This window comes from Telopea speciosissima, chromosome 7 (genome assembly GCF_018873765.1).
Source record: "Telopea speciosissima isolate NSW1024214 ecotype Mountain lineage chromosome 7, Tspe_v1, whole genome shotgun sequence".
NCBI lineage: Eukaryota > Viridiplantae > Streptophyta > Magnoliopsida > Proteales > Proteaceae > Telopea > Telopea speciosissima.
In genome coordinates, this window is record NC_057922.1 from 48,371,636 (window position 1) to 48,442,950 (window position 71,315).

Below are 71,315 nucleotides of genomic sequence, written 5' to 3' on the forward strand. Positions count from 1 at the left end.
TGTTGTGCCCAAGTCCTTTGGATGAGGCAAACTCTCATGGACTATGGGATACATTTTGGTTCATCTCCAATTAATTGCAACAATACAAGTGCAATCAATTTAAGCAAAAATCCCATTCTCCATTCAAGAGCCAAACATATTGATATTAGGCATCACTTTCTTAGAGACACAGTTCAAAAAGGGGAAATTGTTCTAAAATACATTGAAACCGAAAAACAACTTGCAGACATCCTCACCAAGCCATTAAGTGAAGAGAGATTCTGCTATTTGAGGAGAGAACTCGGGATCGCAACCCTTTTGAGTAAAGTGAAATCCTCAAAAAGCCCAAAAATCAGGCTGTTAGAGAATTCTGGGCTAAAATCCCTATTTTTGACCTGTCGGTCGACCAACAAACTCGTGTAGGTCGACCGACACGGAAAATTTTCATTTTTAAACAAGAACCGAGAGGATTTTTTCATTTCCCTCTTCTTTTGTTCGAGACCTCTCCTCTCCAAAACCCTTTTTCTCTGAACTCCAAGGCAAAACCCTGCAAAATCCCTTGAGATTTCACCAAATCCAAGCCCCAAATCACTCTTCCTACACAATCTACCCACTTCCAACCCAAAAATCTCTATTTCTCTCAAATCTCTAAAAGCCCTAGGTTTCAAATGGCTCCAAAGCAAAGCAAGGGCAAGCAACCAAAGAAGAAAGCCAAAGTTGGAGAGAGCTCTGCAGCATATGACAAGTCTCTCTTCATCTCCGAAGAAGCCTCCATTCTCTGGGGAAGATTTAAGAAGAGAAAGGTTGACAAGGAAAGAACTGTAAGAGTTTCTCAATTCCTTGACTATGACATTGAAGAATATTTTAAATATTTGGGTTGGGAAAATACCTTAGTTTATGTTGATCCCTGCTATCCTGACCTTGCCAGACACTTTTACTATAATCTGAGAACCCAAATAGTGGATGATAGGCTTGCCATCACATCCCTAGTAAAGGGTGTTCCCATCATGTTCACTTATGAAGATCTAGGAGAGATCATGGGAATTCCCACCTTAGGAGATATGAGATATCTTCCTCCCAAAGGGGATGCCAAAATCTTTATGAATGTTGATGAAATTTATGGTGCCATCATGAAAGACTATGTTGGGTTTGAACCAACTGTTAAAGCTATCAAACTTCATGAACTACCCAGGATGATCAGTTTCATTGTAAGCTACAACATCTTGCCCAAAGGAGGCCATAGAGACCAAGTCAATCCCTTTCAAGCCTACATTACTTGGTGTCTTGTCACGCTAATCCTATCAATCTTCCATATGTGATTATGAAGACCATGGAACACTCGTGGCAGACCTCATTATAGGGGAAACCTTCCATATGGCGACTCATAATCGCCATCCTTAAGTTCCATGAGGTGGATCTCTCTGGGGAATTCATTGACCCCAAGATGCTTGACATTGATTCATCCACCATCAAGAAGATGAAGCTGGGTTTTGTTACGGCTCCTTCTTCACATCAAGCCCGAAGGAAGCGAGCTACCCAACATGTCACAGGTGACGAAGCAGAGTCACAAGAAGAGGACGATAGTGAGGATGAAGACTATGTTGGTGAACCCTCAGGGGACTATATCACCAGAGGAGAATTTTCAAGTTTTCGCCAACAACTTGACACCCGCCTAAAGGGCTTTGATGATCACTTCACCTCTCTCCACAAAGATCAAGAAGAGATTCTTTGCATCCAACAGGAGAACCAAGTGATCTTGCAGCGTCTCAATCTGCATTTCTTTCCTCCTCCTCCACAGTAGAGATAGTTGACATCACTGACTTTATATTAGAACTCTTGATCTGTACTTTTGTGGCATACTTTTAAAACATGGAACTTCTATTTTGAAGCATGTGATGCTTTTAAAATTAACACTTTATTGGGCTTCATATTATTTGCTCTGCTTCTTCTAACTATGCAGAAGTCATTTTCTTAGGGAGCCACCCTAAGATTGTTTTTGCTTGTCCTTGGTTACTAGCACTGGCTCAGGGGGAGCTACTCATGCTCTACACCTCCTTTTTGTGTTGACAAAAGGGGAGAAGTTATTATTATGATTCAAATATTCATATTATGTGATAATGCATATATATGCATATATGATATGCATATTTATCTCTACCTTGAATTATGATTCAAATAATCATATGATGTATGATAATGCATATTCATCTTGAGTTACATGCCCACATGAGTAATGCATATATGTATCTTGAATTGCATGCATACATGAGTAATGCATATTTTGAATCACATGTTTGTCATCATCAAAAAGGGGGAGATTGTTGGAAAATACATTCCTCCATAAACTGATTTTGATGATAACAAACATAAAGATTAATACTAATATTCTAATCTTTAAGCAAGCTTCATAGTCAGACGTTGGAAGCATCAAGCATCCAGGAAAGACTTGATCAATGGAGCTCACAACAGAAGAATTAAGGAAAAGAAGAAATTTGAAGATTGAGAAACATCTTCTAAAGGAAGCCAAGAATTAACAAGACAAAGACTCTCCAAGAAGATTCAAGTGCATTAGAACACATTTCGTTACATGTGCATATCACATTGCACACACATTGCATTCACATGTAAGAGACCCTAGGAGGAACTCATTCCCATGCCCTAGACTCAAGAAACATGGCCATTAAAATGTTAGACAAAAACCTATGAAGTCCCAAGCAAGTGGACCAAAAATCCCCTTGACAGACAATAAAAAATAGGACAATCGCCTGCTCGGTCGACCTACGGACTCGTCGGTCGACCTACGTAATATAAAAAACAGACCTATTTCTAGTAGCCCGTCGGTTGCACCCGACAGATTTATAGGTCGACCGACACTTGTAGGTCGATCCATAGGTCGACCGACAATCGACCTACAGCCCCAAACTTGGCCTTAACGGCTAGTTTTTCAACGGCTAGTTTTTTATGGTCGACCGACAACCTTTATAGGTCGACCGACAGTCTAAAAATATGACCGTTTTATATCCGTTGGAGAATAAACAAACTCCAACTTTTGGCTTTATAAAACACATCCAAACAAGAAACAAAACACATCTTTTGATAGAAAAAGTGCATAGTACATTTGTGAAAGTACAAAAGTAAAAATTTGTCATTGAGCTAAATTATTCAATTCAAGCTCTTCAAAGAGATTTTACCAAGCTCTTAACTCTCCACTCTCTCCAACTCATGCCATCAAGGAGAATCATCTAGGAGACTCAAGGTGCATCACTCTCATTCATATCATTGAGCACCATCACTCAAAGGGTAAAAGTGTCACTACTCTTTGATAGGTATTTATACCAAACTCCTATTGTATTTATTTGTTTATGCTTTTGATTTGATAAAGCATTGTTGTATTAATCTAGACCGTACTTAGATTAGTACAAGGACCCTCTCATCCTTAAGAGATTGAAAGGATACTCTTGTCCTGGAACTAAGATTGTAAGGATCCTCTTATCCTGTTAAAAAGAGTTGTAAATGTGTCATTTCCCCACCTATTGTATTGAAAGGGAAATACTAGTGAAATTCTCTCAGGTTGAGAGGAGTGGATGTAGACTAAGTTAGCCGAACCACTATAAATCTTGTGCCTCATTTATTTCTGCTTTTTATATTTAATATAAGTGTGCAACCAATCGAAAAAGAGGCAAAATCCACTAGTGATAACCTATTCACCCCCCTCTAGGTTACCCAACACTGATGGCATCACTTTGATTTACGTGCCACTAGGTACCTAGGATGGTATCTAGAGGCGTTACCTAGATTTATGTGCCAAAAGATACTTAGGATAGTGTTTGATGGCATCGCTTTGATTTGCATGCCACTAGGTGCCTAGGATGGTATCTAGAGGCGTTATCTAAATTTACGTGTCAAAAGACACTTAAGGTGGTGTCTGATGGCCTCATTTTGATTTGTGTGCCACTAGGTGCCTAGGATGGTTTCTAGAGGCGTTACCTAGATTTATATGCCAAAAAGACATTTAGGGTAGTGTTTGATGGCATCGCTTTGATTTGTGTACCATTAGGTGCCTAGGATGGTATCTAGAGGCGTTACCTAGATTTATGTGTCAAAAGACACTTAGGGTAGTGTTTGATGGCATTGCTTTGATTTGCGTGCCACTAGGTGCCTAGGATGGTATCTAGAGGCGTTACCTAAATTTACGTGCCAAAAGACACTTAAGGTAGTGTCTGATGGTCTCACTTTGATTTGCATGCCACTAGGTGCCTAGGATGGTATCTAGAGGCATTACCTAGATTTGCGTGCCAAAAAGACATTTAGGGTAGTGTTTAATGGCATCGCTTTGATTTACGTGCCAGTAGGTGCCTAGGATGGTATCTAGAGGCGTTACCTAGATTTATGTGCCAAAAGACACTTAGGGTAGTGCTGATGACATCGTTGTGATTTGCATGCCACTAGGTGCCTAGGAGGGTATCTAGAGGTGTTGCCTAGGTTTGCGTGCCAAAAGACACTTACGGTAGTGTCTGATGGACTCGCTTTGATTTACGTGCCACTAGGTGCCTAGGAGGGTATCTAGAGGTGTTGCCTAGGTTTATGTGCCAAAAGACACTTAAGGTAGTGTCTGATGGCCTCGCTTTGATTTGCATGCCACCAGGTGCCTAGGATGGTATCTAGAGGCGTTACCTAGATTTGCATGCCAAAAGACACTTAAGGTAGTGTCTGATGGCATCGCTTTGATTTGCGTGCCACTAGGTGCCTAGGATGGTATCTAGAGGCGTTACCTAGATTTGCATGCCATTTGGTGCGTAGGGCAGAATCTAGGGACGTTACCTCGAATCTATGTGGTGAGGTATGAAGCTAATATAAATAAAATGCATGAATTGAAAGGGAAAGAGTAAGAATACTGACCTGGCCCCATATGGAGCGGCAACCATGGCGGGCAGTGTCGGCTAGGGTAACCCCTGAAAGATACCATGCAGCTCGTGCATCGCGAGCAGTAGTACCGAGTAGTGGCTCCCGGTGAGACTGGCATCCTCGTCGATGGAAAGACATGATGTGAGTGAATAAAAAGGGAGTGAAGTCAAAAAACAAAAACAGTAGAGCTTCGCAGCAGAAATGAGAGCAAAGAAATGAGGGAGGGAGCTCTCTATTTATAAACTCTCCATCGCGCCCACGGCACCGTGGAATTCTCCACCATCCCGTGGGATAGAGGCCCATGGTGCCATGGAGGTTTGCCCACGGGGCCGTGAAGTCTGGCACGGAGCCGTGTACACGGGGCCATGCAAACACGGTGCCGCCCATACAAGGGGTCGTGTAGACCCCCACACGGCGGCGTGGACACAAAAAAAAAAAAAAAAAAAAATCCCTAGTGAAATCCCTCAATACTGACTTTCGGTCGAGTAGTGCCTTATTACCCTTCAAACTTGATGGTTTCGGTCGAGTGGCACCTTATAACCATCCAAGTTTGACTTTTGGTTGAGAGGTGCCTTATCACCCTCAAATTGGATCTTCGGGCCGAGTGGTGCCTTATCTAGATCTTCGGTCAAGTGGTGCCTTATCACCCTCAAATTTAGATCTTCGGTTGAGTGGCTCCTTATCACCCTCAAAATTCTATCCCAGTGGAGTCCCTCATATTCGATCTGGTGGGCCGAGTGGTACCTTATCTAGGTCTTTAGTCGAGTGGTGCCTTATCACCCTCAAATTTGACCTTCGGGCCAAGTGGTGCCTTATTTAGATCTTCGGTTGAGTGGTGCCTTATCACCCTCAAAATTCTATCCCAGTGGAGTCCCTCATATTCGATCTGGTGGGCTGAGTGGTGCCTTATCTAGGTCTTTGGTCGAGTGGTGCCTTATCACCCTCAATTTGATCTTCGGGCCGAGTGGTGCCTTATTTAGATCTTCGGTTGAGTGGTGCCTTATCACCCTCAAAATTCTATCCCAGTGGAGTCCCTCATATTCGATCTGGTGGGCCGAGTAGTGCCTTATCTAAGTCTTTGGTCGAGTGGTGCCTTATCACCCTCAAATTTGATCTTCGGGCCGAGTGGTGCCTTATTTAGATCTTCGGTTGACTGGTGCCTTATCACCCTCAAAATTCTATCCCAGTGGAGTCCCTCATATTCGATCTTATGGGCCGAATGGTGCCTTATCACCCTCAAAAATTGTTTGAGCAATGCTCACAAGATAAAGATTTGGTTCGTCCAAGCTTTTCTTTTGAGGATTATTGAAAGATTTCATTGCGATTAACTGCCTGTTTTTAGCAACTCTGCCTCCTTTGAGCTAAGCGTCAGCAATACATGCTCTTGGTGATAAAATTAGTTGGTCTTTTATCTTTACCCTTCGGCTGTTGGCACAGGCCTCGGCCAAAGAGGGGCAAACTGTAGACGCTGATTTTTTTTCACCCCCTAATTGGAGATGATGACAACGGGACATGAACGATGGACGACGCACTCTCCCTCTTTTTAGACCCAAAGATACCTGACTCATAAGACCAAGAACCATGCTGAGCACAAAATGGCCCATTTTAGGCCCAAAAAAAGGAAAAATGGCACTGCGCTCCCACGGCGCTATGGACTCTTTCCACGGTGCCATGGATGCCTTCCCACGGTACCATGAGGATGTGTACCGGATTTCCACGGCACCATGAGGGGGTGTGGCATCAGCCTACTAACGTCACCCACGGAGCCGTGAAAAAGTCCCCCACGACGCCGTGGACATCTCCACGGCGCCGTGGAGGACTTATCCAGCCAAGAGAGAGAAGGGGTCCCTCCCTATAAATAGGAGGGTCCCCTCTCACATTTCCTAAGGAATTTTGGGTGGAGAGACCCTCCCCAAGTGATTCCTAGCCTCTTTTCCTCCCCTTTCACCCTCATTTCTCCTCCTTCTCTCATGAGAGTGTGAGTGCTTGAAGTCTTCTTGAGGCGGACAGATCCTTTGATTGTCCCTCCGAGTATAGAGCGCTTTTGCTCCTTGGCATTGGTGTCCCGTCTGTGCATGGATAACCATCAAAACTCCTCTGTTACAGACGTTATTCTGTCTGTTTACTCCTCTCCAAATCACTTGAAAGAGCTGTTACTCTGTCGAGAAAGAATCGACGTCAGTCCATTCGTCTATCTTCCCTGAGCCAGGGGAATATAACCATACAGGTATAATTACTGCATTTTTTGTTGATTCAATGTAGTCCTTTCATATTTCATCGTTTTAGTCCACATTTTTTATATATGTAATGTAGTTTATTATGCTTTAGTTCAATTCATAGCATCTAAATGTAGTTTATAATGTCCCCCATCCCCGTAATAAAAGAGAGAGAACATTCGTCCTATGTAGCATCTAACACAGAGACCGGTCTCGGCCGGGCAAGGTGGGTGCCCGACACCTTCCCACACTCGTAACCTGACCCCTTACCCGAACCTTTGGTCGGACCATATGGAATCACGTAGCCCAATTCCGCTCACAACGGGTAGGGCTACACTTAATGGGTCCTAGGCCCTAACCCTAGGTGGCGACTTCACATTATATTAGCATATTTTAATGCATGATCCCAATCCCCTATTTATCAATATTATCCATATCCATATACACACACACATACATCTCCCAAAACCCTATGTCGCCATATACCATAAGGGCTGAGGAAACCCTCGTCCCGAGGGACCACAGTACTTACAACAGGCAAAAAATGAAATTGAGCATCTTTATTTACAATCTTATCCCTTACCTCGGTTCCTCAGTAGCCATACCTCGGTTCCTCAGTAGCCAATGGGAAGCTACACATGATGAAGTCATAACCAAACTTCACCTTCCACCTGTCCTCTATTGGCCTCAGTTCTTCATCTTTGGGAAATTAAATTTTCCTTCTTTTTTTTTCCCATCTATTTAATTAATTAAGAAATTTGCCGACGGAACTCGAAAATTCAAAAACTGGGGTCAATTGTGCTTAATTATCTCTTTTGATTTTCTTGGAAATTGAAGTTTCACATTCGATGTCATCTTCTTCAAAGGGATCCTCCTCTCCCTTGGTTCTTTTCGCCTCCTATTGGGAGATTTGAGGATGGCCATCATCGATCATATCTGGGCGCTTCTACTCCCCCAACTCGTTTTTCTTTTGTTCTTCACCTATTCATTTATTATCTATTGTACTCTCCCTTTTGTTCTTTAATATATTTAGGCAAAATTTTTCACAATGGGTGAAAATACTCCTTTTTTTTGGGTGATAAAATCGTAAATGAGATATGAATATTTCATTCTAACTCACAAGTTATTCGATAATCAAAGACCTTTTCTCCTACACTAAAATAATGGACACTATAACTAGTTTTTAAGCTTTAAATTTTTTTTACTCACTACCAATTACATAATTTTTTGCGTTCAACACCCCCTTGAGGTAGACTTCTATATAAAAGGATATTCGCAATGACATTCTATTAGAATATATTTTCAAAATTTAACAAATCATTACATACATGGATATCGTATGGCACAACTTCAGGAATTAAAGTCGACATTATTACAGAAAGTAATCTTATAGGATTTTGTTTGACAAAAAACGGATACATATATTAAGTTCCTTTCCTAGCTCTGAATTTTCCTATTTTAACAATTTCTTTATGTGGTTACCAAAAATGTTAAACCCTTTAATCTAGATTTAGTATAATATCGAGTAAATTTTGTGGAGGAAGACACCTTTATCCCCTCCACTACTCTTTCGCTCGAGGAAGGGGGATGATTGGGTTTATATTTATGTTAAGGAGTTACCAACTAGATAAGGTTCTAGGACCTATACATGTCTCCTCCTCTTGAGGGAGAGAACTGATTCACGATGGATAAGGCAGGGATCTTCCAAGATCTATGGGTAGGTTCAAAGTTATGTGTTGGGAAGCTTTAACACACCCATCCGTGAGGGCAAATGACATGGTGGGGGGATCGCCACGTGTCATCCACCTCATCTCTCCTTCGGGGGAAAGAGAGGGGTGAATCGAATGTAGGAGTCACCACCCAAAGGGGGTCTAAGGCCCGAAATGTAAATGTAATGACTCTCATGCAACACCCTTTGGGGACTGATGGTCCGTTAATCTGGGTATGGGTCAAGTTATAGTTTGGGAAAAGAATTAGGCACCCCAGTCCGCCCGGACTTGCTGGTCTTTCTATTACTTGGCTAGGAAGTGTTATAACATACTTTCGGGTGAGAATGTAAATACAGAATAAAAGGAAAAAATAAAATGTAAATACAAGGGGAGGTGATGAGACATACCTGGAGGCTTGGCCGCAAGGGTTAGTATACTTGAAGTAAAGATAAAAAAAAAAAAAAAAACTATAGCACTTATAGCATACAAGTGATGACAAAATCAAAGCAAAACTAGACATGGAGAAGCGATGGTAGATACATGATAAAATAAAAGAGATGATGGGAGCACAATGGAAAGGCTAGGGCCTAAATTGCATGCATATCATGGAGGAAATTCAGATATGGGGACATGGAGAAACTTAAAACATGTGGCATGATACATGAATCATTGGAGTAGGAAAAATAAGTCAAAACATCACGATAGCAAGCATGCAAGATTTGAACTAAAAAATGCATGAGAAGAGAAAAGAAGAGAGATAGACAAGACCCACAAGCACATACAAGATTTATTGAATGAAAGAAAATAAGGGGAGTCTTAGACTACAGCAGATGGGGATCATGGATTGAAATGATCATGCAAGCAAAAGATAACAAGTGTGTGTGTGTGTGTGTGTGTGTGTGTGTGTGTGTGTGTGTGTGTGTGTGTGACCACCATCTAGGAAGATGGGATCACACACCACTAGAAGATGAAAAATAAATAACAGAAAATGAACAATAAATCTATAAAAAACACAAGATGGGATGACTGTGAATTTTACCATTGCAAGGGCGTGCATGGTAAGTGTCAGCGCAACCGCCGCAACAGGGCTGATTTATATCCCTATTTGGCAATCGTCGATTATTTGGGCGTGATTGGAGAATGGGAATTTTGCTTGCGTACGGTCGTGGGCCACGTGGAAGGAGTGCATTGGTGTGCTGAATGTGCTAAGTCACCATGGGGGTGGATCCACCAACTCAAATTTTGAATCTAGAGGCAAAATGCATAATCAACATTGAAATGTCTTCTTCGACATTGAAATCCCGAGTCGACATCGAGGTGTGCACATCGACAGTGCCTCAATGTCGAGTGGAGGGTGGTTCGATGTCGAATCTGCACGATTTCAGCTTTATGTAATACGAAGAGTCACTTCTAAGATTCATTTCATTTCTTGCCATTTTTGCATTTTAAGGGTTTCCTTGTGGGCTTTTCACACTTTTGAGACTGCGTGTGACCATTGTGGGTGAAATCCTTTGTTCTTGGGTGCGTATTGCTCGGTCCCTTCTTCTCTACACTTCTCTATCTGAGTGAATTTTGAGAAAACCCAAGGTTTTTTTTGGGATTCTTTCAATTTCTTCTTGTTCTTATACCTTCTTTTCTGCCATGACTAGGCAAGATAAGGACAAGAGGTCCATGATTCCTAGGGTTTGCCCTCCTCCCAAGATGCCAAGGAGTTTTGAGATCGTGATCCGAGAGGGAGACGACTCTGCTCACCTTTCGGATATTGATCCCAAAGAGGATATTCTTAGCAACTGCGAGGAGAAACCCAGGGTCCCATGGTATGAGGGTCATCTCCTTCGAGATTCTCCCGTGCATATTTGCAACAATGTGTGGAAACCGCCCAAGGTAATTTTTTGATTCCTTTGCTTGAACTTTTGCTTTGAATTGTATGTATATAGGCTTTATTGCACTGTAGACCATTGCTTGATTCTATCTTTGTTCCCCACTAGAGATGGTCACTGTGTCATGTGTATGCCTAGCTTGTGGATTTATGCTTTGTATTGATTTTGATAATGCTTGTACTAATATGGACTTGAATTTTATGGGAAAACTCCATGTTTTTGTCCATAATTCGTGGTATGCGCTTCTTGTGATCTTTATTGCTTGACTTGCTTACCATGCCCGTACTTGTTCCTTGACTTGATTTGCATGCTTGTACTGTTATGGGTTCTAGGCTTCATCGGGGACTTCCATGTTTTAACCCATTGCATCTCCCTTGATTAGGCATTCTAATAACCCCTAGATTGGATTCCACTGGGGATAAATGAATTTATTTGGTTTTCTTTCCATTTGATAACTCTTAACGTAATTTCCTTGCTTTGGATTTGGTGTTCCACTAGAGATAGTCATTGTTTGGTGTACGTTCGTTTTTTTGATTTCCATATGCATATGAATAATCCATATTTGAGCTGGTGCTTGATGCTTTGATGCTTGCATGTTTGTACTTTAAAATTCAAGTCTGACTCACCGGGGAATTCTTGATTTTTCTGAGACTTGCTTCATCTTGTTGTGTAGGACCCTGTGACCTACCACAAATATGGTTCATGCAAGACCATCCTTAGCTGGTACGACCAGCTATGTGGTGTTGTTCAGCGACAAGTGGCTACCACTGGGTTCAAGAGTTTGTCTCTCCTATAGACCAGACCCTTAGATACGTTGTTGGCCTAGGATTTGGCAGAGAGGTTATGGCATACCACCCATACCTTCCATCTGCCAGTTGGTGCGATGGCCATCACCCCACTCTGTTACTTTCTGTATACCGGCCTGTCCTTTGGTAGTAATACAATGACTGGTCATCCTAGAGACTGGGAGTTCATGGAAGTAGACTTGGTGGCGCAGTTGGGCTCTTGTCCTCCGGAGTCTGTGGTAGTGGTGCAGTGGTTCCATTGAGCTTGGGACGGGAAGATTGTGATAGAGTCCTCCAGTCTAGAGGAAATTGATCAGCTGAGCAGGTGCTTCCTCCTATACTTGCTGGGGAACACACTATTCAGCAACAGTGGCATGAGGGTAAACATTTCTCTGGTGTGGTACCTTCGAGATCTGTCAATGGTGAAGACCTTCGACTGGGCTAGGGAGAGATACGCCCTTATACTGACGACTCTAGATTCCTTGGCGATGCAACGCACTCAATGCGTCAGCGGCACCTAGTTTGTACCAGAGGTAATTCCTTCTTCTTTTTCTCTTTGTATTTATATTTACTTGTTATGATGTTCTCTTACCTTGCATGCAGTGTTGGTGTTATGATCACCTGGGGGTACATGCTCCCAGGTTGAGGTCACAGAATGAGACTGTCTTCCCAAGGGCTAGGATGTGGTTGTCAGACAACACCCGTAATAAGGAGAGGGTGGTCCCTTTGTTGGCCATCAGAGAGATGCTGAACTGACTCTCCTCTTAAGAGGTAATATTCCCTTCTGTCTTAGAACTGACTTTGACTATGTTTGCTTGGCAGGTGGTGTGGTAACCTTTTGCCACTGTTGAGTTGGGAGTCCAGGCCTGGCTGGAGGCTGCCAGGAGATTTGTGCCTCGGTGCACGATTTTTGCCAGTCCTTCCAGGTATGCTTGGTACGTAGGTGGTAGGGCCTATCGAAAATGGCCTGGTGCCGACATGCCTTGCATCTAGCGGCCTCCCCATTTTATGATTGAGCCAAATATGCTCTCGAAGATGGAGACGCATCAATTTCTAAAGGGAGTCAATGTACGGTCCTTCGTGGAGATGAACTCGTGGGAGCACTACCGCGAGTACAAGACAAAGGAGCTAGCATGTCTTTGTCTGACTCTGGCTGGTCCACAAGTAAGTCTTTTTCACCTTTGAACTTTTGAAATTTGAATTAGTTTCTTGACGGCTAACTCACCTATGTGTATGTGTAGGATCCTACTACCACGGAGCCATTCGAGTCCGATGATGCTACTGTCGCTACCTCTACTCGGGAGACCTCCTTCGGATCTCGTCCCATGATGACTCTCATCAAACTGGTGACACTACCCTAGTGAGGTCATCCGCTGCCTCTTTGTGTTTGTATAAGGTGTCAGATGCTTTCTTTCTGGTGCTCATCTGCTCGGGCAAGGAGGTGCCCATTCCTCCGCCTTCCTAGACCGTAGCCGGCTTCCCTTGCGGTTATGACTTCATAAGTAGCTTACTTGTTTATTGACTTATTTTTCTTTCATTGCAGCAAACCATTGACTTGTGATGCAAGTCCCTGGTTATTGGTATGATGACCTATTAGGGATGGTTTTCGACTTCATGGAGCTTGCGACGTCTCTGAGTGAGCGAGTGGCTCAACTAGTAAGTTGTCTATTTCTTTATGTTGCTTTCTATATGGTAAGTACATAGAAAATATGTTGATGCTAATGTTTAGTATGCAATGCAAGAGGAGGACATCTTGGGGTACGAGGCGACGGCCAATCGGCTACAGAAGGAGAGGGACAAGGCCATAGCTACTGCCCAGTCAGCCCGACTTGTGGAGGTTTTGGTGCCCCAATTTTCGATGATCCAGACCAGTGACGGTGTTGGTGGTCACGGTGGTGTCGATGTCGATGAAGGGATGGAGGAGAGTGAGAGCAAAGAGGACGGAGATGGAGACGAAGACGATGGTGATGGTGATGGTGATGGTTCCGAGGAGTAGTAGCTCTTTTGTTTTTTGTTTTGTTTTGGATTGTATGGATGATGAACAGCTTTGGTCCTTTTGGTCCTATAAATATTTTTGAATGATTTTGATTTAATGGTAATTTAATCCATTTTTAGGATATTTTATCAATTGAATGGGTAGAATGGTCAAAATGGATGGCGTGGTTATGGGTGTGATGTGGCAAAGTTCATCGTGACCCTAGAGTATAGGTTGAGGTGTTGGAACAACACCGACGCACTGGTGTAGTGCGGACTGCCCAAAAATGCCAAAACTCACTTGGCTGTGAAATTACAGCAGTCGACATCGAACCGGTGTCGATCGACATTCAAAGAGAATCCATTGATATCAAGTAAGAGTGTTGTCGACATCGATGGTTTTTTCTGAATGTTGATTGGACTTTGAAAATAGAGATGTTATGTTCGATAGTGAACCACTTGTTGTCGACATCGAGTTCAATTCTTTGACAATACGTCGATGTCGACATGACATGGTTTGATGTCAACTCGGGGGGTCCCGAGTTTCTAATTACGATTTGTTTCCTTTTCCATCAATTAATGGGTGATGTTCTGTGATTTTCTTTCCATTCTTAGGCCCTTGCATGTCCTTGTAGGGTTTATTAAAGGCCTTGGAGAGTATAGGAAGCATCACATTCTCTCCTTTGTGAAGTTCTCTTACTCTTTGAAGGGTTCTCTTGAATTTCTCTCTCTTTTTCGCTCTATTTTCCTTTTCTCAAGTGATGGACAAGGCTTTTAGTTCATGGATCGATTTCATGTTGAGAGACGATAGTGAAGCCCTAGGGAGAGTGCATCTCCAACTGTTGGTAGGCATGAAAGCTATGGTTTTGTCTGGGATTTGGGGATTTGATTCAAGGTGCTTCTCGCTATTGGATCCCTAAGGTTCATGTGTTTCGGTTCAACACAGCTAATGTATGTCCCACTTACAAAGAGTTTCGTACTTACTTTCTTTCTTTGACTGGATCAGCATTCACATGGTACATCAATTTGCTCGCCAATTCGGTCTAGATTCGGAGAGAAATGGAAAATTGTTTCCATACTCAATTTTATCGAATAAAACCCATAGTATCTATGGTTGATCTTGCTAGGATGTGCCAACTGCCTAATGAGTTTGTGGGTAAGTTTGTTAATAGGTTTAAATTAGCATGGTACAAATGCCCTACCGTCTTACGAGAGAGTGAGTATGCCAAAATGGCCCTCGACGGATTAGCTTTCGAGTTAAGGAAGCATTGTGCTGGCCATGAGTTCTCTGATCTTAGTCAACTTGTGGCACAAGCTACGAGTAATGAAATCCTTCTTCAGGAGGAGGAAAAATGGAAAGCCTCGTCCTTCACCTATTACAAACAACAAAATTATGATTTAGCAATCAAGGGTTTTGGAGAAGGAAAATCGGTCAATTAAATTGACCTTGGCTCGAGTGATGATGTTGATTGTGAAGTCGAAATCAGTGTTGCCGACAAACCCTATGTATGTAAGGCACTGACAAGTTCTGATGAACGGTCAAAGCCTAATCTACCACCGAGACCGATGCAAACTAAAGGCTTTGATTCTAGGAACGGATATTCTTATGATATAACCAAAGCTGAATTGATATTTGATCATCTGCTTAGGGATAAGCAGATTAAATTGTCACAAGGACATCGGATTCCTCCTTTGGAGGAAATTAAAGATAAGAAATAATGTAAGTGGCACAATTCTTTTACTCACCATACTAATAGTTGTGTTGTTTTACGGATGCGCTGCAAAGAGCAATTAATGATGGTCAATTAAAGTTCCAGACAAGGATAAGGGGATCTTGATGGTAGACAAAGATCCTTTTCCATCATCGGTCAACATGGTGAATGCAAACTAATCAAAATTACTGCAGCCAAAGAAGGGAGACCCGATTGTTACCCTAAAACATCTCCAACAACATGATGAAGGGAAAATAATGGTTAGCCAGACTGAAGAAAAGTAAAAGCATAATTTTATATGGGGAGTTTGTATCCATTACAGGCGGTTCTATGAAGATCAGAAGCCACGGGATAATATGATCCATAACCCAAGACCCAACTTGAAGCTAAAGAGAGGACGCAGCCGTGAACCACGAGGAAATTCCACCTTTGACCCAAAGTTTGATCAGCACAAGCATATATCAAAACCAAAACAGAGATCACATGATCGGTCATTGACCGATATAGGATGTGGCAAGGAAGATACTCCCCCAGAAGATTGGAATATTTCAACTGTGTCTATCGGCATCAGATACCTATCAGAGATAGTGCTTCTCGTTCACCAGTGTCAGAATACAAAAATAGACCAAAAATGCATCCATCGGTTAAAGACCATATAGCCAAACCACCTGTCATGGCATCTGACCGACTAAAATCAATTATAACCATGCTGGGAAGGGGTTTGATCTAAGAGCGTCCTAAAACTCAATACCTAAATTAACACCGCCTCATGGTATGACCTAAGATCGAGGAGCATAAAGGAGGACGTTAGAATGTCTCTAGACATCCAAAGTTCCCCTTTGATGAAGTACTAGTCATGACAAAAACCCAGAAAAGGCGATGGCAGAGGCAATAGGCTACAACCCGTCGTCAGAAAGAGGGCCAAATCAAAGGAAGCCAAAAATAAAATTCAAGATAGGATTTAGGAACCGCAGAAGAAATCTCAAGAAGCAGTCAATAAAACCCTACAAAAGATGGTCAGTGAGATTAAACCTTTGAAGGTAGATGCAGATAGAATCAGCTCGAATCAAGATAAAGGAAAGTCAGAGGCTAGGAGCTTCGAAGTAATGTAGAATGTACTCCGGATTTCTCACCTCTCAAAGGCATTTCTGACTATTCTCAACAATAGTACACTGACAATAGTGAATTCGACCAATACGTAAAGATGTTGATTGGATCAGTTCCCGTGGACATCCCGATCAACATGGTTTACGTCCTCCCAAGAATTTTCTAGTTTGAGCCTGGACAAATTTTTGAGTTGGATAAAGAGGTTGAAGAGGAAGTAGGTCGACCAGAAATCATTGGAGTTAAGATTGACAATCAAGATGACACCTAGGAGGTCATAAACCATGTATAAAGGTTTCAGCCAGAGAGTTTACCTTATCAAGAGCAAACACAGGTGACTGGAGCTATTCAGTCAATGGGGCAGTAACAAAGGATTAACGATGTCCCTACCAAGGTTCAGCCAGAATTTATTTTTGAAAAACCTACAAAATAGATGACTTGACAATTGAAGCTATTATATGTTAATTCACAGATGAACGGCAAACCTCTGTCAAGAGTGTTGGTCGATAATGGTGCAGTTGTCAATATTCTCCCAACACGACTGTTGAAGAAATTAAGTAAGAGTGAAGGTGATTTGATTAGGGCTGATGTTTTGGTCACCAATTTCTTAATGGGAGCAAGTCAATCGAAAGGCATTTTGCCCACAGAACTGTAAGTAGGAGATCACGTGTCGATGACTGTGTTTTTTTGTAGAGGACGCAATGGCCAATTACAATGCATTGTTAGGACGAGATTGGATACACACAAATAGTTGTATCCCATCATCCCTCCATCAAATTTTGGTGTTTTGGACAGATGAAGGTAAGATCAAGGGTATCTGCAGACAATAGGTAGTTCTTAGTGAATGCTAGTCATGCAGAAGCAAAATTTTGGAAAGGAATGATCGGTCAAATCAAGTTTACTAGAAATGATGAGTACGGGAGACCGACTTCCATAAGTATGGTCACAACCGTCATTGCAAATATAGAGCGATTGGGATATGCAATGAATGAGTTTTTCAAACCATCTTATATAGATGGACCGTCTCCCAAGATCAAAAACCTTCATGGATAATCAGAGGCTGAAGAAAGAGACCGTGGCGAGTATCATGAAAAGGCTTTCTTTATTCGATTTTGAACAAAAGATGACATGCGACTCAGATTTTATAGCCGAGTGTGCTGAAGGTATTGCGACCTAGAGAAGCATCGGGATGGAGGATTCCTAGCCTGCACCACGTAAGATAGAAGAAATGTTGGCTGAAGTTCAAGACCCTCTAGTAGAAGTAAATTTAGGTAGTGAAGAAAATAAAAGGCCAACTTTTGTAAGTGGGTTGTTAGAAAATTCCATGCAAAGCTTGTCAATTTATTGATTGAATTCAAGGATTGTTTTACTTGGGATTATCCTGAGTTGCCTGGTCTTGATCGGAACCTAGTAGAACATCGCTTACGTATTAAGAAAGGCTTTAAACCGATCAGACAACTCCTTAGGCACATGGCTCCTGAGGTGGTTGCCAAAGTTGAAGAGGAGATAGAACTACTATTGGGGGCAGTGTTCATTAGAACCACCTGTTAAGAAAACAACGCCCAGAAGTGGTGATTTGCAGAAGAAATATGAAAAATTGAGAAGAACAAAACACAAACAACGCACAACTCAAAGGATTTACGTGGTTCACCCCCAAGATGGGAAGCTACATCCACGGCCGAGCAACAGAACAAGTTTTCACTATCTCTAAAAATGTTACAAACCCTCTACATTAGCCCTCCTACAGAGAAGAACAATATATAGAGAAGCCCTAACCCAGAAAGTACAGAAATACCCTTATAAAAAAAAAGACCACCTGATCAAGGTCGAACCAAAACTAAACATATATCGAAATACATATCATTTTGAATGTCTCAACGAGCCCAACATGACCCGTATCCACTTTTTAGGCCATTCGAGCTCGTTTCGAGGGCGAAACGGCCCTCCAAAGATCCTCTGAACAACTTTCTGGATCGAAATCAGGCTTCACCAATAACACCACCCGGTATGTTGAATGGTTAATTAACATTGTGCTAGTCATTAAGAAAAATGGAAAACTCATGGTTTGCATCGACTTCAAGGATTTGAATTCTGCGACACCTAAAGATGGGTACCCAATGCTAATGGTTGATATGCTGATAGTTTCGACCTCTAAGCACTGAATTCTATCATTTATGGACGGTCATTTAGGGTACAACCAGATCTTTATAGCAGAGGAAGATGTATCTAAAACGACATTTAGATGCCCAGGGACATTAGAAACATACGAATGGGTGGTTATGCCATTCAGATTAAAGAACGCAGGAGCTACGTATCAATGCCCATGAATACCATCTTTCACTCTATGATTGGTAAATTCATGGAAGTGCATATTGATGATGTAGCAATTAAGTCGTCTGAAGAGACCAATCATCTCAATCATTTGCGGAAATCATTCGAGAAAATGAGGTGTCATGGTTTAAAGATAATCCACTCAAGTGTGCCTTTGGGGTATCAGCTGGAAATATTTTGGGATTTCTAGTACACCAAAAAGGGATTGAAGTGGATAAGAACAAGGCCAAGGCCATAATCCAAGCCACATCACCAAGGAATAACAAGGAGCTGCAAAAATTCTTGGGACAAGTGAATTTCCTCCGCATATTTAAGTCTTGGGCAAATTGTTATCTGATCGAGTAGCACTTGCACTAGCGTGAGGGGCCAATGAGATTTCTCGTAGGGGTGTCAAACAGTTGGTTTGGCCAGGTTTCGGCGGGGCTGAATTGGTTTCAGGCTCAGAATGAGTGAGACCAAAACCAAATCGTTAAGAAACTTTGGTTTTCGATCGGTTTTGGTTTTGGTATAGTGTGGTTTTAGTTTATTTTGGTTTTTCAATATCAGGTTAATACTAGTTTAGATCGTTTTGTTTTCGAGTTTGAACTATAATGAAATCTTACATTCATAACTTGTAGTGAAGAAAGATTCAATGATAACACTTTAATTCACCTTCCCCAAGTCAAAACAAGTAAACAACCATGAATAGAAAAATTGATTTGATATGTTCACGTTGTAATCCTAACAAAGAAGAATAAATTGCAAGGGGAAGAATGGAAGATAATTAATATTTAAATCAATGGATAAATAGAGTTTGTAGCAAAATCATTGTTATATATCATATAGTTATTTATCAGTAATTGTAACGGGAAGACCCTAATTAATATTGAAATCAATGGATAGTCATTGAGAAGAAAATTGATATTGCAACTACAAAATGAACCCTACTATCAAATCATTTATTTGACAATCTAATTAATTTTGTATAGTGAACAAGGAGATCAATGGAAGAAGCATTGTTACAAATCTGTTTCCCTATTCATAACCTCATACTCATTAATTTGTAACAATTCCCCTTGCAACCAGAAATTTCTTACTAATATTGAAATCAATGGATAATCAATTCACCTATTTATAACCTTATGTTCAATGATTTTTGTATCAGTTTCATTCGATTCGATTCTCGGTTTGGATATCAGTTGGTTCGGTGCGGTCCCATTTTCAGCCGAACCCATCATACCCCAATCCAAAACCAATCCAATTCAGTTTGGTCTGGGGTTTTTTCAGTCGGTTTAGGTCATTCTTAACGGTTCGAGCTAGGTTTTGACACCCTTATCAACATGGATGGGATTTAAGATTTCATTGGGGGAGGGGGTGGGATGGTAATTTCATGCGCTCCTATGTCTGGGCACAGGAACCACGTGATCACGTAGTGTTCTTAAGTTTTAGTTTACAATATTAACCAACAAAGTGTTCCTCCCTCAACCATGTATGATTCTTGACCTTTTTACTCTTGACTTCCCTCCACCTCCCCCTTCTTCGATAAGGCTGCAATCCTCCATACTTCACAGAACAAAATTAAAAAGCAGGGGTTACAAAAAAAAGGAAAAAAATTAAAGTAAAAACAGTTGTGTATAAATGTATAATCTTCAATGGGAAGATTTTAGATCATATGTGGTACATACAATAAAAATGGAATTACAATTTTTATTTTTTTTCTAATATGGAGGTTTAATCCAAAAAAAATTCTTGGGATACTCCTTGCAGTGTACATCACCCAAATGACTAGTAGATTTGTAACTTTTCCCAGCTTTAAAAGAGTAGAACTTTGGGTCCTGATCAGGTAGACAATAATAGATCCTATTCATCATCACCCTTGTTGTTCGCTCCTTCTTAGAAATCACAATCGATGTGCTTGATGAGCTAACAAACAATGCTTTATCTTTCAAGTTTTCAACTTTGATCCACTTCATCTTTGATCTATCGAGCTTGTGAACCAAAACCCAACGATCTAAACTGCTCATAAGAACAAGTAAGAGCTCTCCATCATCTTCATCTCCCACCATAAAACTACTATAACCAGCAGTTGGGACATGCCATATCGCCATAGGTTCTGCAAGAACATTCCATGATTGTTGATCAACATCATAGGTTGCTAATCCACCACGAATAGTTGAGCAATAGAACTTCTTCTTCAAATAGACTACATCTTTAATGGGCGAAAACCCGCCGGAGAAACTTTTCGAGCTCCAAACCTTGTCTCCTTGTCTACATATGCTGATATTAACCTTATTAGTGAAGCACAAAACGAAGAATATGCAATCAGGTGAAGTGGGTATTGAAGAAAATGTTGCAACATCGAATTTAGAATTCAAGTCAGGTAAGTCGATCCTCTGGTTGATGAAGGGAGAGTAGAGAAAGAATGAATTAGTACAAATGAAATCCGAACAAGGGCGAGATAGTAAGAGCCAACCAAATTTGGTGCTACAAACTTGAGTTTTATTATCAGATTCTTCAATGCCTTTAATTTTGATGGAGTGAGATTTCTTGTTCTTGGTCGAAGATGGAGCGATGAGTTCAGATGGTGAAGTTAATTGGCGATAAGAGTTTGCTGTCATTAGCCATGGAATTTGATGATGATGACACAGGGGAGGATGAAGGTGACATTGATGATATCTGATCAGTTGTTGAGTTGGGGGAAACTCTATGGATCTCCATCTCTTGCAGATTGAATGGAAAGTTGTTATATCACTTAAATATAGAACTGACATTATACATTCTAGAATCTCAGTTGGAAGATCAGCCCAAGAACGATGCTCTGTTTTGCTCTTTTTCTTCTGTCTCAGACATGTGAACTTTTCTGTCTTCATAGTTTTTGTTTTCCTTGGTGCCATGATACTCACCTTCAATTATATAGAGAGAAGAGAATTGAATTAGTAAACCAAACTTGATGATGAAAAGAACGAAGGGATTCAAGAACTTGAAAAATCAGCGAAAAGAATCAATTGCTTATATAGTTCTGATGAGCCACAGATTCCTATTCGAGTTGGGTCTCTCTCTATCTATCTATCTTTAGAGTAAGAAATTTGGAGGGAAAGTCTTCAAATAACGTTTCTCCATTGCTAATAAACAGATTTGCAGAGAAGGGAATCTTACCTCTGCGGCAGACCTGAGAGTCTTCTCCTTGTAGCTTCTACTTCGAATCTCTCTGAGAAACTTTGGTGATGAGAGATTGTGAGAGTATGTTACGGTGTTTCAAGGATTTGAAAGAGATTGGGGAAGGAAGATATAAATAGAAACTTTCTTGCAAACTCAAACATCAAACAGAAATTAGAAGTCAGAAGTCACATCAGGACTCTTATTTCCTTTTTTATTTTTTGAACTTTTTGAAATCTATCTTGATGTGTACGTAACCTTTCTATGATCCCTCCTCCTCCAACGGCCTCTCACCGGTCCGAATACAGTTTGTGGGTCTAGACCGGCAAACTGGATTCGGACCATGTGGCGGGCCTAAGACAATTCCTGGCTTCAGTGGACGGAATTTGGGTGCTAAGGGATGGCCCAAGACCCGGGAAATCTCGTCTCGTTAAGAGGTTGTAGACCTTGAGGCGTTAATCTACTATTCTGGCGGGAATTCGGCGAAATAGTGGGTCCATGAGTGGCAGCTCTTAAGGAAAATTTTTTAAGGATTATATGGGTATTTTGATAAAATTCCTATATAGAGTTTCGATAAATATGTAGCAAGAGTTCTTTCTTTGTAACGGAATTTGAGAGAGGTGAGAAGACAAGCAGCTATTCTTACTCTTTCGGGTAAGGGTGTCAACGTGTACCAAGTACCGAATACCGAAACCATTTCCATACTGAATTATCGATATTGAATCATACTAAATTTATTCAGTATGATATTGATATGAGATATACCTATCGAGTCGGTATTCGATACGGTATTGGTATGGACCATAATACTTAAAATACACCATACTAAACCGATATCGTACTGGAAATACTAGTTTTAATTTTTGTCGAACAATATCGAACTGATTCGGTATATCGGTATGAGATATCTGCACCGAATCATTATGGGGCATATGTGTAGTGTACCAAAACCATACCGATTGACATCCTTACTCTTAGCGATGTTTTGTAACTCGAATCACTTAAATCTGTTGGATATTGAGTGAGAAATAGTTAAATTAATTCATTGGTGTCAAATTGTAGGCATGGAACAAGAACTCGCAAGATCTCGCAAATATCTCGCTATTTCAAAAGCTTGAGACAAGATGAAAGTTGAAATCCCATTTTAGCCCAACTCGGTCGAAATCTCGGTTAGGTCGAGATCTCGACCAGACCGAGATTTCAACCCAAACACCATTATATGAGTGTCAGATCTTGACCGAGAGGCGAGATCTCAGTGGTTTTGGTCATCTCGGTGAAAAATCTTGGTATACAGACACTTATTTATGCCAGAAACCAAGACACACTTATTTATGCCTAAATCAGATTTAAGCAATCTTGGACCTGTTAGAAAGTTTTCTAACAAATCCAAAATAGGTTGTATACCAACTTTCATGACCAACGTAGGTCTAAAACCCACTGAAACCAGCCAACGAGTTAAAAAATAAAAAAAAAAAAAAAAAACCCCAACTTGCTTTTTGGCCAAGTCGAGACCTATACTCGAGACGAGTTCTTGAACCATGATTGTAGGTATGATACTGCTAAACCAATCAAGGAGGAGCTTGATATCCTTCACTATGCGTTTTAGCCAATTTAGAAGAGTTTTTTTAGATGGCTAAAAATGAGTCGACATATTTGGGGTGGAATCCTAAAGTTTGGGATCAAATTTAGCTCAAAAGGCAGGGAAAATAGAGTTCAAACTGGGAGAATTACTTTGGAACACACGAACACAGGAACACGACAGCCACATGGCAAGTTCACAGGTCTGGTTCGGGTATGGATGTGGATCTGGTCTTTTGACCATTTTGGTAATTTCCCATGTTACTTCCTCCAATTGCTTTGAGATGAATGAATCAGAGCACTAGTTGGGGATTAGACAAGACATCTAAAGCTCAAAACAGATCTCCATACTACCAATAGAGCTTCCCATCATCACCATTGTATATGACTCACAAAATGGTGTGTACGCCCAACTGTCCTTTAATCTTCAACCCAGTTGCTATAATTTTCTGGAACTTAGACCATTACAACGCCACTTTGGAGTTACTTTGAAGCCACAATTTTTAGCAAATTTAATTTGGTAATCTCCATTCAAAATCAAGGAAGGATACACAGCGCTAGCAGCAAGAGCTGCAGAGACATCGAATGGATATGTTGTCCACTGAAATTCCTACCGACGATTTGCTTACTAGTCCACGAAATCCACTTGTCTCCGACAATCAGGCTAGGTGAAAGAACTGATAAATCTTAGATCTGCAGAGCCCCGGCAAGACAATTGATAACGTCATAGATTACAATTTTTCCAAGACAAAAGAAACAACTGTTAAATTGGAAATGTCAAAAACACTACTAAACATAATGTTTTTCCTGCAGAAAAAAAAGGGTGTACCCAATGCATAAGGCTCCTACCACTGCAGTGTCTGGGAAAGGTCATAATGTACGCAGCCCTAACCTCTACTTCATGGAGAGGCTGTTAAATGACTTGAACCCGCGACCACCAGATCACAATGGAGCAACCTCACTGTTACGCCGAGGTCTGCCATCTTGCTTTCCCTGAAAACTAACCAATTACAATTGCAACAGGTGCCACATCGACTCGACATTTTACCCGACAATGCTATGGTCAAACCAGTGCACTCACCCATAGTGAATACGCCAAATAAGTTCAAATACTTCTGCAAACAAGATCATTCAACCTGATCAAATAGAAGGATCCATGGAATGTTTTCAAGTTCAAGAGAGCAAAACAGTTGTTTCCAATTCAAAAGGCATCGTGATGGAAAAGAAAATTTAAATATGTTCTTGATTCTCTTTCATTTTTAACATTATTGAACCAAAACAATAAAAGATGTGCCAGCAGAGCAGGCCCTCTAGCTTGTTTCCCTACCTATCACAAATCCGGGAAAAAAATAATAATAATACAGTTGGATCTCAAAAAAAATGCGCAACCCCTGATGCTGGCAAGAGCCACCATCAATCAAATTATTGATTTTCAAGGTGTTGGGGAGTAATAAAGAGAGAAAGACAAACTGCAAGTCCTTAAGCTGCAGACTCCTTTGAAATCTTCTCAGCCTTGGCGATGAACTCTTCGATTCCTCCAACCATGCAGAAGGATTGCTCAGGAAGGTCATCAAATTTCCTGTCCAATACTCCCTGCAAGCATTCAGCACATCATAAATACATTAGTGATTACACAAAAGGGTATAAATCATGAAACACCATTAAATAATGATGCCACACATATACATCATAGTTATCACGGCGTCTAGGAGACCCGAGGCATTGGAGAGGGTCCAAAATCAAGGCGATACCAACTAGGCAACCAAGGCATCCGCCTAGGCGCCCAAGTTGACCAAGGCGTCTGGACGCCTAGGCGATGCCTTGACAACTATAATAATACATTAGTGATTACACAAAAGGGTATCAATCATCACACACCATTAAATAATGATGGCAATGACAAGGAAACTTCAAAAAGAAAAAAATGGAATCAGAGCCAAATTCAACTAGAATTATGACAACCAACCCCAAGGTGACAGATTCATCTGATAGTATAATTCAGCCAAATTTAACTAGAAGTAATGACAGCAAAGGGGCCAAAAAATGTACAGAAAATGTACACTATGAAAAGAAGAATTATTGGAGAACCAATAACTATAATAAATAAGCCACCAAATTAAATTCAAGCACCTAATTATTTGACAAATGGGAATAAACAGAACACCCATAACTCCCACAAGAACAGAAGAGATAATAGTCCCTAATGCCTCAAAAAAATCCAATAAATAGGCTGCCAAACGCATTAAGACCAATAACAAACTTATCACCTAAGGATATGAGAGACCTAGGTCAAATAATAAATACCAAAATCATTTAGGAAACTAAGAACCAAAGAAAAAGAACACTAGGAATTGTACCAGGAGGAATAATGACAAAAAATACAGTATATATTAATACATGAGAGAGGTTTAGCGCACACCAACCCACTGTGCAAAATGGAGTGTGGGCACCTAGATCTGCCACATGTCAGGTTGGTCTGAAATTTTATGGACAGGTAGCCGAAGGTCCCCTGATCACATATGAAATCTTAGCCCAAACTGAGTTGATTACACTGAAAAACAAAGCATTGAAAAATCCAAGACTACAAAGGAACACATGACTACAAGGGGTGCATGCAATTATATGTGAGGATAAATAATGGGCAATTATATATGAGGATAAATAATTGAATTTGAGGCTCAAATTTGACAATTGATCAATTTAATCTTACCTAGATAGCCAACTATCAGAATTGCCACATCACTCCTCCACAGCTAACAATGTTATACTGGAAGGGGGAAACAACGGAAATCAAGATTATTCAGGCACTAGAAGTGCACACATGATATGAGCCCACCGCCCATCTGGGCAAAAGTAGTTGCAGGAGCTGGATCTGTCAAGTCATCAGCAGGCACATAAATAGCTTGGACTGATGTGATTGAACCTTTCTTAGTTGTGGTAATATGCTCTTGAAGGCCTCCAAGATCTGTAGCCAAAGTTGGTTGATATCCGACAGCAGACGGGATACGACCAAGCAAGGTAGACACCTCTGAGTTCGCCTGCAAAATAAAAAGTTTTTCAGAAAAAACGCTCAAAGAATAAAGAGTTTATCTACCAACATTTTCTTCCCATATGTGTTTTTGTTATTTGGAAGGGGGGAGGGGGGCAAGTGCATAGAGAAGCAGCACTTTTAAGACAACTGAGCTTACTTGAGTGAAACGGAAAATGTTGTCAATGAAGAGAAGCACATCTTGCCTCTCAGCATCACGGAAGTGCTCAGCCACTGTGAGCCCAGCAAGCCCCACACGCGTACGCGCACCAGGAGGCTCATTCATTTGACCATACACGAACACACTTGCCATCACTCTGGTGAAATAGGAACATTGAGGTTCAAACACAAGCAAATATGGAAAACTGTGAAACAGATACAAGCACAGGAAAAAAAAATGAGCCACAAAAAAATGAACCTGCTTATCCCCTAACTTGATAACACCACTCTCGATCATTTCCCTGTAAAGATCATTACCCTCACGAGTACGCTCACCAACACCAGCAAAGACAGAGAAACCACCTGAATGAATAGTAAAGTACAACATTCAACACTAGAAGTACACTACAAATACAATTAACAGTTTCAGATTCACGTCTATAAAATCTAACCGTGACCTTTGGCAACATTGTTAATCAGTTCCATGATGAGCACCGTCTTCCCTACACCAGCACCACCAAACAAACCAATCTTTCCTCCTCTCTGGTATGGTGCAAGGAGATCCACAACCTGTAGATATATGAAATACAAATTGGACATTCACACAGTTCAGAAAAGGAACAGCAAAAATTTTCCTACAGACAGTAATTTCGAAACAAAGCAGAACACAAGGGATGAAACAGCTTGGAATGAACACACATACATTTAATAAATGGCAAGAAAATTAAAATAATGGAAAAAATGTATAAACCTTAATTCCAGTGACTAGGATCTGTTGCTCAGTTGCCTGTTCAACAAATGATGGAGCTTCACGGAGGATGGGTAGGAAATGATCAATTTCTATTAAGATGGAAAATAGAGACATCAAAAAATAATTTAACAATAGAAAGAAAAAGCATAAAACACCCCCGAATGAATGATATACATGGAAAAGGGTCAAATTTCTTACTTATATCACGTCTCTCATCAATAGGCTCTCCAATCACATTCATGATACGGGCTAGAGTAGCTCTACCCACAGGAAACTAAAAATTCAGAAACGACCCAAATAAGCTAAGAACAACAACAATAGACCCACCTCAGTAGCAATTAAGAGCATTAATACCAACAAAAAAAAAAAATTGAAACATAAGCACAGCCTTGTCAAAAATAATAAGGTGATCTGAAGGACTATAGGGGGAAAAGGTATTCATAATTTGATTATGAATGATAAGATGTGAACCATTTCAATTTTGAAATTGAACTGCTGTAGTAAATGCAACCAGAAAATATACATGAATATAACCTAAAGATAAATGCTAAGATGATTGGATAATGAATTTCAGATCTAACAAGTAAAAAAATTTGATCCTCAATTCTAGACAACATCATTTCCCAACAAAGAATTGAAATGAGTGGGTTATTATTCTTTATTCAGAATCTAATGTTTTAGCCCCGAAGAGCTATCCCCTATCCCTAACCTGTGCATCAATACAGATCCATTGCTGGCACAAAAGAAATGGATGGCATTGTAAGAATGAAAATTCAAGTAGACTATTTCTGAAAAATTGCCAAACACAAGCTAAAACCAGAGATTTGGAGCCAATCCATTATACAAATGTTGTTCCACTATCCTCATTCCTTTCAACAATGTGCCAAAAGATGGTTCTTCCTACCTATAAAAAAATTCTCTCACTGAATCCAGGAGATGATCTGAGAAGTTACTTATCGTAATAATACATGAATAAGTAATGAAACACATGGCAATTAATACCAATGGAAACTCCGAAACTAAAACTAACAAGCCACTTAGCTTTACTTTGAGGTAAAAAATAACCAGCAAAACGAGATCAAGAGATTTAAACAGGTGTCACAAAAAAAGACACAAATCTAATTCTCTCTCGGAAAAACTCTCATGTGGAAGGGGGAGAATACAATTAGAATTATAAACCAATTCTTAGACCTATTCATCAGAGAGAAAAACCAAATGTTAACAAAGTTCAAAATTCATAAGCTTTCCATCGACAACAATCAGAAGTTTTTGTCGCACAGAACCCAATTACATCAACATCTACATTGTGTTTTCCAAGGATCAATCATAAGGATCCAGAGATTAAAATTTAAAAAAAAAAAAAAAACTTTAATTCAGATAAAGGTATGAAAGCCTAGAAATAAACAGTTCTGCTATCAACCCTAACAGCAACAGAAACTATAGTTCAGCTGAAACATATTACAAAATAAAAAATACTCACAGTAATCGGAGAACCAGTGTTGAGCATCCTCTGACCATGAACGAGACCCTCAGTCCCGTCCATGGCAATGGTCCTCACCATGTTCTCACCCAAGTGCTGAGCAACTTCAAGAACCAAACGGATCGAATTGTCCAAGACCTCGAGAGCAGTCAAGATCGGAGGCAAACCCTCATCAAATCGGACATCGACACCGATGCCCTGACAGACACGACCGATCGAGCCAGCACCGGTGAACTCATCGGTGATCTTGCCGCTAGGGCCAGCCCCATTCGTTGGAGGCGTAGAAGGCGAGGTGCAGCAACTGCTGCTGAAGTGGCGTAATCTACCGCGCGATTGAGGAGATAACCCTTGGGAGAAGCGCGAGTAGAAGGAGAAGGAGAAGGACTTCTCGGGTGAATGATCGATGATGATGGCTTCGACGTTTTAGTGTACGGTATTAGATCGGTATCGGTCAAAATGCTGAGTCATTACATCTTTTTGGTATAGGACATGGTATCGGTCCGGTATCGGCTAAAAATAATAAATAAATAAAAATACAAAAAAAATCTAAAAAAATTCAAATAGTTACCCAAAATAATTAAGGAAAATTACACTGTCACCTCCTGAGGTTTGTATTAAATATAGAGCGATCCCCTGTGTTTCTAAATTATATAGCCTCACCCCCTGAGTGAACAGTGAGTAAACAGTGTTAAATAATACATTTTAAATATCAACTTTGCCCTCTTCTAATATCCTGTTAATACTCAGTGGGAAATTCCAACTTTATCATCTTCTTCCCCAAATTTGAAGTTGCCTCCCTGACCTAAGATTTGGGGCATTGTGAATCCAATCTAGTTCGATCTCTCTTGGTTCATGTTTGTCCAAACTGAGATTTGGGGCATCGGTTGTTCTCCCCTGGGCGATCCCATCTCTGGATTATTGCCTCCAAAATCTTCTTCTGTTGTGAGATACATACTCCGATCTACATGTGAACCTACCCCTAGAGAGAATAGTTAAAGGAGGCGAGGAACTACAGAGCTAGGGTTATGGCTTTTAGAAAATGACGTTTAAGCGCAGGAATGGTGGCCGCAACAAGCATGGCCGTGGGCACGTGAACTTCATCCGCTGCCCTAACTGTGGCAAGTGTTGCCCTAAGGATAAGGCTATCAAGAGGTTTCTTGTGAGAAACATTGTTGAACAAGCTGCGGTTAGGGATGCTCCAGAAGCTTGTGTTTATGATGGTTATACGCTTCCCAAGCTGTATGTGAAGATGCAATACTGCGTCTCCTGTGCGATCCAATCGCACGTTGTAAGGGTTCGTTCTTGGACTGACAGAAGAAAGAGGGAGCCACCTCAGCGCTTTAGGCATCGGGAAGACATGCCAAAGCCTGGGCAAGCCCCACGCCCAGCTGGAGCTGCGAATCCTAGGCGTGTTTGAAAGCTTTTAAGAATCTCAGTTCATCCATCTGGGCAATGGGATATTTTATGAAATGTTTTGTTTTGTGTCGTTATGGTTTTTCTTAGATTCTACCATTAGGGGAGTAAAGGTTTTGCTCAGACTAAAATTTCCCATAATTGAATCATCCACATATTAATTGTTAGGTTTTGTTGTGTAATGATTTCTGCCAGAGAGAAATCTACCAGCGGCAACAACTGATATGCTAATAACTAGATGGAATTGGGGAATAACGGAGATGAGACTACGAAATACTCTTCCTTTATTGAACACTAAATATTGCTAATTGAGTTCTCTCCTTACATGAGGGTCTAGCCCTTAAGTTATAGTAATAGAGGTAAGGTTGGGCTATCCTTCCCTTTTTTATAGTTTCCTTTTCTGGGTGCACGGTTTTAGGAAAGTTCCCATTCCTGTTGAGATTCCCCTGTGAATCTTGGGATCTCCACGATTCTTGACGCAAGTGGGACCTTCTCTTGGTGGTTACGTAACTGACGTAGTGGGGCTTAACTTCATAAACGCCAGGCGTGTGGGAGTCTTCAAGCACGCCTGCAACTTCCTTTCCTTTGTGAATCGTGGGGAGTCCACGTGTACGGTCAAGATTTGAAGTACAAATTATGGCGTATCAAGTTTTAATGTTATGGTTGTCAAAAACTCAATTCAATATTTATTCCAATGACAATGGGTAATGGAAATTTCTCTTAAAAAAAAAAAAAAAACATATGAACCTGCAACTACCACAAGGTTTTAGTTGTAAAAATTATCCTGAAGTTATTACTTGCTGTTCTGGCCTGATGCCAGTGGGAATCAAGAGGATAATGGATTACGAACCCTATCCTACAATTTCCACTAGATTGGGTTTGTAATGAGGGAGTTACATGGCTTGAAACGAAACTGACTTGCCGTTGGTTGTTCCTGTCGAGTGGTTGTCGTTGTTGCTCTTGAACCCTTATTTAATTCTTAGTTTCCATAAACCTCTAATAGGGGTATATTAGTCATGTTAAGTCATGAATTATCAACACCGTACCACATAACGAGACTAATATAACGAAATGGGGCTGACTATAACAAATAACCAAAACTGAGGGGATGTAGCTGTATAATTTTGAAGCACATGGAGTCGATCTGTATTTTATATAAACCTCAGGGGGTGGCAATGTAATTTTCCCAACAAATTATAATAAATGCAAACCAATCACTTGATACATGTATAGACAGGGAGAGATCATGTTGAACTTCATATTTTGTGCAATTAAAATCATGAAATTCAAATTTTCATAGAAATTATTTGTACTTTTCAGTTTTGACATTTTTGGAAAAACTGTTTGAAGAGAAGAAAGATCCATAAATTCCAATCATTCAACCACCTTGTTCGATAGTTAGATGTGAAGAATTATATAAAATAGTACTACCTTTAAGATTTTTTGATGATTAGACCCCTATCTTGGGAGATTAGAAGGAAGGGAGGGAAAGATGAACAAAATCACAAAAATGTCAATCAAATGTTCAACTACATTGTTCTTTACTTGCAATTTGATTTTGGAAATCTCAAATTTTTTTTAGTAAAGAAAATCACAAACTCATAAAAACACGCAAAGGAGGAGAAAATCAGAAAATGCTTCAAAAGGTTACTTTAAAAAAAAATAAAAACGAAGTACAAATGCCTACTTATACAAGTGTCATTGCTTCATTGGCCAAGCACCACTTCATCAAGACTTTTGAAAGCTTAAATGTATGATAGAAATTGATGTGAGACGTTTGACGATCGTGTCAAAACTCAGAAGTAGAAGTTTAGTTTAACATTATAATTTAGTGCTTTAGGGGAAAGGTTACACGGCCGATATGGGCGATACCACTCGATACCATAACCGATTTGTGAAAACGTTCTAGAATCGACCTAGTATTGGGATCAGACAGCTGCAAAACCGATACCTCAAACCATGAGCCATGGGTATGGCTAGGGTTTGTCTTCGCTTCCTCCTAGGGAGAGAAAAAGAGAGAGAGCGCTTTACTCAGATTTTGAGCGAAAAGAATAAAACAAAATTACATGATTACCCCATACCCATAGTTGCATGTGTAGCCAGTAACCTCTGACCTACAAAGATCAAGAAGACATAAAATGGAAATTGGCCAATCTGTCAAACACATTATAGAGAAGATCCTCCCTGCCAGGCATCAGCAACACCATGCTACTATTCAGTAAATTCATTTTTCACCCAAAAAAAAAAATAAAAAAAATAAACGATCTATCCAAAAAAAAACTATTAAATAAAGTAAACGCAGTAATGTTTTTTCTTTTGGGGGCAAAAAGGTTTTTTCCGTTGGGGGCGAAAGGAGGAGGAGATTAAGGATTTGTATGGTAACCTTCAAAAAATTGGATTCTGGTGTTTTTTCTGATTCACCGTAAAACAGATTTCCTCGTAGCAATCACACAAAAATAGACGATCGACCTCCGTCTTGCAAGAGCCATCCTCTGCAGCTCTCTACTTGGCGCAAACCATTTCAGCAACTCTGCTCCACCGTTGGTGTTTCTCTTGCCACCGTCTTCTTGCGACCTCTGCTCCACCGTCAACGACGATCAGCAACTCGACTTGAAAGGCATTCTGCTTCTCATCTCTCTTGTTCTTCTACCACTCTGTGCTTTTACAGCTGCAAGGGCTGAAGTTATAACGCTAACAGCAGATACCTTCTCTGACAAGGTAAAGTCTGAGCTCGACTTCTTTTTCCTCTCTTGTTCATCCTTTTTTTTTTTGTTAAATTGAGGTGAGAGATCTATTCATTTCTTATCTCCTACAAAACTTAGGGTTTTGCATTCACATAGTCGTTTTTTGCTCTTTAATTTATTACCTGTGCTTCTGAATTGGTGTTTCGCAATTTTTTATTTTTTTTGGGTCTCTGTACTTTCAATCGTAGATTTATTTCTGGTTAGTGAAGAGTAGATTTCTGAATGGAATCAATTCGACTACCCGATTGATCCACTGTTTTGTGTCGATGGGGATCATTGGAAACAGTGCGATTCAGTTCCGTCAATTTTAGACCCTATTTGGGGTTAAATTGGATCTGCGACCTGCTTGAGCATTCTTGATAGTTAAAATGCTAGGCAGCCACTTGGAACCATTGATGTTAGAATTCAATCCCGTAGATTGATTTCATCCAGAACTGTGCAATTCAATCCATACAAGTTTCTGTTTCTCTGTAATAGCAGAAACAATTTTTTTACCAAACAACATTTGTTGGTATAGAATTACTCCAAAAATCCAGAAACAGAAAAAATCAATTCTTTCTCGGAACCAATTTTTGAAACGGAATGGTTGCCATACAGATCCTAAGTTACATTGGATATCTTGGACAAGACTGTGCAAGTCTAAGGAAAGGGGGGGGGGTCTTGGATTCTGGGATCCTTTTCGTTAGAATAGAGCTCTTCAAAGGTGGCATGGCACCCTATTTCTTATCCCAACTCCCTTTGGGCCCGTTTCGTCAAGGCAATATATTCCCCAAGCTCAAATTTTATGCAGGCCAAACTTGGACATCAGCCATCCTGGGCATGGCGTAGCGTTCTTGAAGGTAGAAAGGTGATTGAGAAGGGTCTTTTATGGAATGTTGGAAACGTTGCCGAGATTAATATATGGGGAAGTAATTGGCTTCCATCCTCTCCAAATTTTCAAATTCAAACCCATTGGCCGGTTGAATGTTAGGTGTTCAAAGTGGAAGATTTAATTGGTTTCCATCCTCTCCAAAAGCAGCGGTTCCACCATGACATACGAGTCTTCTCTATGAAGTCAGTTGTGTTTTTGATGAGTTCTTCACTTTGGAGAACGGTCAAAACATCAATTAGTCTCAAGAACCTAAAGAAAAATAGCAAAGTGAGAAACAATATTCCTTATTCCCAACGACGCAAGATTGAGATCCTCCAGTCCATCATCAATATTGCCCATATTTTCGGCATATAGTTGCCGTTCACTTCATCCGATACTCGAAGGGTTATGATGGGTCTGATCAAGAACAATTCTATGACTCCAGCACATCCAGTAGTGGCTCACCCAGGAATCAATTCGTTCCCTATCTTTGTTCAAAGTGCCAACGTCTCTCACTCTCAAGAAGGGATCCAGCCACATTTCAAGGAGGACCCAAACTTTGAACTAGGCATGCTGGCTTGCATTTCTGCGCTGGCACTTTATTACCAAGGCAATGTTTGGGCAGTAAAAGGAGGCGGGTTTGCTGTAGAGTTACCCCATTATTCATGGAGCTTCGAAGAACGACTTTCATCCTATCCTACCCAATAAAAGGGTTATTCTGAAGGAGGACCATGATCCCCTAGCTCTTCAATTATTTACTAGTGATGGAGGGGAGTCTTCAAAAAGAGCAAAGACTGACAAGAACACAACAATGATAGTTGAATTTGAGGCTCAGGTGACTGGCCAGAAACAATCACCAGGGAAGAAATGAAGGCCTTAGCTCTCAATAGTCAAGGGATTGGTCGCCCCTCGACTAAGCGAGAGATCCGCCAGTTGGTTAACACAGACCTTTTGTTTGCTTTCTGTCAGAAACTAAGAAGTCGAGTCCTTATCTCCACAATTTTTGTCGATCTCTCTCATTTTCGCTTCTTGTGTGTACGTCAACGACTAATGGTGCAGGTGAAATTCTTTTAATGTGGTCCAGTTCTGTCCAAGTTACTATTTTGTGACAAAATGAGTGGTGTTTTCATCCTGATACGTACTTCCCCGACTTGAATCAAACATGGACTATGACTTTCGTCTATATGAGCTGTATCGAAAACGCTAGGAAAGCACAATTTGAATCTCTTCTGAATATTGCTCCTTTTATTCAACATCCATGGTTCCTTGTTGGAGATTGAAATGCCTATCTTAGTCATGATGATAAAAGAGGAGAAAGATAAATCACCAATTCTCAACTTTCAATAACTTTATCAATAATGAATGTATCTTAGAGATCTTATATGCCAGTCTTCACTTTACGTGGGATAATTGGCAATTTGGAGAGAGTCGAATTGAAGACAAGCTGGATTGATTCTTTTCCATTGCAGAATGGCTCAATCTTTATCCTAATGCTATAGTGATTATTGAAATTCTTGCAACTTTGGATCACACAGCCATCATTTTACAAACAGAGAGGCACAAGCCTAGAGCTCCACACCCCTTCCAATTCGAGGATTTTTGGCTTATTGAACCGGGCTTTATGGATATTATCTCTTCCTCTTGGTTCTCTCACTCCTCTAAAGGATCTCCCTCTTTCAAGAAATGCAGCAAGCTCAGATACTTATAACAAATCCTTAGGGACTTGAACAAATACCAAATTGAAAATATTTTCTCTAAGATTCTGCCCCATATGAGGAATAATCAATGGTTCTTAAGTGAAAAGCATCAAATTGCTATCTTAAGGAAGTTGGCTCATCAAGAAGAGATTATGTGACAACAGAAGTCTAAAACCGAGTGGATCAAGAATGGGGACCGTAATTCCAAATATTTTCATCTATCAACCATCAAGAGGAGAGCAAGAAATGTTATCAGGTACATCAATGTAGATGGACGCACATTAATTGAGGAGACTGACATAGGCAAAGCAATCTCGGATTTCTATAAGGAGCTTTACTTGTCTCAAAATCCATGTTTGGATGAGAGCTACTTCATTCATTCCTATCAGGGGGAGAGCTACAACTGAGGACAACACCGATCTTACTCACCCAGTGTTGGATGAAGAAATCTTCTCCATGGTCATGTCAATGCCCTCTAATTAATTGCCTGGTCCTGATGGCTACTCAAGTATGTTCTTCCACAAAGTTTGGCTAGTGATTAGTAATGAAGTGTCTTCCTGTGTAATTTTTTTTTCAACAGGGGCATTCAGTCTGCAATTCAATCAAACTTACATTGCCCCTATCCCTAAGGTGGATCACCCTTCTTCGATTTTAGAATTCAGGCCAATAAGTCTCTACAATTTCATGTACAAATCATCTCTCGCATCATCATCAATAGCCTTCATCCTATTCTGAATCGAATCATCTCTTTCAACCAAAATGGTTCCATCACAGGTCGTTATATCCACGACAATGTTCTCATATGCCATGAACTCCTCCATAAAATCAAGAAAACCAGAAGGGGCAAGAAAGGATATTTTTCGATCGAGATTTACATGAATGAGGCATATGATAGATTGGAGTGGAAATTCTTGAGAAGCACTCTTTTGAATTGTGGATTTGATTATTCTTGGGTACATAGGGTTATGTTTTGTGTTGAGAACACTTAAATGGGTATTCTTCTCAATGGCTCCGCTCTTCCTTTGTCGGCCCTCTAGAGGACTCAGACAAGGGGACTCGCTCTTTTCTTATTTGTTTGTTCCTTGTGCGGAGGTTTATCACGAAGTTTGCCATAGAACTCAATGAAAAACACATTCAAGGTCTTCAATCAGTAAAGGAGGAGAGAGCACCTCTCACATGGCATTTGACGATCTTAAGAAGATCATTGCCCACTCCCTAGTAGCCCATATGAATCTGGCTGATGACTTGATTCTTTTTGGGGAAGCAATTATGAATGAGGCTCAAGTACTAAATGGGGTTTTGGAAACCTATTGTAAGTACTCGGGTCAGGCGATCAATCTTAACAAAACAAGAGCATAGTTCAGCCCTATCTGAATTCTACAATCAAGAAGCAATTGAGGAAATTCTTTCAGATTACTCCTACTTCTTCCCTTGACTCTTATTTGGGCATTCCATACATCAATGGGAAATTATCAAGAAGTCACTGTTTTAACTTGATCTCTAGATTCTCAAAGAAGCTTCAACATTGGAAGTCTCAATATCTCAGTCTGGCTGGTAAGTTAGTCTTGGTTCAATCAACCTTATCTGCTATGCCTCTATATGTCATGTCTTGTTTGAAGGTTCCATCTTCAGTGCAAAATTCTTTGGATTCTATTAGCATAGATTTTTTCTGGTCAATGGAAGTGATGCGATGGTTCCTATGATCTCTTGGAACACAATATGTCTTCCAAAAAGACACAATGGGTTAAAAGTTAAGATCTCTACCCCCCATGAATCAAGCTCTACTTGCAAAAAAAAGGGTGGGGAACTTCTCAATTCTTCTATTTCTCTTTGGAGTAGATTGATGAAAGAGAAACATTTCCCCTCTTGCTCTTTTCTTCAAGCAAAGTGCCCCACTACTGCTTCTTGGGGTTGGAAATCCATTTGCTCCTCAAGAGATCTCATTCGTAAGGGACTTTTTATACAAGTTGGCAATGGTTGCTCAATAAATTTGTGACAAGATTATTAGATCCCTAACTGTCCCCCACTTGCACTTCCATTTCCCCTCCCCAGCAACGCCCCTCTCAGTGTCGCCCAACTCATAGATCGTTACACCAATTCACGGCTGAGGGACATGCTTTTTCATTGGTGGCCACCTGACATCGCATTCAGAGTTATTTCCATCCCCATACCCATCTTCTCATCTGATGACAGGTTTGTCTGGGCAACAACATCTAATGGTATCTTCACTGTGGCCTCCGCTTACATCATTGCTATCAAGGGCTTCACTCATGCTTCACATTCATATTGGCTCAAGATATGGCATCTCCCGACAGCTCCAAAGACTCAACATCTGATTTGGAAAATCCTCCACCAAAAAGTTCCACTCCTAGATCTTCTTAACAACAGAGGTTTCAATTTGAATCCCGTATGTTACATCTGCCAATGACACAATCAAACCGCCAATCATCTGTTTATGGAATGTCCTTCGAATCAGCAACTCTGGCATCAAGCGAGTCTTCTAATTCATTTTAGGGATGAAACCATCACCACCGGTATCATTAGTTTCATTAATAATCTGATCCTTCATAACAGAGTCAACAGTCTTAAGACCTCTTTGTATTGTAACATTATTTAGAATATTTTGATAGGATAACGGGATCTTATCTTCAAGCATCAAAGCTTCAATTCTAATGAGATTATATTAAGAGCTCTCTCGGGTGCTAAGGAATATGTCCCCGACTAACTAAAATCCTATCGCACAAGATCTCATTTCGTCAGGTGGTTTTCCTCATCTAATTCATGTGTCAAATTTAATGTGGATGGAGAAAGTCAAGGCAATCCTGGCAGGGTTGGTATTGGAGGAGTCTATTGAACTTCTAATGCATCCTTTATCTGCTGTTTCTCTATTGGCATTGGATGGAATAATGCGCTAGTTGCCAAGGCCATTACAGTTCGGTATGCTCTCTTGTCAGCATTAAATATGAACATCGGAAAGCTGATCTTCGAAAGTGATAACTTACTGGTTGTGAACATCTTAAGCTGCAGAACGCAAGCCATTCCCTGGAGAATATTCCCAATTATAAAGGACTGCTTCCAACTTTCTCATATGTGGAAAGCAATTCACTTCAAGCATACTCTTAGAGAAGCCAATTCGGTTGCGGATTGTTTAGCTACATTAGGTGATAGAACCCAGGACAAGCTCTTTTGACAAGACTCCGTCCCACTGTATTTTTCTTTCTTTGTATATCGACTCTATCGGAACAGTGTTCCATCGTTAATGAATTTATTTTATAAAAAAAAGCACTACACGAAGTCTGCCCTTTGTTAGCAGAAACACGTTTTAAATGCGCTTAAAACGCTGTCTGCGTTTTTTACCGTTTAAAACGCTGTTTGCCGTTTGATTGCAAAGTACATGGGAAAAAACCGCAAACGGCACACCCCTTTGTTTTAAACACCGTATACCGTTTTTTTAAGGTAAAAATGATAAAAAAAATTCCCAAATCTCAAAACCCCAAAATCACATTCACGATTGTCGCCTTTCCTTGCCCTTCGGCGTTCCCAATCTTGCACCTCGCCGTTTCGTGCAAACCCTGGCCTACCCTAATTGAAGGAAAAAACATACAATCGAAGGAGAGAAGTTAGAACATCAGCTCGGAGATTGCAGACCGAGACTAAATGTTCGTTCTTTGAGGGTTGGGATTTGGGAACTTGGAACGGTGAATATTGTCTGCTGCTCTCCTCCTTCTCCTTCTCTGGTCTCCTCTGTTTGCAAACCTAGCTTCTATTCCTGACTTGGTGCCACGTTGTCTTTGAACTCTGAAGGTGACCGGTTAGCGTTGTCTTGCCCGTATCTCAAACTTCATATCAGAATCTGTTCAGCCCTATTGCTAGAAAATATCAGTTTTGTTTCAAATTAAGATTCAATTTGGGGAAAAAAAAAAGAAATTTGCATTCAATGAAAATGGAATGTTTGGTCCATAGTTGGAAAACCAGGTTTTGACTTGGGCGAGTCACCCGAGTCGACTCAACATATAGTAAAACCTGGTCAAGAGTCGTGTAGACTCGCCCAGTATATAAAAGGACCAGACTCGGTCCGAGTCTGTCCGAGTTTCAAGTGACTCGGTATTTTTACCGATTCAAATAGAAACTCGTCGAGTCTAAACTCTAGTCTCTCTCTCTCTCTCTCCCTGCTAGCCGACGCATAACCTTCTTTCATTCAGTTATTATCCTCTATTGCATCCATTTTCATCTTCAACGATGGTTGAGGCCCTGCAGCCAGAAACATGAGAAACTCATATCCTCTCGCTCCTGGTCTCGAGCACTATGAGAAATTAAGAACTGTTTGCCACTAGAGATCGGAGATGACGCTTGTTTCTGTCTTCTGTTGCCAGTGATCTGCCCATCGCTGAATATAGAAGGTAAAGGGAAGCGAGGGAAGAATGGAACGGTATTCTATTGAAGCATGGTAGGATTCCTTTTATTTTTTAAGTCAAAGTTCATTTAAAGACAGAAATTGGGGAGAACTATCAATCCCAATTGGAGACTTCTTCTTGAATACTATAATCGCCTATCGCTCCAGCAAAGATTTCGGATATCTCACATGGAAACCCTAAATACAAGTTTGGAAAGCTTTTGGATCTACAAAGCAACTCTTTGAACATTGATTGGCTTGAAATGCTTTAATCCTTCAAAGCAGCAGATTACATCCATCGCATTACAGAATAGGAGCTTGAAACCCTCTCTCATGGAAGAACAAGATCCAGGTATCTCTCTGCGGCCTGCGCAAGTAATGGATGTCTTGTTTCAACGACACTTCCTCATTGATACTACGTTTTCATCCTTCAAATCAGTGAAATTCGATTTGAACTTGCTCTCAAAACTCTTTAAGCATGGTGTTTTGCAATTACTGTTGTATACCTGGATTTTTAATTCATATTACATTAAATAAAATTAATAAAATACATGACTCGCCCGAGTCACCAGGTTTTGAAGAGGGCAAGTCGAGTAAAAAAACCTGATTTTCCAACTATGTTTGGTCTGGATTTATCAGAAACAGTTGAGCATATGTCCAAAGTCCATACTCTTTTGTTCTGTTTCTCTTTTGATTTTAAGATGTTCTGGTTCTGTTATAACTCTTGAATCAACCCACATGATAAGAGTGGTGTGTTTCCTGCCATGGATATGCGTGGTGTTTTGCACATTTGACAAGCCCATTCTAACACAAATAGGTTGGTTTTGTTTTATATTAATTAAATTCTGCACGACTAATTGATTTTGTTGCTATTCATATAACACCAATTCTGTAACAACCGAGCTTATGCTGGCACATGAACTCCCAGTAGAATGGACATGGTAGGTGCTTTCTAGGGTATGAGCAGACATGTAAGGATTTTACCCCCAAAAAAAAAAAGAGCAGTCATGTAAGGATTACAACAAATTCAAAAATGCAAACTAAGGTTTCTTTCTAATTTCTTCATCATTGATGATGTTGGATGATAACAGATTGTATATATTGGACGTTTGGAACTTATAATAGGTGTTAAATATATATGCATTAATGTTGGATGTTTTGTTATTTTGAACATTAGATGCAGGTATTTAAGTAATATTTCCTCAGTTTATAAGAGTATACTGCCTTTTTTTGGTCCCCTTTTTTTTTTTTGAAATCTACGCGTTTAAAACACGTACCCTCCGTTTCCGTTTTCTAACCATTCTCCGTTTTTTTGACCATTTTCTTGACTGCTGTTTCTGTTTTTGCTAACTATGAGTCTGCCCGAGTAACATGCCTCCTCATTCTTTCTCTGGTTCTCCTACGTGGAGGTAAGGCCGTTGGAGATTGTTGGTGATCAGGAGTATCAGTTGCCACATGGTCATAATGCTTGATGGTCGTATCAGGGAACATTTCCCAAAAAAATTATGTGCTTTTTTTTCATCAAACGAATATAGAAGATTCCGACACTTACTCTTTCACACCCTCTCGTAGTCTCTCCCTCCTCTCCAGTCCCAAATCCCTCTTTGATATCTCTGAACTCACATCTCCCTCATCGCGAAGGCACACTTGTCGCCTAACGGTTGTAGAAGCTCCTGGAGGTAACGTCTCCTTCCTTTTCTCCCTCCCCCCCTCTCTCCATGACGTCAAATATCTGATTTTTTCCTATTTGCGGGTTTTTGCTTTGTCCTAAAGTTTGTGGAATTTTTGATTTGCATTTGTTTATAGGGAATCTTACATCTCTCTTGTAGGTATGTCTCTTTCCTGTTTTCTCTTTCTCTCTCTCATGGATGCTTCCTGCGTATATGGTTCGTCTAATTTTGTTAAAAAATTGGGGATTTTTTGTGGGGTGCGTTGCGATCACAGAATTATTTTATGATCAAGGGGTACTCTCTTCCCGTGACTTCAAACAACCTCGTCCTCACCTTCACCCCTGCCAACCACTCCTTTGCCTTCTTAAATGCCTTAGAAATTGTTTCGGTCCCTGATACCCTGATCACTGATGATGCCCGAACTGTTAATCCTTTAGGGGGATTTCATGGTCTGTTGAATGAAACCTAAGAGATGGTTTGGAGGGTGAATATGGGTGGACAATAAGTGACAACCCAGAATAACCTTAATCTAGTCTTACATTAGGTAGCCGAACTCTAGAAGTGTACTTTGTTGTAGCCAAGTAATGGAGAGTGAATACCTTCTTGCTATGTGAATCAGACAAGTTCTACAACTTTTGTTGTTAAAGATCTTAATTACAAATTCAGACTGTAGATGGTCAGTGAATCTTGAAAGGGGGCAATACTTTGAAGAAACTAGGGTTCTCTTCTATGTGGGCCCATTATCCGTAGGAATTTGTATATTGTCTTGCATCAAAGCCACACACAGTAAAATACCTAACATTGCGTAGTAGTTAAATAGAACAAACCTGAAAACAACAATATCCGCTTCAGAAGAGAAGAGTCCCGAGACTGCTTTTGGAACACCTAAAAATGGCCCACCAATGTTCATCACTGCCTTTATATGCTAAGCGCACCAATCTGACCCATCACCACCACCCATTGGAGCTGGTGACTCAACCCACTTCATGAAATGCAAAAAGTACAGAACTCCCATTGAATGTGGAACAACAACCACCTTTGTCCCACCATTTGTATTTACCATGAGTTCTCTATTGCTTTTTATACTGCTCAGGGTTTGGTCCCGCACCTAATCAGTCAAATTTGACAGACGTATAAAAGAGATAGAATAGAGATTCATAAACTAAAACAAGAATAAAAAATGATACAAACAAGAATGCAGAAAAGGAACTGTCATAGTGAAAAGAGTACTTCAGTGTTCTGGAATGAAAGTCTCCAATCATACGCAGCCATGTACATTGTTTTCTCCTCATACCCAAGCCGAGCCAAATTGGCGATCAGAACTACCCACACAAAATAGTCAGCTGCAAAGTAATCTGCTGCAACAAGTCCAGTGACCGGCCTAACTCTTGTACCAGAAGGATCCAGTCCAGTTTCATTGTCCAATGACATATGCTCTACCCAACATAGAGGTCTACATAACACCAAACAAAAAGGCCAAAGAAATATTCCCTGAGTTATCAATTTCACATTTGTACTGTAAAAAGTAAAATGCAGAATGACTCTGATGAAGTAACCACAACATGATTCATCGTGAATATGACCGATTCAATGATAATTGATTATAAAACATTTTAGGGATAATTTTGTTTACACGGCCCTTTTGAGATAAGCTTATCTCAATGGTCCACTATTTTAGCCATGTGGCAGGATAATGTGGCAATTCTGACCGTTGCATACACAGGTCTAGGTTTGGGTTAGCCACATGTCAAATTTCAGAACGTAATTCAATCAAACACCTTTTGTGTATTGGAATGCATCATTATATTTTTCAGCCGTCCGTATGTGGACGCTTGTTTTCAACATCTGATTTGATTTCACTTCTGTGATATGGTGAGTAAAATGTATTTTGCATGTTTCTTGTTCTTTAGCAGCGGTTTTGATCTTAAATAAGGATGTATTTTTTTGGGTGCTCAATCTTCAAATAAGTTCTAAGTCTTTTCCAGTCAATAGATGGGGTTGTCCTGGGTATAGCAATATGGTTTTGTTGAGTTATGTTTTAAGTGGTTTTTTGTGTCGAGACAGTTTATAGTGAAGGAGATGATTTCCTAGTTTTCTATGTGTCAGTTATCAGTTGAGCGTCTTGTTGACAAGTGTTTTTCTATAAATCTGTCTAGACACATAGATGATTTCCTGGTTTTCTGTGTTAGTTATCAGTTGAGCTTCTTGTTAACAAGTGGTTTTCTATGTGTCTGATATGAAGTTAAGAACAATTAATATATGATTCTACAACTACATTTTCCTAACGATGCAATCAAACTATTCTATGATGTGCTCAAACTGAGCTTGAAGCCTACCAAGCTTGCAGTCAGCCAGAACAAATGTTCATCCCATATAGGAAGATAAAAGAATCGAAGGCAAGGGATCACTAGTAAAAACAGAAATGGGTGTGGGTGTTTCGTTCTCAAACATATTAAGACATTAGGTTGGCTCACTGTTACATGGTTGTGTTGATTGATCATAACGAGTACAGATACTTCATCAAAGCCACCTACCTCAGCAACCCATAAGAAGATCAACGAATGAAAAGAAGATATGGGAGCTCCCTTCAGTCCAAAAAAGCTGGTAAGAAATATATATTGTTTTGGGCTGTAAGGAACCCCCATTTCTGCAATTTTTTTATTCTCACACACGAGAGTTACAAACAGAGATAAGGATATAAGACAGAGGACACATGGTGATGTACTTCAATTTTGACCTTTTTTTTAATTATGGTGAGTACTTTAACAATCCTGACTGGGATTAGATCTATTCTGGTTCTAGTTTTACCTTATTTGGTACCAGTATTTGGAATCAGAGCCTATCACCTCCTGGGGTTGATATCAATACAAGGAAGAAGCTAGAAGTTCCTTACTTTACTGGACAAAGAGATCTGCTCCTATTTCTTGATTGGTTGGATTATCTAGAGGAATATTTTGACTGGTACAATCCAACAGAGGCACAGAAGCTTGGGTTTGTTACTTTGTTCACTTCCGATTGACTGGTTATGCTAAACAATGATGGAAATCCCATGAAGGGAGACTCAGAGCTAGAAGATGTGAACCTAGGACTTGGGAAGAGATGAAACACGAGATGCTGACAAGTTCCTACCGGAATGTATGCAAAGAAAGCTTTCCTTTCAACAGGATTACCATCAAAAGACATTTACAGTTGAAGAGAACTTGAAACATTTATTGCAAAAGTTTGAAGCCACGTATGGTCCCCTCTACCCTCCACCTCCAACGGATGCTACCATGGAAGTCGTTGAAGTTTTGATTATTTATGTGCCTGTTGCATAGTGAATATATGCCCGTATTTTTGTAGATTAACTTGTATTAAACATGCACTATATTATTGCCGTCCCCCCCTCCCCCCCCTTTTTGCTCCAAAATTTTAAAAGTATTATTGACATCTAAATGGTCTAAATCTGTTTGCTACCTGTACGTATCCCTATTTTTTTTTCTTCTGTTGTACCCAAATTTACTAACCATGCTTTGCACTGCTCAACGAAGAGTGCAAGGAAGAAGGGCTAATAACAAAACAATGGAGAAGAAGAAAGGAAAGGGAGTCGAAAGCTCAAAGTTGAACGTTGCCATCATTCATCCCGATCTTGGAATAGGTTTTTGTCTCTCTTTCCCTCTCTGTTTTTTCATTCTTTATCACTTCTCTTCTAGATTGCCTTGAATTAATGTGTGGAATGAACTTTTTGTTTTTAAAAGTTATATTTGCCAAACTCTATGAATGCTTGGTTCTTGCTTCTGTGATCGTGTATTCCTTTTAAGTTTTGCTGAATATGCTGATTTGTTTAATCTACAGGGGGGGCGGGGTGGATCTTGAGACCAATATTTTATTTTCAGTCATCATAAATATGCTGAATTCTACCGACCACCGGAGTTCAATTCGATGATATCCATTATGTTATAGCCTAAATACGGTACTATTTTTATGAATTCACCAACACAAAATAATGTCCTGGAGAGAGAGGAAAGTGAGAAGAAAATTTATAATTTTTACTAGGTTTTGGTGCATAGTTGTTACGGTGTCTAGGCGATCCAAGGTGTTGGACGCAGCCTGGACTCAAAACGACACCAAGAAGGTCGATGCCTAAGGTGATATCTTGACAACTATATTTTGGTGTTATTGTCTGCTTTTTATGAATTTACCTTTCTCTGGGTATCCCTGTTGGACAGCTTATCAAATCTTTGAGAACAATTTATTGATACATCATAGTTGGCACGCCGTCTAGGTGACCCAAGGCGTTGGAGAGGGTAAAAAAGCAAGGCGGTACCATCAAGGCGCCTGCCAAGTCGACCAAGGCGTCTGGACGCCTGGTCAACTATTTTGCATATAGAATTTGGGTATAGTTGAGCACATGGACACACATCTCATAGCCATATCCCTCTTCTTTAGTATGAACTTTGAGGATCTTGGTACCATACCTATTGTTTGACTAGAGCATTTATGTCAAGCTCAGATAACACACCTGTGCTTGTCAACACAGAAATTGTCAATGTCAAATTATTTTTAGCCCTGCATGCCCTAGAAGTCGAGGCATTTGAGGGCATTGTTGAGGACATAGGTCAAAATGTTTTCGGACAGTAGCTCAGTCTGCAAAATGGTTGCAATTCAGAATGTCAACCAACCGATCACCCTTTGGCCTTGAGACAACCTGTAGCATTTCGTGGGTGTTTGTGGAGTCAACCTATATGGATGTCACATGCCATTCATTTAAAAAGCCCTTACACTAAATGAGACCTAAGAAATGCGTACCTAACCTGTATCGAAGTGGGAAGTTAAAAATATCAATGGCGTTATAACATATTTTGACATAAAATTTGTTTTATAATTCAATATTTCAAAGCCGTATGAAATATCTGTTATTTGGAATTGGGCTTTGGTGACTAATGTCCTTGAAGACCTGCCTAAAGGAGCGTGGTGAAAATACTCCGCGTCTGTTTTGTGGTCTCAAATGATTTATTTATTGCATATACATGTTCACATGTGATCCATATTAATAACTTTTTGCAACACTAATATGGGTCAGATGGATGTGAGCTTGGTGGGGACAACACAACTTCAAATTATTGTGTTTCTTCTTCTAATTGTACTGAGAATAGGTATATTGACTGGGTCCATACCTGGCCCATATTTATGGGATTGTTTAATTCCAATCTTCCAGCCTATATTCTGCCCAAGGATGACTATCGGCCAGCCTTATTTGGGGGAGAATATAGCTATCGATCTGCTGATTTTATGGAGATACCTAAGAGGACAGGTCGTGTGGTCCCACAGCCAGCTAGCTTGGAGATGAAGTTGAAGATACCATGAGAGGAAGTTTTTCCAGATTTCGAGTGGGCTCCCATGGCCAATACGTGGAGAAGAGCATAGGAGAATATTCTCCAGATTTGGTGGGCCCCAAGGCCAGCTTGCATGGAGGGAATAAAATAAGAGATTGATGGAGAAAAGATGCTGCCTTGGAGGGATTTAAGCAATCTTGGATTTGTTGGAAAGCTAAATGAGTACCTGCCGTTCATTCAACACTACTACAACCAGAGCACGCATTCGTCGACCGGCAAAAGCGCTTTTTCAGTTTGTTATGGGTTCCAACCAAGGCCCCCATGGACTTGGTAGTAGATGGTTCAGATGGTGGTTGTGTCCTGAACCGAGGTAGTGGCACATCTACGTTAGAAGCGGCTAAACAGCTGCGAGCCGTTAGTTTCCTGGAGAACGGTGGTACCACCGACAGGTTGTTGATACTCTGAAGTAAGCTTTCCAACAAATCCAATATTGCTTAAATCTGATTTATATTGAAGGAGTTATGTTTCGGTCAAACCTTATTTGGTGTGCGCAAATGCTGTCAAAATTGCTCTGGATGAAAATATTTTTTTAGACATTAAAACAAATGAATATTTTACCACACTTTTGTTTTTAGCAATGTTTTACCATATTAATATTTATGGAATTTTTAGATTTGAGAAAAACCCCAACAAGTTGAAAATTGCACCTACCGTAGAAAATCCAATTTTTGTTCTTGAACTGGGAGTTGACTTTTTATCCTTTTGGAATTTGATTTTTTAATTATTTTTATTGGATTCAAATAAAGGGTATTTTGCATAATTATTATTAATAATATCTTAAGTAAATGAAATATAAATAAATTTCATTTACTTAAATGATATTATGCACAAAGTTTAATATTTCGCGATATCTCGGTATCTCGGGCCTACCGAGATATCTGAGATACCCGAAATATCGCGAAATATGACCGAAATATTACATTTTTTCTACAATATTTCGGGGGTCCATCTTGGGGGGTATTTGGCCATATCTAGGCCTGAAACTTCATGGACAACCTTATTTAAGCTTAATAAACACATTTAAACCATAAAATTGCAAAAATATGAATTCAAATTGGTGTTTTGGGCTTGCACCCTTGATTGACATACGGTCGCCGACCCTAATGTATAAATAGTTAAATACACATAGATTAGGCAGTTAATATTTAATAATAATATTTAATTTCATCACATATCAAGTTAAAGCCAATACACATTGATGAGTACCATGATTATCATAAACTCCATAATATTCAATAACTCAAAACTCAATAGCTCAAATGCTTAAAGCCTTAAAGGTAATACACTAAGTGTCAAAGTCACAAGATTTGCAAGTCACAACTCACAAGTTCATAGATCAATGAAATCACAACTTAAGTTACAAATTACAAGTGCTAAACTACTAATAGTAGTTGCTGTGCCTCCCTGGATCAATCCCACTCATGCCTCGCTGGAGTCGGCGTCCATTGCTCTCTGTTTGAAGGACATATGTGGACCACGGTATAGAATCGGAGAAGAAACGAGTGTAGTCATCCACAAGTGTCACGTAAATGGAATCATCAACATACTGTAGGTAACCTATCCTAGGATATAAGCTAGGGTTACCAATCGATCCAGTCCGTGAAGAAGATGATCCACGGTGATATGATGTTGGCGACGGCGCAAGAGGCGATGGCATTAGCTGCATGTATGGTTGGTGAGGTTGGTAGCTAGGTCCGCTAGGGTATGCAAAGATGTTATCTACAAAAGATGATCCAGTATGTCCCTGGGATTGGGACTGGTAGTCATAGTCCCCTACCCCACTAAACTGCCCATATGATGATGATCCATATCCATATCCACCGTAAGGTTGTGATGCACCATAATCCAATGCCAATGGAGTGGTATGTGCGTCAAAAGATGGGGCACGCCAATGTCCAGTCGGTCCTCCCTCCCTATCACCCATACTCAAACCACCAACAAAACTAGATAGGTTATCAATGCCTATGTGATCAGATTGCAACTGTGTTTGTCAACCCCTACGCTTCTTGTTGTATGCATGTAGGGGGCCTCTTGAGGGTGGGGGTGCTGGGGCACGTGCTCCGTGGTCCGTATCTTGTGTGGCATGATCAAACTGTCTCTCCAGTGAATCGGAGTGGCTCTACAGGTGTCGTATTCTGGGCCTTCTGGCCTACCACATAACGCTCTCGCATGCCGTCAAATTCTTCACCAGCATCACCACCACCAGCATCACCATCACCACCACCAGCATCATCATCATCATCACCATCATCATCATCATTTGAGGGCTTAGACCAGTCTTCATCATCAGCAACATTGCCACTAGTGGGCTGGAATGGTATGGGTGAGGCTTCCCTTGCATGTATCTGACCCTTGTCAGCCATATACTCGTCCACATCAGCACCAATCTCAGAAGCTATCATGGGGTCGGGCCTACCTCCCTCCTCATCCAACACTGGCTCACCTCTATCCCTCACCCAATCCACAATAGGGTCTTCATCGTCTGAGTCAACTTGAAAGATGTCAGTTAGATCAATGGTGCCCCTCTGTCCCTTATGTCCCATGCGTATGTGTTGCAGTTTCAGCCTCAAGTTGTAGTGCACATACACCATGTCAGATAAACGTTGAGACCCCAATCTGTTGCGCTTCTTGGAGTAGATGAGTGCAAAGGTACTCCAGTTCGTCTCACAACCAGATGCAGAACATGTTTGGGCAAGGACTTTAATTGCTATTCTTGTTCAGCCGATTCCCCATACAACACCTACCATTCAGCTGCATTACAAGTTTACAACAAAAAAGACGTGTCAAATGTTGTTTCAACTTTCAAATTTCAATACATATGTAATTTAAAACTTAAAAGAATTACCAGCATCACCACGTGCTCTGCCTCGTATCGCAGCCTCAGTTCCAAAACTTCCCAATGCATCCCTAAATACCTTGATCCACACCCATGTGGAAAATTAGTAAGTACTTCACTACTTATTTGAAAGCATCAATAAGTTGAGTTTCCAAATGAACTCACCTCATTGTTGCAAATTGCTTGTAGTGCACCATCTGGCTCCAACTTCTTCACTACTTGTTTCACAGCATCAATAAGTTGAGTTTCCAACCCAAGCCTATTGTTATATTGATACTTAGGGTTCAAGTAGTATGCTGAAATATGCCATATAGAATAGAGGTATTGTCAAATGCATAGGTAATTAGTAAATAATAATACTATGAATTAGTAAACATAAAACAAATTTACTCACCAGCCTTATGTAGTGGATGCATAAGTTGATTCCCCCAGCGAACATTTATGATATCTAAGAAGTGTTTGCTACTGCGAGGAGCCACACTATAGACATTATCTTTCATCAAGTCTATTGCAGCATATAGGACTGGCATGGTTGGGCCCTTCAGAGCGGAGTCAGCAACATGTAGAACTTTAACTACTGGCTCCAAAACTTTCACCACTTTGCTTAGTTTGGTCCAGAAGTCCTCAGATGACATCGTTGCTTGTGCTTCCCTCCCATTTGCAGTCTTGGAACCCTTCCATTCAAACCACTCCTCAGAAGCAAACATGCTTCTCAGCCCGGCCTTCTTTGTCTCAATGCTTTTGAGGGCAATGTAGTTGGTGGCAAATCTTGTGATGCCAGGCCTAACCAAGTCACCCCCACATTTTTCCCTCAATAGATTGAGTGCATAGGAGTGGTTGCATACAAAGTTGGTGACTTGTCTTGCACGTTCAACCACAGTCTTTACCAACTTTGACTTTCCCATATCTTTTAGCATTAAGTCAATGCAATAGGCTGCACAAGGAGTCCAGAAGAGCCGGTAATTACTATTGTTCATCATTTTCTCACCGGCCAGCTTGAAGTTACTTCCATTGTTCGTTACAATCTGGATAACATTCTCAATACCCACATCTTTTTCCACTACTTCCTTTAACAATCTGTAAATATATTTTGCATCCTTTATCTCTTTGGATGCATCCATAGATTTGAGGAACACTGTCCTCCCATCACAATAAACCATGAAATTGATGATGGACTTTCTTGTAGGCCCAGTCCATCCATCTGCCATTATAGTCACTCCATATGTCTCCTACATATTCCTCATCTCACTAATGTACTCATCAATCTCACTCTTTTGTTGAGGTAGATAAACATTCATTACCTCATATGGGGTGGGGCCCTTGAATCCTGGGCCAGCCTCTACAATGGTATCTATCATGGTATCATAATGGGGGCCTTGTGCAGTGTTTGCTGGGATGGTATGGTATAGCATCCACTTAGCTAATGATTCTTTAACCAATCCCTTCATCCCCTTCCATGCTCCTTTGATTCTGGGTTGACTGCTTCCTTTCTTCTTATGCAATTTAGGATCAGATGTTGATGGTGGTACTGGTACTGGTAGAGGTATTGGGGCTGCCCTCACACTTTGTGATCTTCTAAAAGGATTCAAAGATCTAGGACCTCCAAAACTGCCAGCTCCTCCACTACCCCTTACTCTTTGTCTCTGCTGATCATCTTGAAAACTTACTCTACTCCTTGAAACAGTCCGCCTAAAATCCTTAGCCTCCTTTGCTGTTTGTATGTCATCAGGTACTGCAATGTCATCATCATCATCATCATCATCATTGTATCGTCTTCCTCCTCCTATCGAACTCCTTACTGTATCCTCAAGTTGTTCTCTTATCCTTTGCTTGTCAGCCTTCCTCTTATTCTTTCCCCTCAAACTATCACCAATCTCCCTGGCTACTTCAGTAGGGACCATATGACAACCTACAACATATTTAGATCCTCTAGTCAGATGTTGTTTAAGTCTATTGGACCCACCTCCCATAAATTGCATGTGACAATAGTTACATATAGATTTTCTCTTATCCCCATCAATGGGAGTGCCATGTAACCATGCAATGTCACCCCTATGTTGGCTGGCTGGTCTCTCTTGTTCCCTTTGTTCTCTTTGTTCCCTCCGCCCCCTTTGTTGACTACTTTCCCCCACCTTTTGCTTGTCCTTCGCACGTTATCTGTCACGATCCACCAAAATGATACTTATTTACTGCAATGTAACACAAGTAATTAAAAAAGTTAACGTAGATGCACTTCAATTGACACTTTTAGATTACTAATACACTTGTATAGTTATTTAATATTTTTCCCCTAACCCTTGTATTTTTCACATAATTAAAACCAATTTTTTATATATAATGTTAATATAACTATTGACCTAATACTACAAAACCAAAAATTAGTAAACATAATATACATGTAATGCATTTCAAAACATATAGAAATAACTTTCATATTTTTTAAACTTAAAACTCATATTTTTCCTTATTTATTTCTGTTTTTTTAATTTTTTATATATTTTTCTTAATTTTTGAAAATTAAAATAATTATTTAAGAGCAGAAAAATAAATCCGATACTGTGAAGCCGTAGATCAGCCATTGGTGTCTAACATATATTTAATTCATTACCATCTAAGTCATATTACCCCTAATTATTTCCTATTTTAGTTGTAGGAAAATGAATTTTTAAAACCAGAAAATTAAAAAAAAAATACATATGGGAAAAAAATTTCGACACTGTGAGGCTGTAGATCGGCCTCCGGTGTCTAACATATATTAATATCATCAACATCCAACAACATTTGTACAAAGTATTTTAAAAAAAAATAGTTTTAGAGAAATAGAATTTACCTTAAATAGTGAAAATAGGCTTGGATGATGAGCTTAGATGACCCTCTAACGTCTTCCCGGCGACAAGGAGCTTCAACAATGCTTGGATGATGCTTGGAAGGGAGGAAGAAGAGCAAAAAATGAGGAAGAAGAGAGAAAAATAGAGTTTCAGCAGCTCTCGGTCGAAATATCGACCAAGAGCTGCGAAATATGGTATAAAATGGCCCCTCACGTGACACTATTTGTCATTTTTTCAATATCTCGCGATATATCGTGAGGTCCACGATATTTCGTCGATATATCGTGAGATATCGACGAAATATTGTATTTTTTTTGTTTCGGATTGGTTTCGTATCTCGGCAACCATGATTATGTATGTCAATCCTAGTTTTTGGCATAAATGTCTGTATACCAAGGTTTCCCATCGAGATGACCGAGACCACTGAGATCTCGAATTGAGTTCTCGGCGAGACAATGCATTCCTCCTATTTCACCTTTCATCTTGTCTCGGTGTTTCAAGAAAGCGAGATATTATCGAGATCTCAGTGAGTTTTGGTTTCAAGACTGCAAGTTGTATGTGCAAACAAAGTATTCTGGTCACAATGTGCTGCATTTAGATTCGAGATCATAACTTCTCCTATCGGACTCGGATTGAGCTGATTCTTGAGGCATATGAAAATAGACTTGAATAAACTATATGTTTTGAGCTTCAACCCAAGTAGTGAGGAAGACCTCGAAAAGTGGTGATGTAGATTTTGGCCAGAGGAAGAAGCAGAAGAACCATCGAACTAGGTCCTTTTTGGGCAAGAACTGGACCAACTCGAGCCAACCCAGCAGGACCAGTTTGAGCCAGCCCAGCAGGGCTTCTAGAAGCTGCCCAAAGATGCTCCAAGATTTTGACCAAGGTTCAAGATCTCGGGTTTCGACCGGCCAAAAACTGAGATATGGTTGAAACTGGTCGAAACCAGTGATTTTTTCCTAGCGAACTCGAGTTGGTGGTTTTGAGGCCAAAAAATGTTTTTTTTGATCTGGCTTTTTGTATACAGCCTGTTTTTGACATTCTAAACCCAATGCATGAACTATTTTCACCAAAAAAAAAAAAAAACACTCAAAATGGTACTTGTGGTTTTTGACCCAAGTTTACTAGTGTATATACCGAGAGTCATAGTTGTCAAGCCAAACACTTATTTATGCCAAATATCATTTAAGTAAATGTTTTTGTATTTCATTTACTTAAGATATTATTCATAAATAAGCAAATACCACCTATTTGAATCCAATAAAAATAGTTAAAAAATCAAATCCCAAAAGGATAAAAAGTCAACCCCCCAGTTCAAGAACAAAAACTGGATTCTCGGCGGTAGGTGAGCTTTTTAACTTTCTAATGTGGGGTTTTTTCTCAAATCTATAAATTCCATAAATCTTAATATGACAAAACATTGTTACAAACCAAAAGTGCAGTAAAATATTCATTTGTTTTGATGTCTAAAAAATTATTTTCATTCAGAGCCATTTTGACAGCATTCGCGCACACCAAATTAACCTTGATCGGAACATAACTCCTTCATGCCATCTCGTCTCAGTTTCTCAGAAAACCGAGACGAGAGACGAGATCTTGCCAAGTCGAGACGAGTTTTAGAACTATGGTCTTACATTAAGTGGGCTGGAAGTCACTATATGTGCAAACAGGTGATCTGCAGAAGTTACTGCTCACTTTTGCTCTCGGTTACATTACGGGACTGAGGTCGGTTGCCTAACCTCTGCTCACTCAAACAACCAGATGTCCATATCTCTCTCGTTTGACCTCCGATTGACCCAATTCTTTTTCCACATGAAATATGACTCAATGGGCTACAACTTTCATGTTTACACCTTCAACTCAGAGTCAGTGCGTGGGCTCCAAATTCTATCTTGAATCCATATCTTTATGCATATGCCTGAAGATCAAGTCATAACTCCCTCCTCTGATCTTTGATTGAGTTAAAATATGACTCAATGGGCTACAATGTTCATGTTATTACTATCAACTCAGGTTCAGTGGAAGGATCCCCAAACTGAGCTTGCATCCGACTCATATGCAGAAATTGTTTCCTGAAGCGTATGCATCGTTCCTGAAGATCGTCATAGTTTTCTCACTTGATGTTGGATTGATAAAAAAAGGTCGTACCCAGTGCACAAGGCTCCTGCGTTTAGCAGGGTCTGGGGAGGGTCAAATGTATGCAGCCTTACCCCTGTTTCCAGAGAGGCTGTTTCCAGGACTTGAACTTGTGACCATGCGTTCAGCAAGTGAGCACTTGACCAACGCGCCAAACACGACCTTCTACCTGATGTCGGATTGATCCGATTCATAAATGGATGGAAAGATAACTCGGTCCATCTTGTTCATGTTTTGAGCTTTCACAAATTCTCAATGAGAGACAGCTAAAAAAATCTGTGAAGTTACTGCATGTACAAAAACATTGTTGAAACAGTGTTGTTCTAAAATAGTAGGTACCACAGCAGTTGTCTAACACATAACTTTATTGTCTAACCTGGGATATGCCTGATTCTTGCGCCACATTTGAGATACCTTAAAGGGCTACAATCTTCCTCCTTTGGGGTTCAACCCAGAATTTCGTAAGAGGTCCAAAACTGGGCTTGAAGATGCCGGATGAGCAGAATAGAGTTCTGAACTTACCTGTCATGCCTAATGTTCGAACCATTACTTTCAACCCAGACATCTGATAAACATGATTCCAGTTGCCACTGAAAGCTGACTTGATTGCCTTCTATTCTCATGTTTATCAATTAGTTGTCTGACCACCATTATAGAAGATATAACTCATTAAATTTACTGCTCTGACGTGAAGCCTGATATCGGCTCACAAGGCATCCACCTTCTCAACTCCATCAAGTAACATCATCTCATCATGCCAAACACAACAAGCCTTTTCAACTGCTCTGACACTGTTTGCTGCCATATCATCTGTTCAACATACTGCTACTCAATCAACTGCACATCTCCCCAGCTGCTGCCCACTGCATTGACACTTTGACTGCTTCGTGCATTGGCAACAATGAAAACATTACATGCTGTTGTGGCCAATACCTCCCTGTCAATATTTTGTTGGATAGGACTAATGATTCAGAACATATTTTTGAAGTTATCAGTAAGAATCAAACATCGCCACGGATACCTAATATAAAGTCCATCTGTGTGAAATAGTATGATAGTAAGATGTAACCATAAAAAAATTACTCTCCTATCTTCTTTGTCCTCACACTTTTGTTGTGTTTCATTTTCGTATATAACGTCTTTTTTTAAGGGTGATTGTTTGCTGAATTTGGGAAAATAGCTTTAATTCTATTGCAGTTGATTTGTTGGTGATAATACTATAGTGTTGTTTTTTCTTTTGAATTTATTTTCTAAAAATCAAAAGGAAGTTAAGTGTTTTGGCTGCTACCCACGGGGTACATACTTTTACTATCCTATTCCAATGCCATTCCTGTGCTTTTCTATCAATTTATAAAATTAAGAAAGTGCTTTTGTTGCATTTTATTTTAATTAATAATAAATTCTTCTTCTAGCTATTTTTATTAGGTGAATGGATTGGATTTGGTCCTAACATGTTCCAAGTTGATGTCAGGTGGAGCTGAAAGGTTAATTGTTGATGCAGCTGTCGAGCTTGTATCCCATGGGCACAATGTTCATATTTTTACAGCTCACCATGACAAGACTCGTTGTTTTGAGGAGACTCTCACAGGTGAGAAGATATTTGGGCTAGTTATAGTGGCTTTCATGAGTATCTAAATTACCTAGTGAACTTTCAAAATTGTAATGCAAGAAATTAGAGACACAAGAGAAACACCTTTAAATGTAAAGCCTATTTTCAGTCCTGTCGGTGCCAAGTAAAATGTTATCATACATCTTTGTGGCTAGGGGTAGAGGAAAGAGTTAAGTGGTTGTTATTCATTTAGATGCCATCCTCTGGGATAATAATGTGCTCTTCCAAGGAACTATGGGCCCTTCTATGAAATAAATAGTATCAGAAAACAGGAAGTTAAAATATGTTCGATGATTTGTATAGCTGGATTCCAACCTTGTTTTTTCTTGTTCTTGATCAGATTGGATTAGTGGTACTAATTGTATCTTAGTCTGTGTATGTTGAGCAGGTGGTTTTCCAGTTACAGTATATGGTGCTTTCCTACCCCGCCATATTTTCTATCGGTTTCATGCAGTGTGTGCATATTTGCGGTGTATCTTTGTCACTGTCTGCATGCTACTCTTTTGGCCCTCTTTCGATGTTATATTGGCAGACCAGGTCTCCATTGTCATTCCCTTGTTGAGAATTAAAAAGTCCATGAAGGTAATTCATCTAGTTTAGTTATTTTTATATTTGGTTTATTATTTATTTCTGAAGTTAATATTCCAGATATATGCTTATAATGGGGAATGCTGTTATGTGGGCCATTTTCTACTCAGGTTGTATTCTATTGCCATTTTCCTGATCAGTTGCTGGCGCAGCATACAACTGCTCTTAGGAGGATATATCGGAAGCCGATTGACATGGTTGAAGAATCAACTACTGGTTCTCATTCATTTCTCTGCTTTCCTATTGTCACTATCTAGGTTATGCCTGCAAATACTGTACTTTTTTTGTTAAATGCTTTCTGGGCTTTCTATTCTGGCTTCTTTCAACAGGGATGGCAGATCTGATTCTTGTTAACAGCCGATTTACTGCCTCCACTTTTGCCAATACATTTAAGACTCTTGATGCCCGAGGGTTTCGACCAGCTGTTCTTCACCCAGCAGTCAATGTGGAGCAGTTTGATGAACCCTATGCTTACAAGTAACCATTTAATCTTGTTCATCCTTCCTATCTTGTAGGGCTATGACTAAAACATGCACTTGAAAATATCATGATAGTTCGTCTTCTCTGCATTTAGCTTTATTTGAACTGCATTATTTATTTATTTTGGATTAATAATTTCATATTCGTTGCTTCTTTTCATCCAGCTTGAATTTTCTCTCTATCAATCGTTTTGAAAGAAAAAAGAACATTGGTTTAGCAATTTCGGCATTTGCAATGCTTCACGCTCATGAAAGAGATGTTCTTCAAGGTCGTAACTTGGTCAAGGTTTCCCTGACTATTGCAGGTACAAAAATTCATAGGGTAATATTTCAAAAAATTTCCCAAAATTTTGCATGGAATTTCTCTTTTTGGGTCATGTATTTGGATACCAAATTTCCAGTGTTACATTGATTTTTGTGAAATATCAATGGTATTTGGACAGTGGGCAAGCCTTGGCGCAGCGGTTAAGTTGCTGGTTCAAAACTTGGAAACAGCCTCTCCTGCGAAGCGGGGGGTAAGGTTGCGTACATTTGCCCTTCCTAGACCCTGCGGTAGCGGGAGCCTTGTGCACTGGGACACTCTCTTTTTTTATCTATGGTATTCTGGCAAGCATATAAGAGATGCTTGAACCTCTCCCCCTACTACACACACAACAGGTTTATATAGTTGTTTCTTTCAAACAAGATGACTGTTTATAAGCACATAAGTTATGATATCAGTTTATCTTTCTGCTCTAGGGAACATTTAGAATTGGCCTCCTTGCACCCTTTCTCTTCAAGTTTCTGTGCAGTTTGTGTTACTTTAATTGTTTTCATGAAGTGTTGGGACAGCGCTTGGGATGTCATCCCCAGCCATCATAAAATCCAACCCATTCTGTCCCAGTTTTGTGGATGTGTGCTCTTCTTTCTTCTCTTTTATTTGAGCATACGAAATGTCTGGGACGCTGGACAACAGCTGACTGTTTCAATCAACATTCTATTTTTTTACGACAGTGATAATTGTTGGTGATCTATATTTTATTGCGCCTGTCATCTACTTGAAATTCAGATTCAATTAGCTCTTTAAATATAAAATTTGAAAATCGGATACTTAATGTCTTTTAGTACAATAATGATAATAGAAAGTATTCATCATGTAGCTGTTAGATATACTGTGGGTTCTGGGGCAACACGCATTTATGTGATCCAGTATTCCTATCCTAGTATTAATTTGATTGAGGAATCTGAGCCACCCAATGGATGTAGTGTTCGTTCCTGTATCATATACCTCCTTGTCCAAGTGACTGCCCAAAGAAAAAAAAGTTGGATAGTGTTATCTGGGTGAACTGATGAGGGGCTGGGAGTCTGGGCTACAGATTTGTTTCATTGGATGGCCAAGTTTCTTTTATTACAGGGATGTGCAGTTCTAGTAACCACTCAATGCTCTTCCAGTATTCCTCTGGATCATATGTATCCAAATATGAATAAAATGATGAAAATATAGCTTGCGCTAGTGTTGTATATGTGATGAAAGATGGATTTTATGTTTCTCTGTTTCAGGTGGCTTTGATAAACGCCTCAAGGAGAACGTAGAGTACTTGGAAGAACTTAAAAGCTTAGCAGAAAGGGAAGGAGTCTCTGACCGGGTTAGCTTCATCACATCCTGCTCGACAGCAGAAAGGAATTGTCTCCTCTCCCAGTGCCTATGTGTCCTCTACACTCCAAAGGTGCAATCCCTGAAAAAAACCTCTCACTTGACCAGATTCTAGAGAGTAATGATAAATAGTAAAATAGTCGTGCTTAATTTTTGTAGGATGAACACTTTGGCATTGTTCCCTTGGAGGCAATGGCAGCCCAAAAACCTGTTATTGCATGCAATAGTGGGGGCCCTGTGGAGACTATTAAGGATGGCATCACAGGGTTCCTTTGTGATCCAACCCCACAGAAGTTCTCACTGGCTATGGCCAGGTTCATTAGTGATCCCGAGCTGGCAGAGAAGATGGGCAGAGAAGCTCGGCAACATGTTAGTGAGTCATTCTCTACCAAGATTTTTGGCCTACGGTTGGATCAATTTATTATTAATGTTGCCCAGGGTAAGAGCGACAAGGGGGTAAACTAATTGCATTAATTGAATGAAGGGAAGAGAAAGGAGGAAGAAAAAAAAATCAGTTCAATGAAGAGAGAATAGCTTTGCCATTTAGGCAATCAGTGTGTATGAAAAATAAAAAAAGTTCACTGAAGAGAGAATAGCTTTGCCATTTAGTCCATCAGTGTGCAGTCATTTAAGGTCCTGTTTTATTACTCTTACAAGTTGCATTTTCTGTTAAGAATTCTGTTGGGGGTTGTAAAAGAGGTTTTTTTTTGGGTGGCAGGGGGGGGGGGGGTGTGGGTTGTTGGGGAGAGGTTTGGGGGTTGTGGTATTTTTTATCGGAACATGAAAAAGGAAAAAAATGCCTAAATATAAGTCCTTTTCATTTTTGGAAAATCATAGGATCCCCTGTGTATTGATCCGGAAAAGCCTCTACAAATCTAACCCTGGGTGTCAAGCGCTGTGGGTTTGCCTCAAATATCTTGCGGGTCACTTTCCACCAATCGGCGGCTTTACCTTGTAACATGAATGTGGCACAAGCTACCTTCTAAAAGTCTGAGCTCTAATAGCTCGAAAATCCTCTCGAACCCTCTGTATCCATAGGGGGCACAAAGAGTCGGATCCATCTCCCTCAAAGTGAGGGTCTAAATCTCTGAAACTGGTCTAGTGCCTTGTCAGTGCTGCCCTCTGGGCTTGTGGAGCGTTCTGGTGTAAGCCTTTTATTATGGTTAGAACTAGAGGTACTTATCATCTCTTCTCATTCAGATCTACAGAGACGTGGATAAGCCCCTTCCACCTCCTCCATCGAGACGGGAAGATGGGGCAGCCTCAGATACTCAGTCGAGGGAGGAGAAGCTAGGATATGTATCACTGGTATCGGCTAACAAGGTGGTCTTTTTTGTATTTTGCGGATTTAGACAAATACCATCAGATACATGATTGATACCCGATCTGATACCGTGAACTAAAACTATGGGTGGACGTCTACCTATTCTCATATTTTATAGGGATAGTTCTCTTGTTTGCAACCTTGCTTTGTTGGTTGATACGCAAGTCTAAGGAAGGTCACATCCGGGGATAAGAAGGTTATTCACATTACAGCTCTACACTAATGGATTCAATAATTTCAGATTGCCATTATATGTGAACTAATTTTAAAATCCGATGATCTAAAACCCTAAGTTGTCAACACTCTTTTTTGGGAAGGGAGATTTTATTTAGAAAGACGTGAATGTCTCATGGATAAAGGATTACATTGGTCCTACGTCATAGACAGGGCCTTCTTTGCCAGAGAGTTAGCTAAATTGTTATTTTGGACTTTTAGTATAAAATTTCCTCAAGAATGGGCTTGAGGATAAGTCTGGTATTGCAGTTCCATGCTGCATATAATTTATCACCTCCTTGTTATTTGTTCCCACCGTGAGTTTAAGTCCTTTGAAATAGCCTCCAATATCATTGAATGAATCGACCTCACTTCTCCCATCATTGGTAAAGAGAAAGAGGTTGACTCAGAAATGGTGAAATGTGGCCGGTCATGAAGATCCCGACAAATAAAACTGATCCCTCCATGGACTGAATCATTAGGAAGTTTGGCATCACAATTAGCTTTGTAGACATTTGGTGGAGATAGTACCCATATAGGTGGTGAATTATGAAGATCTTGATTCTCAACAGGAGCAATTGGTCGTGGGGGAGAGAAAGAGAAATGACGATTCTAGTGGAAATGAAACTTCGCTAGTTGGATGACCTCCATAAGAGACCAAACCTTTGCACAAAAAAGGAGATCATTTTGTGACAGCCACATTTGCTAGCAAATGAAGGAGCATAAGGACATAAGCTCACGACTAACTGATTTCTCTTTGGCGCTGAAAACAGACCATCCATTAATCTAGTCATGAATGGTGACTTCGGTATCCTCAATGATCTTGTACGACAAACTACAACCATCAACATAACTCGCACAAAAGAGCATGTCAAGAGAATATAAGAGGCTGATTCTATTGCATCTTCACACCGAGCACAATAAAGGTCAACACAAACTTCTCGATGACATAGATTTGATATCGTGGTAAGTCTTAAAGCGCATGAGTGCCAAAGGTTTTTTTTTTTAATAATCTTAGCTAATGTGGAATAGCCCCATATCTTCTGCCATACAGAATTCGGAATCTGCTGCCAAGACCTTATAGAAGAAGATGATGCTTCCCTTTCAAACTTCTGGGTCTCCAGATTACTCAACATGTGATATGCACTTTTGATTGTCATGATACCATTTGGTGTTGCCCCATACCTGTTGATCATCATTCGAGAATAATGGAGGATTGATTTTCAGAATTTCAGTTACTTCCGATGGCCGAAATAGAGTCCAGGAGATCATGTCTCCAAGTCAAATTGCTATGATCAATAAGTTGAGAGATCCATTGGGATTGTGCAAGTAGAAGGTTGTGGTGAGTGGATGTGGTAACCTGGAAGAGAATGAGCCCAAGAGTGGATCCAAATATTAATGTTATCCCCATGTCCAACATGCTAGATTAAGCCTTTCTTAAGAACTTCTCGCCTTGCCATGATGTTGTGCCATATTCAATTTGGTTGATTTCCCATCGTGGCAGAGAGAAAATCCACACGTAAGAATTAAATAGAATTAACAAATTTTACACAATGATTTTGATTCGCTTCACAACTGTCAAGCTACCTTTGATGATAAAGTTTGATTTTGGAGGGAGGGATCCCTAAATCCCAAATCACCTTTTTCCTGCTTAGCATAAGTTTTCCAACAGAAACAAGAGCATCATAGGAACAAGTTGGGATGCATGGTTGTCACATTGAATTTGGTTCATCCCATTTTAGAATTCCACAGTATTGGTACACAACTTGGTGTTTAAAGATGGATTATACATAAGTCATGCTAGAATCCCACAGTATTGGTACAAAACTGTTTGATAAGTGATAGTGGATTGAATTTGGATACTCTACTGCCGAGCTGCCCGGCAAGACTATGCTGCCCAGACACGATACTGCATGCAATGTCCGCCTTACCCCTACCCAAATGCCCTGCTCGAGTGGGGGTAAGGCGGTCTTTGCGCGCAGCATCATGTCTGGGCAGCACGGTTCTGCCGGGCAGCTCGGCAGTAGAGGATCTAGACCCATGGCTGAGGCCTGGACCACTCTAGCCCAGTTGGGAGGTGTTTCAAAGCATCATACCCATTATATCCTTTGTATTGTGTCAATCACATCCTTTTCATTTGGACGATGCGAAACCAGGTGGTGTTTAATGGGAAGAAAGTTAATCCTAGATCGGTTATCACCAATGTTTATAGATGGATTAATGCCTTAACCCTTAGTCCAACTGAGAGTGAATCTAGTCTGGAGGACAAGGTTGAATTGTCTCTCACCCCACTTACCCAATCCCTATACTTGGATTTGTTTGGAAATGAGGCATGTGTTATAATTTCGGACGGCAGTTACTGTCCGTCTTCTTCTCATGGGGGTTGGGGGAGTTTGATCATCTATAACCAAAAATGTTTTGCATCTTCTATGAATTATGGTGCTGTAGGGTCAGCACAAAAAGCCGAGTTACGAGGACTACAAGAAGGGCTCCAACAAGCACTTCCACTGGCAGGAAAGCAAGTAAGTATATGGACTGATTCACAGGAGGTCGTGGATTGGCTCACCTCCCCGGCAGAACATCCGTGGTCTTATGAAGTTTTTAATTGGTTGCATGACATTTCTGTTCTTATTTCAAAACTTAGGTCTGTAAATATTTTAAAATAACCTAGATCTGTTATTGCCCCTATTGATAGACTTACTAAGTATGCTAGGTTAAATTCGGCATCGTCGAAATGTGTGGAAAACAATGTTACTATTATGTTCTGATTAATAGTATTTTTTTCACCAAAAAAAAAAGAAAAAAAAAAAAAGAATGGTTTTCATACATAACCTGAGCTGGTCTCTGATAATTATTGAGTCCGGAACCTCTTCTGGCGTCCAGAATTTACCAATAAAAAGCCAGTTCGTCCAGCGCCCATCGGACGGCTAGATTTGTCTGGCACACGTCCCAAGGACATTTCCACCCGTCCGATGCACGCTGGAGAAGATTTTCCTGCGATAACCATTACATATCCTTTGAAAAGTTGGGTTTTCGGCTAATTTATCTTTGAGATCGAACCAGAAGGTTCAGAACCGGGCTCGTTTATCGCGTCTCACTCCCTTGTCCTACAAACTATATAACTGAAAACCCTTAACTAGGGTTTAAAAAGCTGAAACCCTTCAGCACCGTAGAGCTCGCCGAGTTTATAGTGGCCGTTAATAAACCCAATTTATGCTTACTCCCAAAGCTCCAACAATGAATCTCAGCTTCTTAGGCTCTAATCCCATCTCTCTAAAAGACTAAAACCTTCTCTTCATCTCCAAAACCCTCTCTCTTTGTTCGGAGATGGTGGGTTTTGATCCCGCCTCCATTGAAGACCTCGGAAAACCTCCTCCCAAACCCCCCAAGCAAGTGATTCCAGTCGACCCTTCAGTAACCGTTGTGGACGATTTCTGCCCACTAGTTATCGAGCAGTTTATAGATTTTGATTCTATAGAGGATTGGCTTGTTGAGAACGATCCAACTGAAATGCCAATTGAAGGAGAAAACCCTTGTGGTGTCGATGGCTCTGAAATTAATAGGAGTGTTGAAGTTAGAGACACTTTCAAAGGAACTGGCGATGGAAACCCATTTGTGGAAGCAGGAGTTCCTGGAGAGGTGGGTAATTTTGGTACTCAAATAGAGGCAGGGATGGAGAAGGACCAGAAGGTTAATTTGGTTGGTACTTCGGAGAGTTCTGTTCAAATTTCTATTAAGTCTGAAAACATGTCACAGTTTGATGAGCAGGGATCAGATGGATGCCTGGCTGCTGTTCAGAGTGTCTCTCAAGAAACAGAAGTCGGTGCGAATGGAGAAATGGGATTTCAGGTCTCTTCAGATACTAATCTGGAAAAGCCAGAGAAGGTTAGTTTGGTTGGTTCTTCGGAGAGTTCTGCTCAAATTTCTATTATGTCCGAAAACATGTCTGAGTTTGATGGAGAAGGTCTCTTCAAATGGGATTTAAGGTCTCTTCAAATAGAGGAGGGGATGGAGAAGGATAGTTTGGTTGGTGCTTAGGAGAGTTTTGCGCAAGTTTCTACAAAGTCTGAAAACATGTCAGAGTTTGATGAGCAAGGTTCAGATGGATGCGTGGCTGTTGTTGAGAGTGTCTCTGAAGAAACAGAAGTCGGTGTGAGTGGAGAAATGGGATCTAAGGTCTCTCCAAATACTAATCTGGAAAAGCCGGAAAAGGTTAGTTTGATTGGTGCTTCCGAGAGTTCTGTTCAAATTTCTATAAAGTCTGAGAACATGTCAGAGTTTGATGAGCAGGGATCGGATGGATGCGTGGCTGTTATTCAGAGTGTCACTAAAGAAACAGAAGTCGTTGCGAATGGAGAAATGGGATCTAATCTGGAAAAGCCGAAGGAGAGCAATGGTAGGAGTGACTCAAAGAGTGGTGAACTAAGTGATGGAGATGAGAGTGATAGTAGTTCTGAGTCGGAGAGTGAGGTTTCTTCATCATCATATTCATCTTCTTCATGCAGTGACGAAGAGGAAGAAGAGGATGATGATATGAGCGACATGGTGAATGTTGGAGAAATGGAAGAAGGTGAGATAATGGATTTTGAGGGAGATGGGATTGCTGGTGACAGTGACGCTGAAGAGGACATGGCTGTAATGAAAGGACCCATAAAATCGAAGAATGAGCTTCAGGTAATCATGGTAGCTTTCATGGTCTTATATCTTAGCATATGTTTGCCTGTATCTTGTCACCATATATTTTTTCTTTATTAAGATTAACTATTTTGTCAATATCAAGTTAATAGATGCTAAAATGGGGGTTGAAATTTTAGCTATATTTAAGTGCAGTGATTTTGTGGGCATGGACTAAATTCTGAAGCAATATCCATGCCTTAGGATCTGATGGAGTTAGTATGTGGTATAACTGAGTGATATGGGAATTGGTGAGGGTAAAGTTCACTCAAATTGACTTATTATAAAACTTCCACATGGTTGGTACCTTGTGTATAGTTTGATCTTGTGAATTTTAATGACATGGTTCAAGGACTGACTAGTAAAGATAAGTAAAATGAAGTCACTCTTTTTAATGTGTGAGATCTTTAGGAAACCTGAAGCATTCTTGCTACAGAGTCTACTCCTTGATAATTGTGTTTTGTGTTGCTGATTTTTTTTTTTCATTTATGCTTGGCAATTAAAATGTTAATTGGATTCATGAGAGGAATTACCTTGCAGATTCTCCCTCCAGTTCCTCCAGTGGATGTCGCCCTGGAACCTCATCATCAAACCTTGCCTGTTGGAGTTATTTCATCTGTAAGTCCATGAAACTAAAATACATTTTTTCTTGCTAATGAGATTTCATGGAATCCTAATCTTATTGGTATAATCTTATGCGCTGTCTTCCACAAGTTGGGTCCTTTTTCTTTGATCTAGGTATTTTTTTGAATTTCTTTAATAGCCGCAGCTAAGACATTAATTGATGAAAATACAGTTAAAGCATATGACTTTGGTCATCTATCTCTTGCCTTATCTATTCAGGATGCTCTCTCTCTCGTTTGGGGGGAGGGACATCTTTTATCATATTTCCAAGATCATCTAACTCAACCAGTTAGTTCTCCAAATTGATTGGTAAAATCTATTTTCAATTTTCAGATCATGGGAACAAAAGTCATCGTGGAAGGGTTAGAGAAGCACAATCCTCTTAATGAGGGTTCTATCCTCTGGATCACAGAAACTAGGTTGCCGCTAGGGCTGGTAGATGAGATATTTGGACCTGTTAAGAACCCATACTATGTTGTACGGTACAACTCAGATAAGGAGGTTCCCGCTGGAATACGTAATGACACCCCTGTGTCCTTTGTTGAGGATTTTGCTAACCTTGTTCTTAATAACAATAATCTGTACAAGAAAGGATATGATGCATCTGGTGAGAATGACGAAGAAGTTTCTGATGAATTTGAGTTTTTTGATGATGAAAAGGAAGCTGAGTTCAGGAAAATGTTGAGGATGTCGAAGCAAGGTTCAAATGGTCGTAAACGTGGGAACAGGGATTTCATTGACAAAAAGAAAGCGGATTTCATTGACAAGAAGAAAGCTCAACAAAAAGGTGAATTCCAAAAGAAAATTCACCCGTCAGTCCCTCCAGGCCTACAACTTTCTTGTGGTGGTCAGCCACCTGGAATTCCAAACCAACACCATACTCCATCTGTTGCAGTACCAGTTGGTTGTGGTGGTTTTGCTTGCTCTCATGGCACTGAACCAGGCACTGCTAGTATGTCTAATTTTGCTCCATCTATTTCACAAGTGGGGCAGGGGCAGGCTACATATTGTATGCCTCAGCACTTGTTGGCATTGAACAATGGGGTTTGGGCAAATGGGATGCAATCTCAGCAGCAGCCGCAGCAACAACAGCAGTAACAACATGCAGTCTTTCCTAATGGATTTCCACATAACGGGCTGCCTTCTCAGCAACAGAATGTGTCGTTACCTTATGGACAGCCTTTCCAGCATCTTCATCCATTATTTGTGAATTTACCAAATGGAATGCCAGTTCAGCAGCAGTTTGATCCTAGTCAGATGTTACTGCCAAGTATGGTACTACCATGTGGGCAACCAAATTTCACTACAAGGCCTTTATCAACACCTTGGACAGGGATTGTAGGCCATCCTGGGTTCAGCCAGACAACATTTGGTATGGACTACACAAGTCAGCTTGGGCACTCATCCATGAATTCTAGTCAGCAAGGAGTTATGTCTAGTGGATCATGTAATGAACAGAGTTATGGAACACAACCACCTACTGTTACTCGAGGAAACTTTGCAGCTCCCCAGCAATTTCAGCAGGGAGTGTACTCAACTCGTGGGAGAAAGCCTTACCGGCGAGGTAGTGGTAATTTTGTAGGTGGTAGAGGTCGGAGATAATCTGGGTGAGTCTATGTAAATTGCTCCTTTCAGCTTTATTTTTAAAATGTGAGAGATAAAGTTGTGGTGCTCCACTAGACAAGAGATGTGCTAATTTGTGAATTATGTAAAATATTTTCTTATGATATGTTAACATCTTGCATAAATATGTACATAGGAGTTGGTCTTTTCTTTCTTCAGATGTTATTTGCTATTGCTTGCCCCTCCTCCATGGGTCCTGTAGCTGTTTTGTTGGATATTTTAACAATGTTTTGGTAGCATGTAGAATGCTACTTTGATATTGATCAATTATTACATATTATGAAGAAGAAACATTCGGGGATTATGATGGGAGAGTTTCCTTCTTACTGAAGTTTTAAAAAGTAGACTAGCCCAACCGTAAAAAATAATGAGTCAGCTTGCATTTTACTGCAAGCCATGAGATTCAAGACTTATGTAAAAAATTGGTAATGTAATCATTTGATGTTTCAGTTTTGAGAGAGAATTTGTAAAAGATGGGATTCTCTTAATTATTGAATTTATTGAACATTCAAACTTATCTCTCTTATCAACTCCTCTAAAATGTGAGTGAAATTTGTGTGATTTCTGTTGAGATTATTGGGGTTTCTTTCCACCAAAGTGTTTTCACTCTTTCTGAAACAAGATCCAAGCTCCATCACATAACTCATTCTAAATATAGGTACTAAGGATCCAGTGAGCAGAAAAGAGAATGGGAGAATGGCTCAATTAAGGGATTAGGGATTCCCAACTGTTAGCCTGAAGGCCAAATTTGGCCACAATGACTGAACTACACAGAGTTGGAGTTAAGGCAATTAGAAAGTGGCTTTGTTATATGCTACAGTTCTTGTGAGAAAGATCAATGATGGAGGTTGCTCAACAATGGAGATGAAAATGTTTTTTGAATACAAACCAATTTGTAGTTTAGTTGTTTTTTCCAGAAAAATTTCTTCCCACTGCATTTCTTGGGCGTGCAGGAAGAACTTGACTAAATCTTCATGTTATACTTCTGCTTGCAATGACTAATTCCATCACATTTTTGGCCTACCCTTGTCACTTTGTCTCTTCCCAATTTATGGTATAAATAAAAAAACTTTTGTTTAGATTTGACTCAAATGGATGAAATTTCAAGTTAAAGCCTGAATTTCTGAAAGCTTCATACAAGAACTCTTCAGTGCCCTCAATCTTTAGGTCTGGACTTAACAATATTTTGCATTCAGTCAAGAATGATACAGTACAGATAGGCATGAAAAAATCATGGTGTTGATACGAGGAGGGATGCAGTCCTTTTTATGTTGAATGTTGACAATGCATGTAGGGATAGGTCATGCTACCTGAACAATCTATTGTTTATGATCTTAGATGGGGGCCGGGGGCATAGGATCGATTCCATCCTAGATTATATTAGGTATTAAGTTTTCCTTTATCCTTCTTTATTGGTGTTGTGATCATGTGATTGGACTCTTGGATCATCATTACACTCATCATTTATTGATGAAGTCGAAACTACTCGCCCCATGTCAATCTGATGGTACCGATAGCAATGATGAGGCAATTCTTCCTTTATCATACATGAATGGAAACTTGATCTTTATATCAGAGGATTTTTCTTTCTACAAAACAAACTTTTGCCGAGTACAAATATGCACTTGCTTTAAAGTACAAAAATATTTATAGCCAAAAAAAGGAGGAAAAACTTAAGGCTGTGTTTGGTATGCATCTTGGAATGCATTCTAGGTTGATAATGCATTCCAATAAATCATACCAAGCATAAACGTAATAAAAATGCAAAAAAACTTCAAGCAGTGATTATTTTTGTTCTTTATTTATTTTTGGGTGTTATGAAAGTTATATCTGATCTTCTGTTATATCTATTGTCTTTGTATTTGTTGACTGGAATTATTTGTTTCATTGTTGATTTTCATTTGGTGGTCCTCCTGTTATTGTTGTTTTTGTTATTTGCTTTCAAATGTATGTTGACTCTTTGATAGTTTTCTTTGGTACTAATTGTATTGTACCATTTGTATGCCTTGAGAATTGAGTGCATATGATGGGTTTAAATATACTATGAGGAACTACTGCGAAAAGAATTAAATTGAGGCACTTAATTTTGTATTTCATAATGTTTTGGTTATTTAGTTATTTCACCATCAATTGTGGCTCAACAATTGATTTTTATTTCAATGTTCAAGACTTCAATGTATTTAATTGTTTGTTTATTTAGGCTCCGTTTGTTTGATGGAGAATTAGGTGGGATGGGAGAATTGAGGAGGTAAAGTGCTGATGTAGTAATTTCAAAATCCCACCCAAACCTTGTTTGTTTTTAACCTAGGGTGGTGAACTTACAAAAGCTTAGGGAACAACTTTAAATGCTTTGTCTATTGACATGACACTTAAAAATCCCACTCCTATGCTATCCAAAGTTTCACAAAAAACAAAGAATTATGGTTATTGTTCATTGGAAATTCCTACCCTTGTTCCCCAACCCGCTAAACTGTGGGACCTGGTCCCACAACATTCCTACCCCATCCTCCCCTTCAAACAAACATGGCTTTAGTATAACGAAGAAATGGAGGGAAAGTGGTTCCAACTTCTCTTTCCTTTGAAAAAATACTTCCCTCACCACCACTTCTCTTCTGCAGGTAGGCAGGGAAGTAGGGGTGTCAATGGGTCGGTTCGATCTGGTTTCGGTGTGGCTTTTAGAGAAACCGAAACCAAACCAATAAGGATTGTTCGATTTCGGTGCGGTTTGATTTCGTGTCGATTTTGATTTATGATAATGGTTTGATATCGATTTCAGATTCGATGCTGGTTTATCCTTATGAGTTAAGAAACATTCAAAACTGGGTCACTGCAAATTTTGCCTTTGAAAGGCAGTCAGGTTTGTACAGCCCAAGTTGCAACCTACTGATAATTACTGCTGCAGAAATTGAGTCTCATTCTCTTAGCATACATGGTGAAAGGGCATGCTTCACGATGATACTAATTAGTAATTATTAGGTCTCATTGATAGAGTGGTGTTATCAACTTTAATTTGTGATTAATTGATTCTACTTGATTAGGGCTTTTCTCTGCAACTTATCCATGATGACTAATCCATAGTTTATTTATCAATTGAAATTAAAACTTATTCTATCCCATTCATTACATAGAGAATGTGATGCATAGGACATAGTACTATGAGATGCCAAAACAAAGTCACAGACCCCTCACAACAACCACCACAACAACATCAACAACAGTAACAACCTTATCCCAATTAATTGGGGTCGGTTAAACCAAATTGTTCTTTAAGCCCAACCCATTTCAAATTTGAAAAAGCATTGATAGATGGGTACAAGATTGGAGTGTTAATTACTGATTTTCTCCTCGCCTTCAATGCCTTGTCTGGGTTGCATTCTTTTATCTGTGGTGTAGCTTGCCCGTCGGAAGTTATTGTGCCGAGGAAGACTAAATCGAGAGAGAGATTGGAGTGTTAATTATTGATTTTCTCCTCGTCTTTGAGAGAGAGAGAGAGAGAGAGAGAGAGAGAGAGAGAGAGAGAGAGAGAGAGAGAGAGAGAGAGAGAGAGAGAGAGTGATTTATTCGGCTCTACTATAGAATTCTGTGTGAAAATAATTAACCAAGGTTCACCAGAAAAAATGGCACTTAAGTAACGATTTAAGTTGGAAAAAATCTAATTCCGAAAGAATAAGCCTTGTTCTGGACTAAAATCGAGATTGATACAACTACTTGATGCAGATACATCACCCAAGATGAGGTTTATTTTGATGGAAATAAGTCTAGGGTTAGGTTATATACATGTTAGGACTTTGGTGCCATGGGTTTTCAATGTAATAGGTCACTTTTATAGATTTAAAGTAGGGATAAATGGGTTGCATATGGGATGAGCTTTTGTACTTAT

The 71,315-nt window shown here is 40.0% G+C and overlaps 4 protein-coding genes and 1 pseudogene across 9 annotated transcripts; 3 read left to right on the forward strand and 2 right to left on the reverse strand.

The window, feature by feature from the left end:
- Positions 1–12,156: 12,156 nt before the first annotated feature.
- LOC122667173 (40S ribosomal protein S26-1-like) lies at positions 12,157–30,304 on the forward strand. 2 transcript variants are annotated; one of them, XM_043863397.1, is made up of 3 exons: positions 12,157–12,177; positions 18,938–18,947; positions 29,765–30,304. In XM_043863397.1, the coding sequence occupies exon 3, from the start codon at positions 29,766–29,768 to the stop codon at positions 30,141–30,143; it is 378 nt and encodes a 125-aa protein (XP_043719332.1). In that variant the 5' UTR covers positions 12,157–12,177; positions 18,938–18,947; position 29,765; the 3' UTR covers positions 30,144–30,304. The 2 variants fall into 2 exon arrangements, with proteins under 2 accessions (XP_043719332.1, XP_043719331.1); XM_043863396.1 differs by lacking the exons at positions 12,157–12,177; positions 18,938–18,947 and adding an exon at positions 29,351–29,361 and having other exon boundaries at positions 29,710–30,304.
- LOC122667170 (alpha-1,3/1,6-mannosyltransferase ALG2) lies at positions 19,051–59,637 on the forward strand. 3 transcript variants are annotated; one of them, XM_043863393.1, is made up of 11 exons: positions 19,051–19,063; positions 34,527–34,533; positions 45,042–45,130; positions 56,140–56,256; positions 56,666–56,859; positions 56,976–57,081; positions 57,195–57,342; positions 57,510–57,649; positions 58,884–59,050; positions 59,137–59,455; positions 59,560–59,637. In XM_043863393.1, the coding sequence occupies exons 3-10, from the start codon at positions 45,055–45,057 to the stop codon at positions 59,440–59,442; spliced, it is 1,254 nt and encodes a 417-aa protein (XP_043719328.1). In that variant the 5' UTR covers positions 19,051–19,063; positions 34,527–34,533; positions 45,042–45,054; the 3' UTR covers positions 59,443–59,455; positions 59,560–59,637. The 3 variants fall into 3 exon arrangements, with proteins under 3 accessions (XP_043719328.1, XP_043719327.1, XP_043719329.1); XM_043863392.1 differs by lacking the exon at positions 59,560–59,637 and having other exon boundaries at positions 59,137–59,469; XM_043863394.1 differs by lacking the exon at positions 59,560–59,637 and having other exon boundaries at positions 56,170–56,256; positions 59,137–59,469.
- Positions 24,788–29,495, reverse strand: LOC122668648 (annotated as a pseudogene).
- On the reverse strand, positions 42,345–42,974 carry LOC122667171 (phospholipid:diacylglycerol acyltransferase 1-like). The gene is made up of 2 exons (XM_043863395.1): positions 42,724–42,974; positions 42,345–42,601 (listed from the first exon to the last, which is right to left on the reverse strand). The coding sequence occupies exons 1-2, from the start codon at positions 42,922–42,924 to the stop codon at positions 42,419–42,421; spliced, it is 384 nt and encodes a 127-aa protein (XP_043719330.1). The 5' UTR covers positions 42,925–42,974; the 3' UTR covers positions 42,345–42,418.
- Positions 59,638–63,751: 4,114 nt separating the features above from the next.
- Positions 63,752–67,607, forward strand: LOC122667169 (H/ACA ribonucleoprotein complex non-core subunit NAF1-like). 3 transcript variants are annotated; one of them, XM_043863389.1, is made up of 4 exons: positions 63,752–64,399; positions 64,904–65,188; positions 65,729–65,806; positions 66,146–67,607. In XM_043863389.1, exons 1-4 carry the CDS (start codon positions 63,842–63,844, stop codon positions 66,908–66,910), a joined length of 1,686 nt encoding a protein of 561 aa, XP_043719324.1. In that variant the 5' UTR covers positions 63,752–63,841; the 3' UTR covers positions 66,911–67,607. The 3 variants fall into 3 exon arrangements, with proteins under 3 accessions (XP_043719324.1, XP_043719326.1, XP_043719325.1); XM_043863391.1 differs by lacking the exon at positions 63,752–64,399 and adding an exon at positions 64,547–64,726; XM_043863390.1 differs by lacking the exon at positions 63,752–64,399 and adding an exon at positions 64,547–64,721 and having other exon boundaries at positions 64,899–65,188.
- The last annotated feature ends 3,708 nt before the right edge of the window (positions 67,608–71,315 follow it).

What these genes read in the sequence shown, in the direction of transcription:
- LOC122667173 (XM_043863397.1), top strand. Translation starts at nt 29,766, where the DNA reads ATGACGTTTAAGCGCAGGAATGGTGGCCGCAACAAGCATGGCCGTGGG.
- LOC122667171 (XM_043863395.1), bottom strand. Translation starts at nt 42,924, where the DNA reads ATGTCATTGGACAATGAAACTGGACTGGATCCTTCTGGTACAAGAGTT. An exon ending in TTTCATTCCAGAACACTGAA is followed by an intron (nt 42,602 to 42,723) that starts GTACTCTTTTCA and finishes TTGACTGATTAG; the next exon opens with GTGCGGGACCAAACCCTGAG.
- LOC122667170 (XM_043863393.1), top strand. Translation starts at nt 45,055, where the DNA reads ATGGAGAAGAAGAAAGGAAAGGGAGTCGAAAGCTCAAAGTTGAACGTT. An exon ending in TCATCCCGATCTTGGAATAG is followed by an intron (nt 45,131 to 56,139) that starts GTTTTTGTCTCT and finishes AGTTGATGTCAG; the next exon opens with GTGGAGCTGAAAGGTTAATT. An exon ending in GATGAACCCTATGCTTACAA is followed by an intron (nt 57,343 to 57,509) that starts GTAACCATTTAA and finishes CTTTTCATCCAG; the next exon opens with CTTGAATTTTCTCTCTATCA.
- LOC122667169 (XM_043863389.1), top strand. Translation starts at nt 63,842, where the DNA reads ATGGTGGGTTTTGATCCCGCCTCCATTGAAGACCTCGGAAAACCTCCT. An exon ending in ATCTGGAAAAGCCAGAGAAG is followed by an intron (nt 64,400 to 64,903) that starts GTTAGTTTGGTT and finishes AAGCCGAAGGAG; the next exon opens with AGCAATGGTAGGAGTGACTC. An exon ending in CTGTTGGAGTTATTTCATCT is followed by an intron (nt 65,807 to 66,145) that starts GTAAGTCCATGA and finishes TTCAATTTTCAG; the next exon opens with ATCATGGGAACAAAAGTCAT.